This window comes from Pristiophorus japonicus, chromosome 15, assembly GCF_044704955.1.
Source record: "Pristiophorus japonicus isolate sPriJap1 chromosome 15, sPriJap1.hap1, whole genome shotgun sequence".
Classification (NCBI taxonomy): domain Eukaryota; kingdom Metazoa; phylum Chordata; class Chondrichthyes; family Pristiophoridae; genus Pristiophorus; species Pristiophorus japonicus.
In genome coordinates, this window is record NC_091991.1 from 186,015,214 (window position 1) to 186,087,302 (window position 72,089).

Sequence of the window (72,089 nt, forward strand, 5' to 3'; positions counted from 1 at the left end):
AGGAAGTTCTCCCAGTGCCTTGACCAACATTTATTCCTTAACCAATTCCAACAAAACAGATTAAATGATCACTTATTTCTCTGCTGTTGGTCATATCCTGCTGCTTTGTTTAGCTATAAAATAACTGACTGTACTTCAAAAGTAATTCATTGGCCATGGAACTCTTTGAGCCACCCTGAGGATGTTAGAGGCATTGCACGTACAAGTCCTTTCACACAATCCAGCAATCTAGTTTGTGCATCAGTAACACAACGTGCAATGTATTCGCACACCAACACATAGTCAGACTCCCTAGTTTGGCTCAGCATGGGACTTGCTCCCCACGTCACTCCCTTTCCTTCCTACCTGTGTGCAGCATCTGGGTCTGCCTTCCGATGAGACCGTTTCTGTTTCAGTACCGCTTGGTATCGTTCACTGTTGGACTGTCTGTTGGACATATGGACTGGTAACACTGAGCTCGTTAATGATTTTGACTCCAAACGTGGTGCATCAGTCCTTGTTCTGTGGGAGAAAAATATAGAAGTAATAGAAAATAAATTACACAATCGGGCAAATCTTACATTGTAGAACTTTACAGACAGCACGTATGCTGGTTGCTGAATATATATTTCTTATCCTACAGTATCTTTGGAAGTGGATGGATTGGGAATAGCTGAGTCAAAGAAAAATGACACAAAAAGTTTGAAATAAAAGCAGAACATGTTCAGCAGAAAGGTGTTCGAGATGTGGTGCTGCAGACATCCCTTAGTGCTACACAGGCACTGGGAAGCAGTCACTCAGGCCACGATTAAATCCCAGGCAATTAACCCGAGGATGGGAGGAAACAGAGCGATGGAAAGGGCGAGGGAGGAGACAAAGAATAACATAAAAATGGGGAGTGTAAGAAAAAGACATACAGGGAAAGAGCAACATGTCAGTCTAGTACAAGTTGCTGTGGCTCATGGGTCAACAGCAGGAGAGTCTGACCACAGCTGGAGTACTGCGTGCAGTTCTGGTCGCCGTATTATAGGAAGGACGTGATTGCACTAGAGAGGGTGCAGAGGAGATTTACCAGGATGCTGCCTGGAATGGAGAAGCTTAGTTATGAGGACAGATTGGATAGGCTGGGTTTGTTCTCATTGGAACAGAGGAGATTGAGAGGAGACCTCATTAAGGTGTACAAAATATTGAGGGGCCTGGACATAGTGGATAGTAAGGGCCTATTTCCATTGGTGGAGGGGTCTATTACGAGGGGGCATAGTTTTAAGGTGGTTGGTGAAAGGTTTAGAGGGGATTTGAGGGTGGCTTCTTTACGCAGAGGGTTGTGGGAATCTGGAACTCGCTGCCTGGAAGAGTGGTGGATGCAGAAACCTCTACTTTTAAGAGATGGTTGGATGGGCACTTAAAGTGCAGTAACCTACAGGGTTACAGACCTAGAGCTGGTAATTGGGATTAGACTGGATGGCCTTTTGTTGGTCAGCGCAGATATAATGGTAAGTACTACAGGGAATAGACTACGGCCAGGGTGATCTCCTGGACTAGTTTTGATCGCCTGGTTTTGAGTCAGAGGAATTTTCCCAGATTTTTTTCTCCCTAAATTGGCCTGGGTTTTTAATCTGGTTTTTGCCTCTCCCGGGAGATCACATGGCTCCGGTTGGGATGGAGTGTAGAATGTTTCAGTATAAGGGGTATCGCTGTTGTGTGAGGCGGACTGGTTCAGTGCTCTTTGCCTTTCCGTCACTGTTCATAGGTTTATATGTAACCTTCAGGGCTGCTGACCGAGGGCCGTGCGGCTCTTTGTTGGCCGGCGCGGACAGGATGGGCCGAGATGGCTTCCTTTTGCACTGTAAATTTCTATGTTTCTAACACTGGTAACCGTGAGGTGGGCACAGCTGATGGCCTCGTGTTCTCTCCCCACACCCTGGTCTGTGGCATTCGTTGTATCCCCTTTCAAGGACGAAAGACTGTGTGAACGTTTCCAGGGTTGGAGTCCCTGACTCCCAGTCCAATGCTCAAAACTTATGGACAGAAAACTTTCGCCCATTGGTCAGAAACAGTAACTTTAGCAGCTTTCTAAACTCATTCTTTTAGTTACATTTAGTTATTTTTTGTCCCTGTATTCCACAAATGATTAGAATTAGAAGGGAAAGAAACATCTCTAAACACAAGAGCATTAAAGCTGCTGCATCATATTGACGAAGAAAATGAGTAGCTCTTACTTTCGGAGTATGATAACAGCCCTCCGCTCCCTGATGTCTTGAGGTCGAATGCAGTGAGTGATTTCATCTGCTGCGTAATCACTGCAAGGAAAGAACAGGCCAAGTGTCAGGGGAGAGAATGTCACCAGTTCCACCCAGACTCGTCCCCTTGTTTCTGGCCACTGACTGCCTTTTCCCCCTTCATCATCTGAAGCCACCAACTCCAGCACCATGGACTCAGGTAACTTATCCAAGAATCATGTGAGCCAGTGAGCATCAGCAAGATATTCTACCTAGCAAGGCCTCACAGCTGAGTATGACCCTGCCCATCCCCAACGCCCACAGGAGTTACTGGGACACCAGGTGTAGGAACTCTGGCACACAGAGAATCCTTGGACAGTAATCAGGAGCAGAGACTTTGCCTCACTCCACAGGCACTGAACCCATCGTAATGCCTAACATTTGAGTTGGCACAGAGCAGGCATCCCAGAAAGTCACAGCTGCAAAACTCATTAATTTTGCTGCTATTGCATCATCTACAAAATAAAGTCATGACATATCGAATAGACTGAGGAAGGCCATAAATGAGTGAAGAGGGATTGAATGCATCTCCGGCGACGACAGAGCTTCCAAAGATCTACTCTTGTTCCTAAATCTTCTGACGAAGGGTCACAGGCCCAAAACGTTAACTCGGTTTCTCTCCACAGATGCTGCCCGACCTGCTGAGTATTTCCAGCATTTTCGGGTTTTATTTCAGATTCCAGCATGGGCAGTATTTTGCTTTTGTTCTATATCTTGGTGATCCTTACCAACGGATCCATCACAGACCCAATCCACATCCAGACTGGGGTCAAGCAGGGCTGCGTCATTGCCCCAACCCGCTTCACAATCTTCCTCGCTGCCATGCTCCACCTCAGAGTCAACAAACTCCCTGCTGGAGTGGCACTAAACTACAGAACGAGTGGGAACTTATTCAACCTTCGCCGTCTCCAGGCCAGATCCAAGACCACCACAACCTCTGTCATCGAGCTACAGTACGCAGACAACGCCTACGTCTGTGCACAGAGGCTGAACTCCAGGACATAGTCGATGTATTTACTGAGGCGTACGAACGCATGGGCCTTACGCTAAACATCCGTAAGACCAGTCTCTATCACAGGTGGGACAGATAGTCGTTGAGGAAAAGGATGGGTGGGACTGGTTTGCCACCAGCCTGTCCTCGCCGCATAGCACTGCCCCACAGTCATCAAGATCCACGGCACAGCCCTAGACAACGTGGACCACTTCCCTCATCTCAGGAGCCTCCTATCAACAACAGCAGTCTTTGACGACGAGATCCAACACCGTTGAGGTGTTTGAAGACCTGGCCCTCAAAACTGTCACCAAGTTCATGGTCTACAGTAATGGCTGTAGTAATACCCGCCCTCCTGTATGGCTCAGATTTATGGACCATGTACAGTAGATACCTCAACTCGCTGGAGAAATACCACCAACTATGTCTCCGCAAGATCCTACAAATCCCCTGGGAGGACAGATGCACCAACGTTAGCGTCTTTGACCAGGCCAACATCCCCAGCATCGAAGCACTGACCATACTTGACCAGCTCCACTGGACAGGCCACATAGTTTGCATGCCACACATGAGACTCCCAAAGCAAGCACTCTACTCGGAACTCCTTTACTGCAATAGAGCCAAAGGTGGGCAGAGGAAACGTTAGAAGGACACCCTTAAAACTTCCCTGAAAAAGTGCGACATCCCCATTGACACCTGGGAGTCCCTGGCCAAAGACCGTCCTAAGAGGACAAAATGCAGCCGGGAGGGCGCTGAGCACCTCGAGTCTCATCGCCGAGAGCATGCAGAAACCAAGCGCAGGCAGCGAAAAGAGCGTGCGGCAAACCAGTCCCACCCACTCCTTCCCTCAACGACTATCTGTCCCATCTGTGACAGGGACTGCGGCTCTCATATTGGACTGTTCAGGCACATAAGGACTAATGTTAAGAGTGGAAGCAAATCTTCCTCGATTCCAAGGGAGTGCTTATGATGTGATGATGATATCTTAGTTTGTGTCAAACTCAAAGCTGCAAGTGGACCACTCTGAAGTAAGTTCTGGATCCGTTTGTACCATCGCATTCAGGAACTTGATCAGTTTTACCTCCAACAACTGAGTTCCACATTAAGCAACAAGGCAAAGTTAGCAAGTGGGAGGTCCCCAAGATCACGAGCAGTGAGACCAGGCTGATAAATGCACAGCTGCATGGGTCAGAACCAGCAAAGATTCCAGAATGCCAAAAAAGATCCTGTACAGCAAAATGGAACAGAGCTAGCAGAAGCTAGGTGGGCTGAAGCACGGAAATATCAAGGTCAATAGCTAGGAAAACCTCGCGGGTGTTCACACAAGCCGTGGTGCAGGGATAGGTGGCATCAGTCGCTACAAACACCAGCACAGAAATTACAAATGGCAGAAACATGAACAGGGGAAGGGGGAGGTGAGAGAGAGAGAGAGAGAGAGAGAGAGAGAGAGAGAGAGACACAGACACCGGCCGGGAGGGAGGGCGAGAGAGAGAGAGAGAGAGAGAGAGAGAGAGAGAGAGAGAGAGAGAGAGAGAGAGAGAGAGAGAGAGACAGACACCGGCCGGGAGGGAGGGCGAGCGAGAGGAGAGAGAGAGACAGACACACTGGCCGGGAGGGAGGGAGGGCGAGAGAGAGAGAGAGAGAGACACTGGCCGGGAGGGCAAAGAGAGGGAGAGAGAGAGAGAGAGAGAGAGAGACACTGGCCAGGAGGGAGGGCGAGAGAGAGAGAGAGAGAGAGAGAGAGAGCGACACTGGCCGGGAGGGAGGGCGAGAGAGAGAGAGAGACAGACAGACCGGGAGGGAGGGCGAGAGAGAGAGAGAGAGAGAGAGAGAGAGAGAGAGAGAGAGAGAGAGAGAGAGAGAGACACACACTGGCCGGGAGGGAGGGCAAGAGAGAGAGAGAGAGAGAGAGAGAGAGAGAGAGAGAGAGACCGGCCGGGGGGGAGAGAGAGAGAGAGAGAGAGGGAGAGACACAGACACTGGCCGGGAGGGAGGGCAAGAGAGAGAGAGAGAGAGAGAGAGAGAGAGACACTGGCCGGGAGGGAGGGCGAGAGAGAGAGAGAGAGACAGACCGGGAGGGAGGGCGAGAGAGGGAGAGAGAGAGAGAGAGAGAGAGACACACACTGGCCGGGAGGGAGGGCAAGAGAGAGAGAGAGAGAGAGAGAGAGAGAGAGAGAGAGAGAGAGAGAGAGAGAGACACACTGGCCGGGAGGGAGGGCAAGAGAGAGAGAGAGAGAGAGAGAGAGAGAGAGAGAGAGAGAGAGAGAGAGAGAGAGAGAGAGAGAGAGAGAGCGCGCGACACTGGCCGGGAGGGAGGGCGAGAGAGAGAGAGAGAGACAGACAGACCGGGAGGGAGGGCGAGAGAGAGAGAGAGAGAGAGAGAGAGAGAGAGAGAGAGAGAGAGAGAGACACACACTGGCCGGGAGGGAGGGCAAGAGAGAGAGAGAGAGAGAGAGAGAGAGAGAGAGAGAGAGAGAGAGAGAGAGAGAGAGAGAGAGAGACACCGGCCGGGGGAGAGAGAGAGAGAGAGAGAGGGAGAGACACAGACACTGGCCGGGAGGGAGGGCAAGTGAGAGAGAGAGAGAGAGAGAGAGAGAGAGAGAGAGAGAGAGAGAGAGAGAGAGAGAGAGACACTGGCCGGGAGGGAGGGCGAGAGAGAGAGAGAGAGAGAGAGAGAGAGAGAGAGAGAGAGAGAGAGACACCGACCGGGAGCGAGCGAGAAAGAGAGAGAGAGAGAGAGAGAGAGAGACACACAGACAGCGGCCAGGAGCGAGAGCGAGAGACCGGCCCGGGAGTGGGAGGGTCACATTCTTCCAGCCCCTTTTGCATCCACACCCAATTTTTTGGAAAGCTTGGTGCATGTGTGACAAGGGACATCACTGGAGTGGACGAAATCCAGAAGTCATGACATTGTCACTATTCATCTCATATCCAATAAACCAGTTAACAATCCATGACCCACACACATACAATGGCCCTTCTTTGGCAGGGTTGGGGAGGGGGAGGGGGGGGTAGTGGCAAGGAACTTGGGCTGGGTGAGCTCTATCCTGTGATCTGAAGTCAGAATGGCTCAAATTACAATTTGCAGTCACTCAGAACTTGGGATTGTGCGGTTCCAATTACACATTCCAGAGAAACCTCGAGGTGTGGCTTATCTTCCAAGGGGACCAATCAATCAGGTCATGTGATCATGGAGAGCCTATCAGCATTTTTTTAGTGCAAATAGCTACATCCTAATTTATCCCCTTCAAGTAGTTACCCAATTCTCTTGAATGTTACGACTGACTGCTTCCACTGTCCTTTCAGGCAGCGCATTCCTATCACAACTCGCTGTAATGTTTCATATCAATTCTGCTTCTTTTGCCAGTCACCTTAAATCTGTGTCCTCTGGTTACCGACCATTCTGCCAGGGAAAGAGTTTCTCCTTATTTACTCTATCAAAACCATTCATTATTTTGAACGCCTCAATCAAATCTCCTCTTAACCTTCTCTGCTTGAAGGAGAACAACCCCAGCTTCTCCACGTAACTAGTCTTTAATCCCTGGTACCATTCTAGTAAATCTCTGCTGCACCCTCTCCAAGGTCTTGATCTTTTTCCTAAACTGTTGTGTAGAATTGGAGAATACTCCTGAGGCCTAAGCAACGTTTTAAAGGTTTAACATAACTTCCTTGCTTTTGTACTCTATTCCTCCATTAATAAAGCCAAGGATCCCATATGCTTTAAAAAAATAACAGCCTCAAGCTTGTTCTGCCACATTCGAAGATTTGTGTACGTTCACCCTCGGGTTGCTGCACCCGCCCCATGGTATGTACATTCCTTTGCTTTTTTTTCCCTCAGCAGCCAAGCAGACTCATTCTTTCTGCTTAAGTGTTTGAGCCCCCGAGGACATTTTAACTATATACTGCTTAACATACTTTATATTAAAACAGTTTGAATATCCTATTGGTCTGTGAATGATATCCTATCCCACCTATATCTGCCAATTTTACATTTTGGTGTTTTTATGCTAGATAATTTTCTTGGGTTCAACAGCTCAGACCACTTGTCACCGAGTCCTCGTTTCCTATGGCCCAGCATGTGCTTTTACCTACTCTGTATCTAGGTCATTTGAATCGAGCCCAAGCAGATACGATATTTCAGCATTTGGTTATATCATGAGGCCAGTCATCACAACAGATTTTCTTTAACAAGGTCATCTTCAATTTGTGTTTAGTATTCCCATTTTCCCACCTCTTCCAATATTATTTATTTCTATTTATTTTGCACCACAATGTGATTTTTTTTGTCAGTCATCACCCATTCTGAGCAAAGTTGGAACAGGCAGAGTAATCCCCAAGGACATTGGTATCGTTACACCTCCTCCTTTTTCAATCATGTACCTGAGTATTGCTCATGCATTCAACACCCCCAGTAAAATTCACTGTGAAATGTCTCTCCAAGAAATGTTATAAATGATCAAATTTAAACCTGGATCAAACTAAAAGACATGAAACTGATACTCTATTATTTTAACTGAATATTTGTGTGGAACGAGACAGAACCATGTGCCAGATATTCAAATAGCTCTAAGCAGGTTTCAATTTGAAAAAAACCCTCAATTCTGTACCCACATTTATCGCTGTGTTCTTTGGGTTGAGTTACAACCAGCAATGCTACGCTATGCCAGCAAGTACTGTACAAAAGAGACATTGTGAAAAAAATCTCTATTTTCACTCAAACCATCCCCAACCCAAAGCTGTCACTCATTACCCACAGCGCTTTCGGTCAGGAAGATCACATCTGAAAACATCTTTATCGACAGCATTAGAAAGGAAGCCTGAGTAATCCAGGAAGACATCATATCTCTTTGCTATGATCTTTCTCACCACCACAAAAAGCACAAAATTGAGGGCGGGGAAGAATTTCAACATGATCAGAAAAGGTTTGACCTGTTTTTTTGCACTTGGGATTCTGACCTCCTGGCAGGAGGTAGGGAGGGGGGGGGAACACTAGTATTTCTATAGCACCTTCCACAATCTCAGGACGTCCAAAGTGCTTTAAGGCCAATGAAGTACTTTAGGTGTAGTCACTGTTGTAATGCAGGGAAACACAGTAGTAATGAACTGATATTACTTGGTTTCTGCTCCACATCTCTGAATATCTGAGCTTGCAGCACAGGTTCAATCAGCTCAGATTGTGTTCATCGAAACAGCACAAGTGCCTGCCATCACGGTGACAGACTGATAACTGATTGAAAGAAACTTGTGGTTCTCCTATTGCACAGTGTGTGCTATGGATAAAATTACATCTTTTAAAAATAGCCAAAGGATGTAAACAGACTGTCCAAATTTGCTGTGCACTCTGGTGCTAACAAACCAATCCTGCTGTAGATTGGTCAACTTCCCATTGCACACTTTCAAATACTGCAGCAATGCATTGCCAATATCCTATTGGTGCCCCTGATTTTACCATTACAATACAAAAGATACCAACCACTAAATAGGGGACCATCTCACTTAGCGGAGCTTAAAAGAGGATTTGAAAGAACCTCCTCAAATGCCAGGCAAGGTGATGGAGAACAGTCAGCAAATATTCCCATAAAAAAAATTATTTTGAGAATGTCCATGTTTGAAGTTGAGGGCTGTTACACAGTGCTGGAGAATGGAATAGCCTCCATTTCAAACACTGCATTAAATATATCAGCTGGTCGTGGGTTCAAGCACCACTCCCAGGACTTGAGGGCATAATCTAGGCTAAGGGAGCGCTGCACTGTCGGAGTCTTTCAGATGAGATATTAAACCGAGTCCTGCCTGCTTGTTTAGGTGGGTGTTAAAAGTCCCATGGCACTATCCGAAAAAGAGCACAGCAGTTCTTCTGGTGAACTGGACAAGATTCCTTCCTCAACCATCAAAACAGGTTAACTGGTCATTTATCTCACTGCTGTGGTGGGATCTCATGGCCTTGCTTGCCTACACTAACAGTGACGACACTTACAGAAACTGATTCGCTGTGAAGTGCATCTGCACGTCGTGAGGACATGAAATACACAATATAAATGCATCAAGCAGTCCCAGCTCAAGTATAGCAGTGTTGGCCAAGACATTAGCTACTAGTCACATGCGACTAATTGGAAATCCAGATGTGTACAAATGTCATTTTGATTAGTAAATAAAAAATGAGTAATACACACCATCATTGGGCATGTGACCCAGGAACATTTTAACCTTTTGGTGCATGTTAGTAAAAGGGCACGACAAAAAGCAGTGTGCAAGGGTTTTTTGATCCTATGTGCTTTGCCTCCTTGGTTACCGCTTATCTGTTAAATGGCTTGTTACATGGATGAAAACCTCAGAATTCAGCACCATAGAAACATTATATGGAGAGGTCAGCTCAACCAATGGGAATCAGCACTGCAGACCAGCAGAAAGCAATAACGAGCAGCTCCAACAGGGCACAGGGTAGGCAGCACTCTGGAGGGTCTTGCCAATCAACGTTCTCAGCTGATGAAGTAAAAGTACCATCCAGAACTGCTGGACAAAAACAGAGACAGACACTGCACCAAGACGTATTGTGTCTGATCAATTTATGCCACAATTCCAAACTTTGATTGAAGAGAAAGACTGCTAAGTTTTGCACTGAATGCTTAGTAAATATACATGTCAAGTACATTTACCCGTCTCGTGTGCATGGTGCTTTCTACTACAATTAGTGCACGTGTCTAGTCAGCGATTTCTATTGGACAACAGTGAAGTATAGCAGTGCTGGATATCGAGTAAATTTCCCTCTGCTCCACCCCAGCATGACAAAAGCTTCCTCTACTGCAAAGTACCGTTGTTCTATTTCACACCCCAGCCACTCTGCCAATGAGTGTTGAATTAGGGCAGTTTAGTGCAGTGGCACATGCCCACTGGGAAATGGATCGAGACCAGCAAACTCATTTCACACACTACCTTACAACCAATAGTGAGAAGGCATGAATCTGGGTCCCAAAGGTGAAAAGCCAGTGTGCACTAAAAGATTCCGATTTAAAAAAAAATCTTGCAAAAGTACTCTATGTTGAGCACGTTCCCCCAAAATGCCCTTTATATATCTGCATGTGTAACTCAAAGCTACTGTACATCGGAAAACTGAAAAGACTACATAGCCCAGCTATGTCAGAAACATGTACAAGGTTAACAATCCTTGTTAATCTCAGTCATTGCTTGCATAAATGCACTGAACCTATTTCAGGACAAAATATGCATTCCTTTGTCAATTTAAGTACTGGTCACAACTTATTACCAAATCAGTTCAATGTAACTGCCCTGCAGCAGCATTCTCCATCTGGAGCTGTAAGAACATGGCACGGTAGTGCGCTGGAGGCGAGGGAGAAAAATACAAATAATTAACAGCTGTACAATTGCAAGTGGTGGGGTATAAGTCTACTGGTTAATTCTAGAACGTTGAGAAGTGACTTGTAAGTAAATTCAAAAAGGAAGATGGAAAAGCCCTGGCTTTATTCCACAACTTCTAAATTAGAAGTTTGTTCCTTTACCAGAAAGGTTAACTTTAAGCCTTGCATCTTATGGGCCCACCCCAGCATTGACAGTAATATTGCAGCAAGTCCAAACAGTGCCAAGATAGGTCTTGGCCCACTGAGTGATAAATACGTTACTGTTACAACATGTTAAATGTTTACACAGAAAACTTAAAGCTACATCACCCCAAAACTGCTGTGAAAGCACGAGTTCTGCAAACGGTACATGTCCTTGGAGAGATAAAATGATTCATTTTCAAGACAGACTGCGCTTTTAGAGCTTGTAAACAAACACACTCCCCCGACTTTGAACTGCTGCCCCTCTCGTGCAGAGACATTACAGAATGCTGCCAACCTGCCTCACTGACTAAGAGTTAACAGACACCAAAACTCAACGAGCCATCAAAAGCAGGCCTTCAGAGTTACCAGGAATTTCACTGTCTTGCTATTATTGTAATTACCAATAAATGAAGCTTTAATCTCCAAAAGCAAATTTGAACATGAGTACATTTTACAATCTTTACCCCCACAATCTCTGAACGTGCAGAGTCTTGCTCTAACCCCCACAGTACCTCATACAAGTGGCCATTCTCCAAGTGCTCGAACAGCGAGTGTCAGCAGCATATACAAGCCAGGACACAATCACAGGAGACACTAATCTTGTGCTCACCTGACGTGTCTTTACACATAAATGCATGCACAATGACATCAAATGAGCCAAGACCACTTGACTAAACACAGCGCGGGGATTGAACCAGAGAACATTCTGATCTGAATGGCTCAATATCATTCTAGGCAATACATTTACCCACTTATGGGGAACTGAATTTCCTGGTAATTATACTGCAGTGAAGAGGGCATCCATCAGCCTAAATTCCAACAACCAACATCTGCACTAATTCCAGAGTGATAGAGAACTGCCAGTATAATCTGATGCTGTTATTTTAAATCGGTGAGGGATAAATATTTAAACCGATGAAAACAGAGCAATACAGCTACTGGACATTATGAGCTCAAAGTCATTCACCTCAAACCACACCGGCAACAACCCACCCTCTCTCCATGACACCTCTAGTTTACATTAGTTTGGAACACATGGATATACTGTGTTGAGTTCAGGCTGACCCAAGAAAAGCAATACAAACATGGTGCAAGAGAGCTGCAGACAGAAGCTGAGATTAGATTCACATTACACAGTTAGCAGAGACTTCCATATTGGGGCACTGCTACTCAGGAATACTGATCTAGCAAGATGGCCACAGCAGTGTGCTGGGGAGGACAATTTCTCACCACACTTGTGGCAGACACAAAGCTACTAGTGCATCTTCGCTTGGTCCAGCTAGATAAGGGGGTCTTTTGGCAACAGATGTTTCCTGTTGTCCAGAGTACAGAAAATCAGTTTGCTCCAAATGCTGCTTTTCTGGCCAAGTCATACGCCTGTTACATTGAAGGCAACCTGCCATTAATATTAATAGCAACAGAGACTGGGAGATGGCTATTTTTAAGTGTTCCTACGGTCTGGTGGTGAAATAGTTTGGTTCCCCAACATGCTCACCAGCAATCGGAATCAGGTCTCAGTCCGGGATTTCTCCTCTTAGTAACTTTGTAGAGGGATACCAAGTGCCCCCACCCCGGGAGGAAAAGCGATCATTTCTCCTCTCCTCCCCACACTCAGTTGGCAAAGGCACCTTCCAGCATGGTACCTGGGCATATAGATCAGGAAAGTCCCTGGTTTGAGCCCAGCCTGGGCAGAGTTAGCTGATCCAACACTGGAAGTACTATTACAAAAACAAAATACTACAGATGCTGGAATCGGAAATAAAAACAGAAAAGGCTGGAATTACTCAGCAGGTCAGGCAGCATCTGTGAAGAGAGAAAGAGTTAGAAAGAGTTAACGGTCCAGGTCAATGACCTTTCATCAGAACTAGAAAAGGTTAAGAGATGCATCATGTTTTTAAGGAAGTCTAGGAGCAGGGAAAGGATGAGAGAGGAGGAAAAAACAAAAGGAAAGGTCTGTGATAGGGTGGAAGGCAGGAGAGATTAAGAGACAAAATGGACGATGGTGCAAGGCAAAAGGAGATGGTAATGGGACAAGCTCTTTACAATATACATTAACGATTTAGATTAAGGAATTGAGTGTAATATTTCCAAGTTTGCAGATGACACTAAGCTGTGTGGCGGTGTGAGCTGTGAGGGGGATGCTAAGAGGCTGCAGGGTGACTTGGACAAGTTAGGTGAGTGGGCAAATGCATGGCAGATGCAGTATAATGTGGATAAATGTGAGGTTATCCACTTTGTGGGCATAAACATGAAGACAGATTATTATCTGAATGGCGGCAGATTAGGAAAAGGAGAGGTGCAATGAGACCTGGGTGTCATGGTACATCAGTCATTGAAAGTTGGCATACAGGTACAGCAAGCAGTGAAGGCAGCAAATAATAGGTTGCCCTTCATAGCGAGGGGATTTGAGTATAGGAGCAGGGAGGTCTTACTGCAGTCGTATATGGCGTTGGTGAGGCCTCACCTGGAATATTGTGTTCAATTTTGGTCTCCTAATCTGAGGAAGGACATTCTTGCTATTGAGGGAGTGCAGCAAAGGTTCACCAGACTGATTCCCGGGATGGCTGGACTGACATATGAGGAGAGACTGGATCAACTGGGCCTTTATACACTGGAGTTTAGAAGGATGAGAAGGGATCTCATAGAAACATAGAAAATAGGTGCAGGAGCAGGCCATTCAGCCCTTCTAGCCTGCACCGCCATTCAATGAGTTCATGGCTGAACATGAAACTTCAGTACCCCCTTCCTGCTTTCTCGCCATAACCCTTGATCCCCCGAGTAGTAAGGACTTCATCTAACTCCCTTTTGAATATATTTAGTGAATTGGCCTCAACTACTTTCTGTGGTAGAGAATTCCACAGGTTCACCACTCTCTGGGTGAAGAAGTTTCTCCTCATCTCGGTCCTAAATGGCTTACCCCTTATCCTCAGACTGTGACCCCTGGTTCTGGACTTCACCAACATTGGGAACATTCTTTCTGCATCTAACCTGTCCAAACCCGTCAGAATTTTAAACGTTTCTATGAGGTCCCCTCTCATTCTTCTGAACTCCAGTGAATACAAGCCCAGTTGATCCAATCTTTCTTGATAGGTCAGTCCCGCCATCCCGGGAATCAGTCTGGTGAACCTTCGCTGCACTCCCTCAATAGCAAGAATGTCCTTCCTCAAGTTAGGAGACCAAAACTGTACACAATACTCCAGGTGTGGCCTCACCAAGGCCCTGTACAACTGTAGCAACACCTCCGTGCCCCTGTATTCAAATCCCCTCGCTATGAAGGCCAACATGCCATTTGCTTTCTTAACCGCCTGCTGTACCTGCATGCTAACCTTCAATGACTGATGTACCATGACACCCAGGTCTCGTTGCACCTTCCCTTTTCCTAATCTGTCACCATTTAGATAATAGTCTGTCTCTCTGTTTTTACCACCAAAGTGGATAACCTCACATTTATCCACATTATACTTCATCTGCCATGCATTTGCCCACTCACCTAACCTATCCAAGTCACTCTGCAGCCTAATAGCATCCTCCTCGCAGCTCACACTGCCACCCAACTTAGTATCATCCGCAAATTTGGAGATACTGCATTTAATCCCCTCGTCTAAATCATTAATGTACAATGTAAACAGCTGGGGCCCCAGCACAGAACCTTGCGGCACTCCACTAGTCACTGCCTGCCATTCTGAAAAGTACCCGTTTACTCCTACTCTTTGCTTCCTGTCTGACAACCAGTTCTCAATCCACGTCAGCACACTACCCCCAATCCCATGTGCTTTAACTTTGCACATTAATCTCTTGTGTGGGACCTTGTCGAAAGCCTTCTGAAATATACCACATCAACTGGTTCTCCTTTGTCCACTTTACTGGAAACATCCTCAAAAAATTCCAGAAGATTTGTCAAGCATGATTTCCCTTTCACAAATCCATGCTGACTTGGACCTATCATGTCACCATTTTCCAGATGCACTGCTATGACATCCTTAATAATTGATTCCATCATTTTACCCACTACTGAGGTCAGGCTGACCGGTCTATAATTCCCTGTTTTCTCTCTCCCTCCTTTTTTAAAAAGTGGGGTTACATTGGCTACCCTCCACTCCATAGGAACTGATCCAGAGTCAATGGAATGTTGGAAAATGACTGTCAATGCATCCGCTATTTCCAAGGCCACCTCCTTAAGTACTCTAGGATGCAGTCCATCAGGCCCTGGGGATTTATCAGCCTTCAATCCCATCAATTTCCCCAACACAATTTCCCGACTAATAAAGATTTCCCTCAGTTCCCCCTCCTTACTAGACCCTCTGACCCCTTTTATATCCGGAAGGTTGTTTGTATCCTCCTTAGTGAATACCGAACCAAAGTACTTGTTCAATTGGTCTGCCATTTCTTTGTTCCCCGTTATGACTTCCCCTGTTTCTGACTGCAGGGGACCTACGTTTGTTTTCACCAACCTTTTTCTCTTTACATACCTATAGAAACTTTTGCAATCCGCCTTAATGTTCCCTGCAAGCTTCTTCTCGTACTCCATTTTTCCTGTCCTAATCAAACCCTTTGTCCTCCTCTGCTGAGTTCTAAATTTCTCCCAGTCCCCAGGTTCGCTGCTATTTCTGGCCAATTTGTATGCCACTTCCTTGGCTTTAATACTATCCCTGATTTCCCTAGATAGCCACGGTTGAGCCACCTTCCCCTTTTTATTTTTACGCCAGACAGGAATGTACAATTGTTGTAATTCATCCATGCGGTCTCTAAATGTCTGCCATTGCCCATCCACAGTCAACCCCCTAAGTATCATTCGCCAATCTATCCTAGCCAATTCACGCCTCATACCTTCAAAGTTACCCTTCTTTAAGTTCTGGACCATGGTCTCTGAAATTACTGTTTCATTCTCCATCCTAATGCAGAATTCCACCATATTATGGTCACTCTTCCCCAAGGGGCCTCGCACAATGAGATTGCTAATTAATCCTCTCTCATTACACAACACCCAGTCTAAGATGGCCTCCCCCCTAGTTGGTTCCTCAACATATTGGTCTAGAAAACCATCCCTTATGCACTCCAGGAAATCCTCCTCCACCGTATTGCTTCCAGTTTGGCTAGCCCAATCTATGTGCATATTAAAGTCAGCCATTATAACTGCTACACCTTTATTGCATGCACCCCTAATTTCCTGTTTGATGCCCTCCCCAACATCCCTATTACTGTTTGGAGGTCTGTACACAACTCCTACTAACGTTTTTTGCCCTTTGGTGTTCTGCAGCTCTACCCATATAGATTCCACATCATCCAAGCTAATGTCTTTCCTAACTATTGCATTAATCTCCTCTTTAACCAGCAATGCTACCCCACCTCCTTTTCCTTTTATTCTATCCTTCCTGAATGTTGAATACCCCTGAATGTTGAGTTCCCAGCCCTGATCATCCTGGAGCCACGTCTCCGTAATCCCAATCACATCATATTTGTTAACATCTATTTGCACAATTAATTCATCCACCTTATTGCGGATACTCCTTGCATTAAGACACAAAGCCTTCAGGCTTGTTTTATTAACACCCTTTGTCCTTTTAGAATTTTGCTGTACAGTGGCCCTTTTTGTTCTTTGCCTTGGGTTTCTCTGCCCTCCACTTTTCCTCATCTCCTTTCTGTCTTTTGCTTTTGTCTCCTTTTTGTTTCCCTCTGTCTCCCTGCATTGGTTCCCATCCCCCTGCCATATTAGTTTAAATCCTCCCCAACAGCACTAGCAAACACTCCCCCTAGGACATTGGTTCCAGTCCTGCCCAGGTGCAGACCGTCCGGTTTGTACTGGTCCCACCTCCCCCAGAACCGGTCCCAATGCCCCAGGAATTTGAATCCCTCCCTGCTGCACCACTGCTCAAGCCACGTATTCATCTGCGCTATCCTGCGATTCCTACTCTGACTATCACGTGGCACTGGTAGCAATCCCGAGATTACTACTTTTGAGGTCCTACTTTTTAATTTAGCTCCTAGCTCCTTAAATTCGTTTCGTAGGACCTCATCCCTTTTTTTGCCTATGTCGTTGGTACCAATGTGCACCACGACAACTGGCTGTTCTCCCTCCCATTTCAGAATGTCCTGCACCCGCTTCGAGACATCCTTGACCCTTGCACCAGGGAGGCAACATACCATCCTGGAGTCTCGGTTGCGGACGCAGAAACGCCTATCTATTCCCCTCACAATTGAATCCCCTATCACTATCGCTCTCCCACTCTTTTTCTTGCCCTCCTGTGCAGCAGAGCCAGCCACGGTGCCATGAACTTGGCTGCTGCTGCCCTCCCCTGATGAGTCATTCCCCTCAACAGCACCCAAAGCGGTGTATCTGTTTTGCAGGGGGATGACCACAGGGGACCCCTGCACTACCTTCCTTGCACTACTCTTCCTGCTGGTCTTCCATTCCCTATCTGGCTGTGGACCCTTCACCTGCGGTAAGACCAACTCACTACACGTGATACTCACGTCATTCTCAGCATCGTGGATGCTCCAGAGTAAATCCACCCTCAGCTCCAACTCCGCAACGCGGTCGGTCAGGAGCTGGAGGTGGACACACTTCCCGCACACGTAGTCGTCAGGGACACCGGAAGTGTCCCTGAGTTCCCACATGGTACAGGAGGAGCATAACACCCGACCGAGCTCTCCTGCCATGACTGAACCCTTAGATACACTTAAACTGGTAATAACAATGTTAAAAGTTACTGACCAATATAAGAAGAAAAAGAAAAACTACTCACCAATCACCAGCCAATCACTTACCCCCTAGGCTGTGACGTCTCATAGAAACATACAAGATTCTGACAGGACGGGACAGGTTAGATGCAGGAAGAATGTTCCCGATGTTGGGGAAGTCCAGAACCAGGGGACATAGTCTTAGGATAAGGGGTAGGCCATTTAATACTGAGATGAGGAGAAACAACTTCATTCAGAGAGTTGTTAACCTGTGGAATTCCCTACCGCAGAGTGTTGTTGATGCCAGTTCATTGGATATATTCGAGAGAGAGTTAGATATGGCCCTTACGGCTAAAGAGGTCAAGGGGTATGGAGAGAAAGCAGGTAAAGGGGTACTGAGGAAATGATCAGCCATGATCTTATTGAATGGTGGTGCAGGCTCGAAGGGCCGAATGACCGACTCCTGCACCTATTTTTCTATGTTTTTAAGTTAAGAAACAAAAGATGAGTCTCGAGAGGGTGTGAATGGAGCCGGCAGAATCACTGACTGCTGGCACGGGAGAGAGAGAGAGAGAGAACAGGGGCAGGGGTCACTGTCTGAAATTGTTGAACTCGATGTTGAGTCCAGAAGGCTGTAAAGTGCCTAAACGAAAGATGAGGTGCTGTTGGAGTTTACGTTGAGCTTCATTGGAACAGTGCAAGAGGCTGAGGACGGAGAGGTCAGAGTGGGAGTGAGGCAGAGAATTAAAGTGACAGGCGACCGGAAGCTTGGGGTCACGCTAACGGACTGAATGGAGATGCTCCGCAAAGCGGTCCCCAATAGTGGAGGTACTATAATGGTCTTAATATCTGTAGGAGAGAGAGAGAGAATGGGGAAAATCAGCCACAGTTCTTGCTCCTGATTATAATCCAGCCGCAGCCAGGTTCAGCAAGCAGCATGAGTTGCAAAGAGGAAGAGAAAATTGGGTAAAATATTAAACTAAATAAAGGAAGGACCGTTGCCCTGGGGCATTCGCATACCTTCCACTCACTAAACACATCAACATCGTCACAAAAGCAAAATACTGCAGGTACTGGAAATCTGAAATAAAAACAAACATTGCCGGTCAGACCGCATCTGTGGAGAGAGACACAGACAATGTTTCAGGTCGCTAAGCTTTCATCAGAACTGCAAGATGTTCGAGATGAACATCTTTTAAGCAAGTGGAGAGCCAGGTAAAGGGGATTGGGAAAGGTTATCACTTGCATGGAAGCAGAATCCCTGTTTGCTCAGAGGCGGCACACTGCACTGGGTGACCGAAAGGATTGAAAATGAGTCGTTTTCAAGTCACGGCCAAAACAATTCATTAAACACTGCAAACATTGCAGCCGATAAAACAGACAATAGTGAGCAGATGGTTGAACTCAATTCCAGGACTGACAGATTTTAAACTGCTCTTTGGTCCCTCAGTATCCCATGGCAGGCTGAGTATCTGATCAAGGATTGGCTGCTAGATTTTACTATACAATCATGCTATTCAGCAAATACGACTTACGAATATATACGCATAGGTTAAAAGAGCTTCTTTCATTGGATTTCCAAATGAATAAAATCGACTACTGCCACATAACTTTTATTCAGAGGAGAACTTAGAGAATAGTTCAATATGCAGGCCTCGCCAGAACATGATCAATCCCATTAATGATCAGTCGAGCCATGAGAACAGACTGCTCCCACCCATCCTGCACCACCAAGGTGGAGCCCACCACTTCCAGACCATTGGTGTTGTGTGTTGGGAGCTCAGTGTTGTCCCCCATTGGTTTACGTAGTATTAACAGCAAAGAAACAGCCCATTTGGCCTAACAGGTCTATGCTGGTGTTTATGCTTCACATGAGCCATTTCCCATCCTTCATCTAACCCCATCAAGAAGAAAAGGAATACATACTAAATGGTAGGACACTGAGAAGTGTAGAGGAACAAAGGGACCTTGGAGTGCAGGTCCACAGATCTCAAAAGTAGGCCAGGTAGATAAGGTGGTTAAGAAGGCATACGGAATGCTTGCCTTTATTGGCCAAGGCAGAGAATACAAGAGCAGAGGGGTTATGCTTGAACTGTATAAAACACTGGTTAGGCCACAGTTGGAGTACTGTGTGCAGTTCTGGTCACCGCATTACAGCAAAGATGTGATTGCACTAGAGAGGGTAGAGAGTAGATTTATGAGGATGTTGCGAGGAGAATCTAGGCTATGAGGACAGATTGGATAGGCTGGATTTGTTTTCCTTGGAATGGAGGAGGCGGACAGGAGACCTCATTGAGGTGTATAAAATTATGAAGGGCCGAGTGGACAGAAAGGGTCTATTTCCCTTAGCAGAGGGGTCAAGAACCAGGGGGCATAAATTTAAAATAATTGGTAGAAGGTTTAAAGGGGATTTGAGGGGAAAGGTCTTCAGCCAGAGGGTGGTGGGGGTCTGGAATTCACTGCCTGAAAGGATGGTAGAGGCAGAAACCCTCACCACATTTAAAAAGTACTTGGATGTGCACTTGAAGTGCCGTAACCTACAGGGCTACGGACCGAGAGCTGGAAAGTGGGATTTGGCTGGATAGCCTCGTTGGCCGGCGCGGACACGATGGGCCGAAATGGCTTCCTTCCATGCTGTAAATGTCTATGATTCTATGAACCACTTGGTAAACCTCCTCCATACCCTTTCTAAGACATGTGCATCTTTCCTGAAGTGTAGTGCCCAGAATTGTCCACAATACTCCAGCTGAGGCACAACCAGCAAATTATAAAATTCGAGCATGATCTCTTTACTTTTACAGGTTGAGTGTCAAAAATCCACAAGCTTCGGGCCCGAGGCTGTTCTCGATTTCAGGTATTTCCGGACTTCGGAACGTCCTTCCAACATCCCGAGTCCGGAAATGCCTGGGCCCAGATTCCAATATTTCTGGATTTTGGACCGTCATTTTGTAGTTATTCGCAATTGGGTGAGGTCGGATCGGGTTGGGTCTGTTTGGGGCCATGGGGCGTTACAATCCGATCACAGCTCCCGATTTGTGTGGTTTCATTTGGGAGCAGGCAGGGGCCGGCTGGTTTGGGCTGCAGTGTCTGTGTCCGGTTTTCGGACGGCCCATTTCAGAACTGCCGCTTGCAGAGTTTCGCTGGGGTCTTGCGCCGGCGATTTTTGGCAGATTGCTGGTGTGCAAGGCTGGGGGTGCCGCAGTCAAGAGTTTTATTTCTGGATTTTCCCTGGGCCTGGCTGGCTGGCAGTGGTAAGCGGTTTGGCAGGGTATCTGGATTCCAGAACATTTTAAGGCTTCTAGACGACCCTGCCACAGATCATCCCGGTGTCTGGATTCCGGAACTCTGGATTTGATGCTCAACCTGTATATTCTATTCCTCTATTTATAAACCCAAGTAACCCATATGCTTTTTAACTACCATATTAGGACACTTATTTTCCAAGGTGATCGCCTTCTTCCTACCAAAATGTACAACCTCACACTTATCTATATTGAAGTACATTTGCCAATTACATGCCCATTCTGCACGTTTAATGTTTTCCTGTATTTTGCCTTAGTCTTCCTCTATATTAGCTACAACCACAATTTGGTTCCATCCACAAATTTTGAAATTGTACTTCCGATTCCTGATCATTTATGTAAAGTGTGAACAGCAGTGGTCCCAGCACCGATCCCTGTGGACCACCACTGCCCACCTTCTGCCAATCTGAGTAACGACCTTTAACCCCTACTCTCGGTTTTCTGTTTCGTAGCCAGCTTGCTCTCCATTCTGCTATTTGTCCCGACTCCACATGTTCTGACCTTAGTCAGGAGTCTACTACGCGGTACTGTATCGAAGGCATTTTGAAAATCCAAATATATACTCACACTATAATATATTGCATCTACTGCATTACCTTCTGTTACTTCTTCAAAGAATTCAATAAGGTTGGTGAAGCATGACCTTTCTCTTGAAATCTGTGCTGCCTATTCTTTATATATTCAGTTTCCAGATATTTTTCTATTACATCTTTGAGTAAGGATTCCATTATTTTCCCTATCACCGATGGTAAGCTAATTTGGTTTATAGTTCCCTGGACTGCTTGTATCTCCCTTTTTAAATATAGGAATCACATTAGCTGCCTGCCAGTCCTCTGGCACGAATCCCTTTTCTAGTGAATTGTAATATATGTGTAATAATGTCTCTGCTATCTCTTCCCTAACTTCTTTTAATATGGGGTTTATCCTCTCCAAGTTTGATCAATTTATAAATTACCTCCCCCTTTTCCATCTTAAATGTTTTAATGTCATGTCCACCATGTTAATCTCCCTGGTAAATACAGAGGCAAAGTAATTATTTAATATTTCTGCCATTTCACTGTTATTACCTGCAAGTTTATCGCTTAGTGACCGTATCCCTTTTCTGATTTTCTGTTTTATTTATCTGTAGAATACTTTACTATTTATTTTTATATTCCATGATAATTTAATTTTGTAGTTTCTCTTTGCCTTCCTAATTGTTTTTTTGACTTTTTCCCCAACTTCTTTGTATTCCCTTTTGTCATCCTCTCCTTTGTTGATGAATTAATAGTGCAAATAGAAATTAATAGGTCTGATCCAATAGCCATTACGGTAGCAAAGTGACCGAGGTTGGGAAACTAAATATTCCAGGATACTTAACTTTTATAAGAGATAGGCAAAATGGAAAAAAAAAAGGGGCAGCCCTGATAATAAAGGATGAGATAAAGGCAGTGGACAGAAAGGATCTTAGCTCTGAAAATCAAGTAGTAGAATCAGTTTGGGTGGAGCAAAGAAACAGCAAGCGGCAGCAAACATTGTTGTTTATAGGCCCCAGAACAGTAGTTGTAATGTAGGGCAGAGTATAATCAGGAAATTAGGAAGGCATGTAACAAGGGTAATACAGGAATCATGGGGGAATATACTCATTGGGGTTTAGAAGAATGAGAGGTGATCTTATTGAAACTTATAAAATACTGAGGGAGCTCGACAGGGTGGATGCAGAGAGGATGTTTCCACTTGTGGGGGAAAACGAAAATTAGGGGGCATCGTTTAAGATTAAGGGGTTGCCCATTTAAAACTGAGATGAGGAGAAATTTCTTCTCTGAGGGTCGTAAATCTGTGTAATTCTCTGCCCCGGAGAGCTGTGGAGGCTGGGTCATTGAATATATTTAAGGTGGAGACAGACAGGTTTTTGAGCAATAAGGGAGTCAAGGGTTATGGCGGGCAGGCGGGGAAGTGGAACTGAGCTCAGGATCAGATCAGTCATGATCTTGTTGAATGGCAGAGCAGGCTCGAGGGGCCAATGGCCGACTCCTGCTCCTATTTCATATGTTCTGATGACTTTAATCTACATATAGACTGGGCAAACCAATTTTGCACTCAGTGTAGAGGACGAATTCATGGAATGTATAAAAGAAGGTTTTCTAGATCAGTATGTTGCGGGAACCAACTATTTTAGATCTAGTATTGTGCAATGAGAATAGATTAATTTAACAACCTTGTAGTAAAGGGGCCTTTAGGGAAGAGTGACCATATTATGATATAAAATTCTATCAAGTTTGGAAATTATTTAGTTGAATCCAAAACTAGGGTCTTTAATCTAAACAAACCAAACTATGTAGGTATGAGGGGCAAGTTGGCTAAGGTAGGTTGGGAAACTACATTAAAAGGTATGACAAGCAATGGATAGCATTTAAAGAATTAATAGATAATTTACAACAAATATACATTCCTTTAAGGCACAAAATCCCCACAGGAAAAGTTATAGTATCAGATCAAAGGAAGAGGCTTATAATGTTGCCAGAAAGAGCAGTAAGCCTGAGAGTTGGGAGCATTTTAGAATTCAGCAAAAGGAGGACCAAGAAATTGATAAAGGGAAAATAGAATGAGTGTAAGAGAAATCAGTATTAGTTAAAAAAAAGGGTACTGGAGAAATTAATGGGACTGAAAGCCGTTAAATCCTCTGGACCTGAGGCCTACCTACATCCTAGGGTTTTGAAAGAGGTGGCTATAGAGATAGTGGATGCATTGGTTGACATTTTCCAAAATTCCATAGATTCTGGAACAGTTTTCGGGGATTGGAAGGTAGCAAATGTAATCCCACTATTTAAGAAAGGAAGGAGAGAGAAAACGGGGAACTACAGACCAGTTAGCCTGACATCAGTAGAAGGGAAAATGCTAGAATCTATTATTAAGAATGTGGTAACAGGGAACTGAAAGAATAATAAGATTGAGCAGAGTCAACATAGTGATACAAAGCTAGGTGGGAATGCAAGCTGTGAGGAGGATGCAAAGAGGCTTCAAGAGGATATAGACAGGCTGAGTGAGTGGGCAAGAACATGGCAAATGGAATACAAGGTGGAGAAATGTGAAGTTATCCACTTTGGTGAGAGGCTAGGAAATGCTGGTGTTCAGAGGGATCTGGGTGTCCTTGTACACAAATCACAAAGTTAACAGGCAGGTATAGCAAGCAATTAAGAAAGCAAATGGTATGTTGGCCTTTACTGCAAGAGGATTTGAAGACGAGAGTAAAGATGTCTTACTGCATTTATATTAGACCCTGGTGAGACCACACCTGGAGTATTGTGTACAGTTTTGGTCTCCTTACCCAAGGAAGGATATACTTGCCATCGAGAGTACGCAACAAAGCTTCACCAGACTGATACCTGGAATGGGGGCGGGGGGGGGGGAAACTGTCCTATGAGGAGAGATTGAGTAGACTAGGCCTATATTGCTCTAGAGTTTAGAAGAATGAGAGATCTCATTGAAACATACAAAATTCTTACAGGGCTTCACAGGTAGATGCAGGGAGGATGTTTCCCCAGGCTGGAGTCTAGAACCAGGGGTCACAGTCTCAGAATAAGGGGTCGGCCATTTAGGACTGAGATGAGGAGGCCTTCACATCCTTCCTAAAGTGCAGTGCCCAGAATTGGACACAATGCTCCAGTTGAAGCCGAACCAGTGTTTTATATAGGTTCGTCATAATTTCCATGTTTTTGAACTCTATACCTCTATTTATGAAGCACAGGATGATTTTTTAACCGCTTTCTCAACCTGCCCTGCGTCCTTCAACGATTTGTGTACATATAGCACTAGGTGTCTCTGTTCATGCACCTTTTAGGATTGTACCTGTTAGTTTACATTCTTTCAACCAAAATGCATCACTTTGCAATTTTCTGCATGAAATTTCCATCTGCTCCATGTCCGCCCAATCCATCAGCCTGTCTATGTCTTCCTGAAGTCTATCACTATCCTCCTCACTGTTCACTATGCTTAAAAGTTTTGTGTCATCTGCAAATTTTGAAATTGTACCCTGTACACCCAGGTCATTAATATATATCAAGAAAAGCAGTGGTCCTGGCACTGACCCCTGGGGAACCCCACTGTATACCTTCCTCCAGTCCGATAAACAACTGTTCACCACTGCTCCCTGTTTCCTGTCACCGAGACAATTCCGCATCCATCTTCCACTTTTATTCCATGAGCTTCAACTTTGCTGCAAGCATATTATGTGGCACTTTATCGAACGCCTTTTGGAAATCCATGTACACCACGCCAACCGCATTGCCCTCATCGACCCTCTCCATCACCTCATCAAATGATTCGATCAAGTTGTTTAAACACAATTTGACTAACAAATCTGTGCTGGCTTTCTCCTTAATTAATCCACACTTGTCCAAGTGACTGTTAATTTTGTCCCGGATTATTGTTTCTAAAAGCTTCCCCACTATCGATGTTAAACTGAGCGGCCTGTAGTTGCTGGGTTTATCCTTACACCCTTTTTTGAACAAGGGGGTAACATTTGCAATTCTCCTGTCTTCTAAAAAGAGGATTGGTAGATTATGGACTGTACCTCTGCGATTTCTTCCTTAACTTCCCTCCAAGGAAACATCCCATCTGGTCCTGGTGACTTATCTAATTTAAGTACAGCCAGCCTTTCTTGTAATTCTTATCTCATACAGTATGTCCTCTGCCCCCTCCTTTACTATATCTATGGCAGCATCCTCTTCCTTGGTGAAGACAGATGCAAAATACTCATTTAGTACCTCTGCCTCCATGCACAGCTCTCCTTTTTGGTCAACCCCTCCTCTTACTACCCAGTTAATATATAGATAGAAGACTACATTATATATATCTAAAGAAGACTATTGTGTTGGCTGCCAGTCTATTCACATAACCTCTCTTTGCCCTTCTTATTTTCTTTTTCATTTTTCCTCTGAACTTTCTATATTCAGCCTGATTCTCAGATCTATTCTCGGTCTGCCATCTGTCATACGCACTCTTTTTCTGCTTCACCTTACTCTCTGTCCCTTTCGTCATCCAGGGAGCTCTGACTTTAGTTGCCCTAAATTTCCCCCTCGTGGGAATGTACCTTGACTGTACCCAAACTATTTCATCTTCCATCTTCAAAGGCAGCCCATTGGCCACTACAGTTTTGCCCGACAAACTTTGATTCCAATTTACTCGGGCCAGATCCGTTCTTATCCCACTGAAATTTGCCTTCCTCCAATTATGTATTTTTACTCCAGATTGCTCCCTGTCCTTTTCCATCGCTAATCTAAACCTTACGCTACTATGATCACTGTTCCCTAAATGTTCCCCTACTGACACTTGCTCCACTTGACCCACCTCATTCCCCAGAACCAGATCCAGCAATGCCTCCTCCCTCGTTGGGCCAGAAACATACTGATCAAGAAAATTCTCCTGAACACACTTCAGAAATTCTTCCCCCTCTCCGCCCTTTGCACTATTATCCCACTCTATGGGCCCAAGTTTCCACATGATAAAAAACGGGCGCCCCTGTGAGCTGGGCGCCCGTTTTTCGCACCTAAAAAAAAAAATCGCGATTCTGGAGCGCCCTGCAGCTCCTCGTTTGCCTGGTGCGGTGCACAGGGGGCGGAGCCTACACTCACGCCAATCTTGTAAGTGGGAGGGGGCAGGTACTATTTAAATTAGTTTTTTTCCTGCCGGCAACGCTGCGCGCGCGCGTTGGAGCGTTCGCGCATGCTTAGTGTGAAAAAAACATTGGCACTCAGCCATTTTTGTAGTTCTTTGTAGCTGTTTAATTTTTGAACATTTTTTTTAATAAAAGCACATTGCCATCAGCACTTGCAGCCTTCTCACTGTCTCCTCCCCCCCCCCCCCCCCCGCGGGAAGAACGGGCGCCTCCTCCTCCCCCCCCGTGGGAAAGAACGGGCGCCTCCTCTCCCCAACCCCCCGCGCGGGAAGAACGGGTGCCTCCTCTCCCCTCCCCCCCCCCCCGCAGGAAGAACGGGCGCCTCAGGCTGACTGCAGCATTCTCTGTGCCTGAAGCACTTTCACACAGGTAGGAAGATGGTTTATTTAATCTTTTCTTTGCTTATAAATGTTTATTCAGGTTGGATTTATTTGTATAATATTTGTAGAAGTATAAATAAGGATTTATTGTAGAATTTAATGACTTCCCCCCCCTCATTCTGGACGCCTAATTTGTAACCTGCGCCTGATTTTTTAATGTGTAGAACAGGTTTTTTCAGTTCTACAAAAATCTTCACTTGCTCCATTCTAATGGAGTTTGGAGTACGTTTTCACTGTGGAAACTTTGAAATCAGGCGTCAGTGGCCGGACACGCCCCCTTTTGAAGAAAAAATTCTGTTCCAAAGTAGAACTGTTTTACCTGACTAGAACTGCAAAAAAAAATGTGGAGAATTGCGATTTCTAAGATAGTCCGTTCTCCACCAGTTGCTCCTAAAAATCAGGCGCAAATTATGTGGAAACTTGGGCCCTACATTAGGATAGTTTAAGTCCCCCATTATCATTACACTATATTCTTGCACCTCTCTAATTTCTCTGCAAATTTGCTCCTCCATATCTATTCGGTGGCCTATAGAATAAACCTAGTAGTGTAATGGCACCTCTATTGTTTCTTAACTCTAAGCAAATACATTCTGTCCTTGACTCCTCCAGGTCATCCTCCCTCTTCAGCTCTGTTAACTTTCTCCTTTACTAATACTGCCACACCACCTCCCATCTTTCTTTCCCTCTATATCCAGGAATATTTAATACCAATGATGAGAGATTGTGTAGAACGGGCCTATACTCTTTGGAGTTTAGAAGAACAAGAGGTGATCTCATTGAAGCATACAGGATTCTGAAGGGGATTAACAGGGTAAATGCTGAGAGGTTGTTTCCCCTGGCTGGAGTGGCTAGAATTCAGCGGCAGTCCCAGGATAAGATGTAGACCATTTAAGACTGAGATGAGGAGGAATTTCTTCACACAGAAGGTTGTGAATCTTTGTAACTCTGCCCCAGCGGGCTGTGAATGCTGAGTCCTTGACTATATTCAAGACAGAGATAGATAGCTTTTTGGGTTCTTGGGAAATCAAGGGATATGGTGATCGGGCAGGAAAGTGATGTGGGGTCGATGATCAGCCGTGATCGCATTGAATGGCGGAGGACAAGGCTTGGCTGCTGGCATTGGTGAATCTGGCAGGTTTACTGGGGAGCTGACTGGCTGTGCAAGACCGCGTGTCGGGATCTAGTGGCACTAACCCAGTATAAAACGGAGAGAGATCCTCTTCTCTAATAGCAATTTGGGTATATTTAAGAGAGTGTTTGATCTGGTTATACAGCAATCATGGACAACTGATCCCTGCATCCTTTCAACAATACTGGCAAAAGCAGATACAGCGCTTCTGATTATCAACTATTCCTGGGTTAAACAGGTAGATGTGCATAACATAATCCAGCACATTACTCGCCAAAGTTCTGTGGGTGGAACAGCAAAAGTCGCAGCTTGATAGGTAGAGCCAGAAGAAAACAAAATAATATGGTCTGACACAGCCAGGAAGCAAAATCAATTTCAAATCCATGCTCTGAACTGTATTTTCTCAACTCTCGCTCGCAGAGATCGGATATTATTCTTTCACTGGCATCAGATCTTCAAACTGTCACACATCAGAGCAGTTACTCACCCGAACAAAGACCTTCTTAACCAAACACATTGCTGAAATTCCTGTTAGTAGCATGTTTAACCATTGTAGGATGCTTCTTACCCACCACAGCAAATCAAAACTACAACCTAACTGCTTGAAATCCTGACTGCAAAATGGCAGTCCCAAAACAGAGGACGCCATCGCAAGTCAGTGACTGGCAAGGATTCGGGAGCAGCTTTCCATGCTTCGAGCTGCAGACCAGGCCCAATTCACCAAAGCACTAACAGTTACACAAAGCCCAATTTCATCGTTGGATTAAAAGGTTCTAATTTTTTAAAACTAGGTTTAGGAAATATATAGGTCAGGTTAGCACATGGCAGCATTACACAAATTAACTTGAAGTTGCACCTATAAATGAGGTTAATTACAACACACCTTGTCCTATAATCAAAACTCTGCAACCTAGCTTTAGGGAACTTTATGTCCACCAACTTTTGAATAAAAGCATAAGGGATAATAATTTCCCTAAGCAGAAAATGATTAAGGAAGACTAAGAATATCGCCTGCACTCTCTTGTCGACCAGCTCTTTTTCTGTCAGCACTCCCGGGCTATGGCGCCTGCCGGTTTTTCCATGCTTCCCTCCCCTTCTCTTCTGCTTTAGCTATTCACACACCCTCTCGGTCTCTCATTCCTTTTATTGCTGTTCCCCTGTATTAGCCCTCATCATGCCTCCTTTTGTCTTACGCTATCACTTGTCATAGAATTGTCCCCTGTCCCTACTGATCATTCATTCTTTGTGCTCATTTTTCCCCCTCGACCAGTCACCTGCTTCTGTTGCTGCTGGTGGGCTGTAGCTTCGGTCACAAGACCGGAAAAGTTCAGCAAACCCCTTTCCTCTCTCCACAGATGCTCCCTGACCGGCTGAGTATTTCCAGCATTCCTATTTTTATTTTAGATTTCGAGCATCCACAGTATTTTGCTTTTTGTTCAAAACATGTGAAGGCCAAGCATCATGCACCACTCCCCACCACTACCCCCCAGGCACCACGCCCCACTAATACCACCCCCCCCCCCCCCCCCACCCCATTCTTCATGCTCCCAAGTGGCAGTGGGGACAAAACGCAATTACAGATTGCAGAAAAATGTTTAAAAAATTTAATTTATAAGTCAACTTACTTTTATACAGTTCCTTACGATGCTGCACAAGAGCATAAATGAACAAAAACTGGCAATCGAGCCAAAGAAGGAGATACTGGGATGGGTGACTAAAAGCTCGGTTAAAGAGACAGGTTTTAAGGAGGATCTGAAAGGTGGAGAGGGGGAGAGTTTTAGGTTGAGGGGTTCCAGAGGTTAGGGCCTGTACGGCTGTAGGCACGGCCGGCAATGGTGGGGCAGAGAGAGGGAGAGGGCATGCACAAGAGCCCAGAGAACTTTATGGAAGGTGGAAGGTGGTAGGCCGACCAGGAGAGCATTGAAATAGTCAAGTCTAGGAGGTAACAAAAGCATAGATGAGGGTTTCAGCAAATGTGCTGAGGCAGGCGATATTGGGGAAGTGTAAATAGGCAGTCTTTGTGATTGAGAGGACATGGAGTCAGAACCACATCTTGGGGTCGAACAGGACGTTTAGGTTGCCAACCGTCTGGTTCAGTCTAAGACAGTGACCAGGAGGGGAACGGATTCGGTGGCGAGGGAACAGCGGGGTCTGAAGACAATTGCTTTGGTAATCACAATGTTTAATTGGAGGGAATTGGGGATCATCCAGGACTGGATGTTAGACAGCAGCCTGACAACACAGAGGCGGCGGAGTCGTCGAGAGAGATGGTGGTGAAGTAGAGCTGGACATCATAAGCAGACATGTGGATCCTGACATCGTCTTGGATGATGTCGCTGAGAGGAGGCATGTAAGAGTGGACACAGAAAGAAGTGGGGTTGCAAGGGGGATGTGAGTGTTAAGGGATACAGGAAGTGATCAGAGATGGTCTTGTTTGTGTTTGAGACTGTGGGAATATAGAGGACACGGATGAGGGGGTGGCCGTGAATATCGGTAGGAGAATTGTTATGGAGGGACAGGAGGGCAGTGAACTCATGAGAGCACGCAATGGAAAATATAAATTGGTGTCACATAAACCTCATCAAAACATCCTTCACCTCTCACTCCCACAAACAGGAAATTAAGACATTTTCCTAATTCGGTTCACCGCAACTCTACAGTTCACACAGGTCAGCTCAGCATCTGTGGAGAGGACAGACCAGTTAACATTTCGGCTGTGCATCCTTCTACAAATCTCAAGGCCGGTTCTCTCCACAGATGCTGCCCGACCTGCTGAGTCTTTCCAGCATTGTGTTTTTGGTTCAAATCTCCAGCACCTGCAGCTTTTTCCTTTGGTCTCGGCAGTGATCAGTTGTTTCTCGAGACTTTTCCAAGTCCTGCTTCATTCTCTCTTTGTGGGGAATCATTTAAATCCTGTTCTGCTCTCTCCCCCTGCTTCCCCCTACCCCAAACAGGTCAGCAGAGATTAGGAACTTCACAAGAGAGCAGATCACAAGTACAAACACTTGGTAGCCAAAAAATTGCACTGCTGGCTAGAACAGAAATCCCATTCAGAAAACATCGGACCAAAATATCTATAAAGGGAGTGAGTAGTCATTTGGAATTCTATCATTGGATCCGGATTCTACGATAGGTTGTATTTATATCATCACCAGTTGGAGAACTGGGATTGCTCCAGTTTTGTTAGGTTCCATTCAAACTATTTATCTCAGTCTGTAGTGCACAAGTGCTAGAAATCAGTGCAGACCATCTCAAAAAGACTTCAATCTGGTTCCACAGGACAGTATAAAATGGGTCACAATGATGACACACAGTTCCATTCTGAATTCCAATAGGAATGAAGAGAGCCCCAAAAAGCAATCGCAAATCAAAGCAATTTGCCAGCTGGACAAGAAAAACCAAGCAGAATCCGACAATTTGCCTGAATGGCAATGATCTGAATTCAACCCATGCTTACATCAACAGTCAGACAAAACTAGCCTGACTGCTAGCACACTGCAGATAAACTCAACCAATCCATTATTCATTAATTACATTGTGTTGATTATTGAAGTGTTTCATATATTTACATACATTCATTACATACATAAATAGTATGGATTTTCACCAACTTGATCAAAGACACATTAACACCTGGTTACTTTTGGTCACACCTTCAGACCCAATGCATATATCTCAGTCAATCAAACTGAAATGTTCACAGTAGTTTCATAAATCAAATGATTAAAATAACCAACTCCCAACCAAAGGGTACAACTTACAATGTTGCAGTTAGCTACCTTCCCAACTCGCTAGCTTCTACTAGTGGGTTTGATCAATACCACCCTCCCAGCTGGAGTAACCGATCAACACCACCCTCCCAGCTGGAGTAACCGATCAACACCACCCTCCCAGCTGGAGTAACAAGAAATAGGAGCAGGAATAGGCCATACGGCCCCTCGAGCCTGCTCCACCATTTAATACGATCATGACTGATCTGATCATGGACTCAGCTCCACTTGCCTGCCTGCTCCCCATAACCCCTTATCGTTTAAGAAACTGTCTATCTCCGTCTTAAATTTATTTAATGACCCAGCTTCCACAGCTCTCTGAGGCAGTGAATTCCAGAGATTTACAAGCCGCAGAGAAGAAATTCCATCTCATCTCAGTTTTAAATGGGCGGCCCCTTATTCTAAGATCATGCCCTCTAGTTCTAGTCTCCCCATCAGTGGAAACATCCTCTCTGCATCCACCTTATCAAGCCCCCTCATTACCTTATAAGTTTCGATAAGATCACCTCTCATTCTTCTGAATTCCAATGAGTAGAGGCCCAAACTGCTCAACCTTTCCTCATAAGTCAACCCCCTCATCTCTGGAATCAACCTAGTGAACCTTCTCTGAACTGCCTCCAAAGCAAATATATCCTTTCGTAAATATGGAAACCAAAACTGCATGCAGTATTCCAGGTGTGGTCTTACCAATACCCTGTACAACTGTAGCAAGACTTCCCTGCTTTTATACTCCATCCCCTTTGCAATTAAGGCCAAGATACCATTGGCCTTCCTGATCACTTGCTGCACCTGCATACTATCCTTTTGTGTTTCATGCACAAGTACCCCCAGGTCCCACTGTACTGCAGCACTTTGCAATCTTTCGCTATTTAAATAATAACTTGCTCTTTGATTTTTTTCCTGCCAATGTGCATGACCTCACACTTTCCAACATTATACCCCATCTGCCAAATTTTTGCCCACTCACTTAGCCTGTCTATGTCCTTTTGCAGATTTTCTGTGCCTTCCTCACACATTGCTTTTCCTCCCATCTTCGTATCGTCAGCAAACTTGGCTACGTTACACTCAGTCCCTTCTTCCAAGTCATTAATATAGATTGTAAATAATTAGGGTCCCAGCACTGATCCCTGCGGCATCCCACTAGTTACTGATTGCCAACCAGAGAATGAACCATTTATCCCGATTCTCGGTTCTCTGTTAGTTAACCAATCCTCTATCTATCCTAATATAATACTCCCAACCCCCTGAACTTTTATCTTGTGCAGTAAACTTTTATGTGGCACCTTATCGAATGGAGAGCCCCCACCCACCTAACTGGAAGCACCGAGTGATCCCACCCTCCCAGCTGGAGGTGTTTTCTGTGGCCTGAAGTGTACAGGAGAAAAGACATTTTAGTGTTGGCTGGGACAAGAAATTAGTAGCTGGCTGTAACTTGCTCCAGCAGGTGCCACAATGGCTGGTAACCAAAACAAATGGACAATGCCGAGTAGACTTTGTGAGTTGCAAACATATTCTATAGTGAATGTTAAATCGCTTAGTGTTCAATGGTGGCAGGTATTAGCGCTTTACATCCATTCCTTCGAAGGTCTTCAGTCCCCCCGATTAAAATATCAGGAGGCAGAGTACAAAAGACCAACAGTGCCGCACAATACACATGCTGTGCTACACAGCTGCTGGTTAGCAGATACAGCGCATCCTTGAGCATTAGTGACCGTCAGAGACCATGTTAATTTCTGTTAAAAGGACCAGTTCCCAATGTCAAATAAAGCAGAAAATGTTGGAATTGCATGTTAGATGAGCAATTATTTCTGATTTCCAGCACTGGCAATTTTTCTATTAATCTCAAACTTAATTATTGCAAAACTTGAGGCAATGAGTGGAAGCTGAACGCTTTTCTATAAAGATGTGAAGAAGAGGAGCATCCAAGGCTCCTGGTTTGAGGAAGTATTGCTCGAGACCTGCAAGTATACTGCATCAGTCTTCATGCATGTAGATTCCCCTTTCACCAAACGTTTAACCCTTCTCCCTTAAAGGTGCCAAATCACAACAGGATAGCTTTCCAAGGGTACTAATGGAACCTAGTGCACAATGTCAACGGCCTTTCCTCATGTGAGCTCAGTGTCAGCGATGAGTCGAAGCACAAGGAAGAATGACAGCCAAGCCAGTGCCTGTCATTAAACCTGCCGACAAGGCTGGGTGCTGTTGTTTGGCGAGCCGACCTTTGCCTTGCGGAGGCTGAATGCCAACTCTGAGATCTTCTTCGACCTCCTCCAGACCATCACCCCACTACTAAACATCAAGCCATCATTTCCAAGACTATCACTGACCTCATCCCCTCTGGAGATCTTCTCTCCATAGATCCCCAAGACAGAAAGAAGAAAAGTAAAAGTGGAGGGCAGAGAAACCCAAGGCAAAAAGCAAAATGGGCAACATTACAGCAAAATTTTAAAGGGGCAAAGCGCGTGAAAAAGACAAGCCTGAAGGCTCTGTGCCTCAATGCGAGGAGTATTCGTAATAAGGTGGATGAATTAACTGCGCAGGCAGCTATTAACGAATATGATATAATTGAGATTAGAGACATGGCTCCAGGGTGACCAAGCCTGGGAACTCAACATCCAGGGGTATTCAACATTCAGGAAGGATAGACAGAAAGGAAAAGGAGGTGGGGTAGCGTTGCTGGTTAGAGAAGAAATTAACGCAATTGTAAGTCAGGACATTGGCTTGGATGATGTGGAATCTGTATGGGTAGAGCTGCAGAATACCAAAGGGCAGAAAACGCTAGTGGGAGTTGTGTACAGACCACCAAACAGTAGTAGAGGTTGGGGACAGCATCAAACAAGAAATTAGGGATGCGTGCAATAAAGATACAGCAGTTATCATGGGTGACTTTAATTTATATATAGATCAGGCTAACCAAACTGGTAGCAATGCGGTGGAGGAGGATTTCCTGGAGTGTATTAGGGATGGTTTTCTAGACCAGTATGTCGAGGAACCAACTAGAGGGCTGGCCATCCTAGACTGGGTGATGTGTAACGAGAAAGGATTAATTAGCAATCTTGTTGTGCGAAGCCCCCTTGGGGAAGAGTGACGATAATATGGTAGAATTCTTTATTAGGATGGAGAATGACACAGTTAATTAAGAGACTAGAATCCTGAACTTAAGGAAAGGGAACTTCAATGGTCTGCAAATGATACTTAGAGTTGATGGTGGACAGGCAATGGCAAACATTTAAAGAGCACATGGATGAACTTCAACAATTGTACATCCCTGTCTGGAGTAAAAATAAAACAGAGAAGGTGGCTCAACTGTGGCTAACAAGGGAAATTAAGGATAGTATTAAATCCAAGGAAGAGGCATATAAATTGGCCAGAAAAAGCAGCAAACCTGAGGACTCGGAGAAATTTAGAATTCAGCAGAGGACGACAAAGGGTTTAATTAGGAGGGGGGGAAATAAGAGTATGAGAGGAAGCTTGCTGGGAGCATAAAAACTGACTGCAAAAGTTTCTATAGATATGTGAAGAGAAAAAGATTAGTGAAGACAAACGTAGGTCCCTTGCAGTCAGATTCAGGTGAATTTATAATCAGGAACAAAGAAATGGCGGACCAGTTAAACAAATACTTTGGTTCTGTCTTCACGAAGGAAGACACAAATAACCTTCCGGAAATACTAGGGGACCGAGGGTCTAGCGAGAAGGAGGAACTGCAGGAAATCCTTATTAGTCAGGAAATTGTGTTAGGGAAATTGATGGGATTGAAGGCCGATAAATCCCCGGGGCCTGATAGTCTGCATCCCAGAGTACTTAAGGAAGTGGCCCTAGAAATAGTGGATGCATTGGTGATCATTTTCCAACAGTCTATCGACTCTGGATCAGTTCCTATGGACTGGAGGGTAGCTAATGTAACACCACTTTTTAAAAAAGGGAGGGAAGAGAGAAAGCAGGTAATTATAGACCAGTTAGCAAGACATCAGTAATGGGGAAAATGTTGGAATCAATTATTAAAGATGAAATAGCAGCGCATTTGGAAAGCAGTGACAGGATCAGTCCAAGTCAGCATGGATTTATAAAAGGGAAATCATGCTTGGCAAATCTTCTAGAATTTTTTTGAGGATGTAACTAGTAGGGTGGACAAGGGAGAACCAATGGGTGTTGTATATTTGGACTTTCAAAAGGCTTTTGACAAGGTCCCACAAAAGAGATTGGTGTGCATTGGGGGTAATGTTTTGATGCGGATAGAGAACTGGTTGGCAGACAGGAAGCAGAGAGTCAGGATAAACGGGTCCTTTTCAGAATGGCAGACAGTGACGAGTGGGGTGCCGCAGGACTCAGTGCTGGGACCCCAGCTATTTACAATATACATCAATGATTTAGATGAAGGAATTGAGAGTAATATCTCCAAGTTTGCAGGTGACACTAAGCTGGGTGGCGGTGTGAGCTGTGAGAAGGATGCTAAGAGGCTGCAGGGTGACTTGGACAGGTTAGGTGAGTGGGCAAATACATGGCAGATACAGTATAATGTGGATAAATGTGAGGTTATCCACTTTGGTGGCAAAAACACGATGGCAGATTATCTGAATGGCAGCAGATTAGGAAAAAGGGAGGTGCAACGAGACCTGGGTGTCATGGTACATCAGTCATTGAAGGTTGGCATGCAGGTGCAGCAGGCAGTGAAGGTGGCAAATGGTATGTTGGCCTTCATAGCTAGGGGATTTGAGTATAGGAGCAGGGAAGTCTTACTGCAATTGTACAGGGCCTTAGTGAGGCCTCACCTGGAATAGTGTGTTCGGTTTTGCTCTCCTAATCTGAGGAAGGGTGTTCTTGCTATTGAGGGAGTGCAGCAAAGGTTCACCAGACTGATTCCTGGGATGGCAGGACTGACATATGAGGAGAGACTGGATCGACTGGGCCTGTATTCACTGGAGTTTAGATGAATGAGAGGGGATCTCTCAGAAACATATAAAATTCTGACGGGACTGGACAGGCTAGATGCAGGAAGAATGTTCCCGATGTTGGGGGAGTCCAGAACCATGGGTCAGTCTAAGGATAAGGGTTAAGCCATTTAGGACCGAGAACGGGGTACTGAGGTGAATGATCAGCTATGATCTTATTGAATGGTGGTGCAGGCTCGAAGGGGCGATTGGCCTACTCCTGCATCTATTTTTCTATGTTTCTATGTTCCACGCCATGTCCATCTCCTTCCCAAGATCCAAGCTCTCACCCTGAACTGGAAAATTTCCATCACTTTGCTTCCGGGTCATTTTCCGGTTGGCAAACAGTAACTAGTGGGATGCCGCAGAGATCGGTGTTGGGGACTCAACTATTTACAATCGAGATTAATGATTTGGATGAAGGGACAGAGTGTAATGCAGCCAAGTTTGCTGATGATACAATGATGGGCAGGAAAGCAAATTGTGAGGAAGACAAAAAATCTGCAAAGGATTATAGTCAGGCTAAGTGAGTGGGCAAAAATTTGGCAGATGGAGTATAAGGTAGGAAATGTGAGATTATCCACTTTGGCAGAAATAACAGAAAAGCAAATTATAATTTAAATGGAGACAAATTGCAAAGTGCTGCAGTACAGAGGGACCTGGGGGTCCTTGTGCATGAAACACAAATGCAGGTACAGCAAGTGATCAGGAAGGTAAATGGAATGTTGGCCTTTATTACAAGGGTGATAGAGTATAAAAGCAGAGAAGTCCTGCTACAATTGTACAGGGTACTGGTGAGGCCTCACCTAGAGTACTGTGTACAGTTTTGGTCTCCGTATTTAAGGATATACTTGCATTGGAGGCTGTTCAGAGAAGGCTCATTAGGTTGATTCCAGGGATGAGGGGGTTGAATTATGAAGGTAGGTAGGTTACTTACTGGAGTTCAGAAGAATGAGAGGTGATCTTATCGAAACGCAAGATTATGAGGGGGCTAGACAAAGTGGATGCAGAGAGGATATTTCCACTCATAGGGGAAACTAGAACTCGTGGGCATAGTCTCAGGATAAGGGGCCGCCCATTTAAAACTGAGATGAGGAGGAATTTCTTCTCTCAGAGGGCTGTAAATTTGTGGAATTCACTGCCCCAGAGAGATGTGGAGGCTGGGTCATTGAATATATTTAAGGTGGAGATAAGACACATTTTTGAGCGATAAGGGAGTAAAGGGTTATGGGGAACGGGCGGGGAAGTGGAGCCGAGTCCATGATCTTATTGAATCGGAGCAGGTGGCCGACTACTGCTCCTATTTCTTATGTTCCACCCTACCCTCACATGGTCCATCTCGCACTCTTCCCTTCCTCGACTTCTGTCTCCATTTCTGAGGATAGGCTATTGACAAACATCTACTATAAGCCCACCGACTCCCACAGCTACCTGGACTATACTTCCTCCCACCCCGCTTCCTGCAAGCCCTCTATTCCATTCTGAGTTACTCTGTCACATCTGTTCTGACGATGCCACCTTCCATACTAGTGCTTCTGATATGTCTTCCTTTTTCCTCAACCGAGGACTCCCCTCCACTGTGGTTGACATGGCCCTCAACCGTTCCATTTCCCGCACCTCTGCTCTCACCCCTTCCCCTCCGTTCCAGAACAATGACAGGGTTCCCCTTGTCCTCACCTTTCACTCCACCAGTCTCCACATTCAACGGATCATCCTCCGCCATCTCCAGCGTGATTCCACCACCAAAACACATCTTCCCCTCTCCTCTCAGCATTCCGTAGGGACCGCCCCCTCCGCGACACCCTGGTCCTCTCCTTAGTCACTCCCATCCCCGTGCAAGCACAGGAGATTCAACACCTGCACTTTTACCCCCTCCCTTCCCATCGTCCAGGGCTCCAAACATTTCTCCCAGGTGAAACAGTGATTTACTTTATTTCTTGCAATTTAGTATACTGTATTCGCTGCTCACAATGTGGTCTCCTCGACATTGGGGAGACCAAGCGTAGATTGAGTGACCGCTTTGTGGAACACCTCCATTCAGTCCGTAAGTGTGACCCCGAGCTTCCGACGACTGTCATTTAATTCTCCGCCCACCCCCACTCTGATCTGATCTTTGTCCACAGCCTCCTACGCTGCTCCAACGAAGCTCAACGCAAGCTCAAGGAACAGCACTGCATTTTTCAATTAGGCACTTTACAGCCTTCTGGACTCAACATCGAGATCGACAATTTCAGAGCGTAACCACTGCCCCAATTTTTTTCAGATCCTGCCATTCCCAATCACACCTCTTCCAGACCAGTTACCATCTCCTTTTGCCTTGCCCCATCATACCCTTTGTCATTTAATCTCTCCTGCACCCCATCTTCCCGTGGTTCTTTCCACCCCTCTGCCACCCCTCCACTTGCTTAAAACCTGTTACATCTCTTAACTTTTTCTAGTTCCGATGAAAGATCAACAAGCTGAAACGTTAACTCTCTCTCTCTCTCTACAGATGCTGCCTGACCCGCTGAGTATTTCCAGCATTTTCTGTTTTTACTTCAGATGCTGTCGACACCTGACACTGATAGGTACACATCCTCCAGCACACTGTTCAAAAGCAGAAACCGCGGCTGATTCCTTCCTACTCAATGCAGGGTGCTCAGGTAAACAAGCACTCCTCAACTGAGATCAAATAAAAAGCTTATTCTTTTCTGTAAGGCTCAGCACTACCCCGGGTGCTGCAATTACCTATTAAACCATGTTGGGGGGCAGGGGGTAGGTTGAAATATATAAAATTAAGGGCATTGATAGCAGTAGCCATAAGAAAATAAATAGCAGGAGCAGGCCATTCGGCCCTTCGAGCCTGCTTCACCATTCAATAAAATCATGGCTGATCTGATCCTGGCCTCAACTCCACTTTCCTGCCTGTTCCCCATAACCCTTATCGTTCAAAAATCTGTCTATCTGCACCTTAAATATATTCAAAGACCCAGCCTCCACAGTTCTCTGGGGTAGAAAATTCCACAGATTCACGACCCTTGGAGAAGACTTCGTTTCCGTTTTAAATGGGTAACCTCTTATTCTGAAACTATACCTCAGATTCCCCCACGAGGGGTAAACATCCTCTCTACATCTACCCTGTCAAGCCCCCTCATTATCTTATATGTTTCAATAAGATCACTTCTCATTCTTCTAAGCTCCAAGAAGTATAGATAGGCCCAACCTTTCTTATGACAACCACGTCATCTCAGGAATCAACCTCGTCAACTTTCTCTGAACTGCCTCCAATGGAAGTATATCCCTCCTTATATTCCAGGTGAGGCCTCACTAAGGCCCTGTGCAACTGCAGTAAGACCTCCCTGCTCCTCGCTATGAAGGCCAACATACCATGTGCCTTCTTCACCGCCTGCAGTGGCTGCATGCCAACTTTCAATGACTGATGTACCATGACACCCAGGTCTCGTTGCACTTCCCCTTTGCCTAATCTGCCACCATTCAGATAATATTCTGCCTTCGTGTTTTTGCCACCGAAGTGGATAACCTCACATTTATCCACATTATACTGCATCTGCCACACGTTTGCCCACTCACCTAACCTGTCCAAGTCACCCTGCAGCAGCCTTTTAGCGTCCTCCTCACAGCTCACACTGCCACCCAGCTTAGTGTCATCTGCAAACTTGGAGATATTACACTCAATTCCCTCATCCAAATCATTAATGTATATTGTAAATAGCTGGGGTCCCAGCACTGAGCCTTGCAGCACCCCACTAGTCACTGCCTGCCATTCTGAAAAGGACCCGTTTATCCCGACTCTCTGCTTCCTGTCTGCCAACCAATTCTCTACATGTCAGGGAAATCCTTATTAGTCGGGAAGTTGTGTTGGTGAAATTGATGGGATTGAAGGCCGATAAATCCCCAGGCCTGATGGACTGCATCCCAGAGTACTTAAGGAGATGGCCTTGGAAATAGCGGATGCATTGACAGTCATTTTCCAACATTCCATAGACTCTGGATCAGTTCCTATGGAGTGGAGGGTAGCCAATGTAACCCCACTTTTTAAAAAAGGAGGGAGAGAAAACAGGGAATTATAGACCGGTCAGCCTGACATCGGTAGTGGGTAAAATGATGGAATCAATTATTAAGGATGTCATAGCAGCGCATTTGGAAAGAGGTGACATGATAGGTCCAAGTCAGCATGGATTTGTGAAAGGGAAATCTTCTGGAATTTTTTGAGGATGTTTCCAGTAGAGTGGACAAGGGAGAACCAGTTGATGTGGTGTATTTGGACTTTCAGAAGGCTTTCGACAAGGTCCCACACAAGAGATTAATGTGCAAAGTTAAAGCACATGGAATTGGGGGTAGTGTGCTGACGTGGATTGAGAACTGGTTGGCAGACAGGAAGCAAAGAGTAGGAGTAAATGGGTACTTTTCAGAATGACAGGCAGTGATTAGTGGGGTACCGCAAGGTTCTGTGCTGGGGCCCCAGCTGTTTACACTGTACATTAATGATTTAGACGAGGGGATTAAATGTAGTCTCTCCAAATTTGCGGACGACACTAAGCTGGGTGGCAGTGTGAGCTGCGAGGAGGATGCTATGAGGCTGCAGAGTGACTTGGATAGGTTAGGTGAGTGGGCAAATGCATGGCAGATGAAGTATAATGTAGATTAATGTGAGGTTCTCCACTTTGGTGGTAAAAACAGAGAGACAGACTATTATCTGAATGGTGACAGATTAGGAAAAGGGGAGGTGCAACGAGACCTGGGTGTCATGGTACATCAGTCATTGAAGGTTGGCATGCAGGTACAGCAGGCGGTTGTTGGCATGCAGGTACAGCAGGCGGTTAAGAAAGCAAATGGCATGTTGGCCTTCATAGCAAGGGGATTGGAGTACAGGGGCAGGGAGGTGTTACTACAGTTGTACAGGGCATTGGTGAGGCCACACCTGAAGTATTGTGTACAGTTTTGGTCTCCTAACTTGAGGAAGGACATTTTTGCTATTGAGGGAGTGCAGCGAAGGTTCACCAGACTGATTCCCGGGATGGCGGGACTGACATATCAAGAAAGACTGGATCAACTGGGCTTGTATTCACTGGAGGTCAAATGAATGAGGGGATCTCATAGAAACGTTTAAAATTCTGGCGGGTTTAGACAGGTTAGATGCAGGAAGAATGTTCCCAATGTTGGGGAAGTCCAGAACCAGGGGTCACAGTCTAAGGATAAGCCATTTAGGACCGAGATGAGGAGAAACTTCTTCACTGAGAGAATGGTGAACCTGTGGAATTCTCTACCACAGAAAGTTGTTGAGGCCAATTCACTAAATATATTCAAAAAGGAGTTAGATGTAGTCCTTACTACTAGGGGGAATCAAGGGGTATGGCAAGAAAGCAGGAATGGGGTACTGAAGTTGCATGTTCAGCCATGAACTCATTGAATGGTGGTGCAGGCTCGAAGGGCCGAATGGCCTACTCCTGCACCTATTTTCTATGTTTCTAGTACATTACCCCCAAAACCACGTGCTTTAATTTTGCACACCAATCTCTTGAGAGAGACCTTGTCAAAAGCCTTTTGAAAGTCCAAATACACAACATCCACTGGTTCTCCCTTGTCCACTCGACTAGTTACATCCTCAAAAAATTCTAGAAGATTTGTCAAGCAGGATTTCCCTTTCATAAATCCATGCTGACTTGGACCGATCCTGTCACTGCTTTCCAAATGTGCTGCTATTTCAGCTTTAATAATTGATTCCAACATTTTCCCCACTACTGATGTCAGGCTAACCGGTCTATAATTACCTGTTTTCTCTCTCCCTCCCTTTTTAAAAAGTGGTGTTACATTAGCTACCCTCCAGTCCACAGGATCCAATCCAGAGTCGATAGACGGTTGGAAAATGATCACCAATGCATCCACTATTTCTAGGGCTACTTCCTCAAGTACTCTGGGCTGCAGACTATCAGGCCCTGGGGATTTATCGGCCTTCAATCCCATCAATTTCCCTAACACAATTTCCCGCCTAATAAGGTTTTCCTTCAGTTCCTCCGTCTCACTAGACCCTCAGTCACCTAGTATTTCCGGAAGGTTATTTGTGTCTTCCTTCGTGAAGATAGAACCAAAGTATTTGTTTAACTGGTCCACCATTTCTTTGTTCGCCATTATAAATTCACCTGAATCTGATTGCAAGGGACCTACGTTTGTTTTCACTAATCTTTTTCTCTTCACAGCAGAGATGCCCTGCTACAACTCTACAGGGTACTACTGGTGAGGCCACACCCGAAGTAATGCGTACATGATCTTTACGGCACGTCAACTGCAAGAGAAATGCAGGGAACAGCACCAACCCCTTGTACATGGTCTTCTTTGACCTTACAAAGTCCTTTGACACGGTTAACTGCGAGGGACTATGGAGCGTCCTCCTCCAATTCGGCTGCCCCCAAAAGTTTGTCGCCAACCTCCGCCTGCTCAGACAACATGCAAGCCATGATCCCGACCAACCGATCCACCGCAGACCCAATCAATGTCCGGACCAGGGTCAAGCAGGGCTGCGTCATCATGCCAACCCTCTTCTCGATCTTCCTCGCTGCAATGCTCCACCTCACACTCAACAAGCTCCCCGCTGGAGTGGAATTAAACGATAGAAACAGTTCAGCCTGTTCAACCTTCGTCGCCTCCAGGCCAAATCCAAGACCGTCCCATCCTCTGTCGTCAAACTACAGTACGGGGATGACGCTTGCATGCATCTGCGCACATTCAGAGGCTGAATTCCAAGTCATCAACATCTTCACCGAGATGTACGAAAGCATCGGCCTTACACTAAACATCTAAGACAAAGGTCCTCCACCAACCTGACCCCACCACACAGCACTGCCCTGCAGTCATCAAGATCCACGGCGTGGCCCTGGACAATGTGGACCACTTTCCATACCTCGGGAGCCTATCAGCAAGGGCAGACATCGATGACGAGGTTCAACACCGCCTCCAGGCTGCCACCGCAGCCTTCGGCTGCCTGAGGAAGAGAGTGTTCAAAGATCAGGCTCTCAAATCTGGAACCAAGCTCATGGTCTACAGGGCTGTAGTGATACCCACCCTCCTGTATGGCTCAGAGACATGGACCATATACAGTAGACACCTCAAATCGCTGGAGAAATACCATCAATGATGTTTCCGCAAGATCCTGCAAATCCGCTGGGAGGACAGACGCACCAACGTCAGTGTTCACGATCAGGCCAACATCCCCAGCATCGAAGCACTGACCACACTCGACCAACTCCGTTGGGCGGGCCACAATGTTCGCATGCCTGACACGAGACTCCCAAAGCAAGCGCTCTACTCGGAACTCCTTCACGACAAATGAGCCCCAGGTGGGCAGAGGAAACGTTTCATGGCACCCTCAAAGCCTCCTTGATAAAATGCAACATCCCCACCGACACCTGGGAGTTCCTGGCCAAAGACCGCCCTAAGTGGTGGATGAGCATCCGGGAGGGCGCTGAGCACCTCGAGCCTCGTCGTCGAAAGCATGCAGAAAACAAGCGCAGGCAGTGGAAGGAGCATGCAGAAAATCATACTCCCCACCCACCCTTTCCCCCAATGACTGTCTGTCCCATCTGTGACAGAGACTGTAATTCCCGTATTGCACTGTTCAGTCACCTGAGAACTCAGAGTGGAAGCAAGTCTTCCTCTATTTCGAGGGACTACCTATGATGATGACTGCATACAGTTTTGATCTCCGTATTTAAGGAAGGATATACTTGCATTGGAGGCTGTTCAGAGAAGGTTCACTAGGTTGATTCCAGAGATGAGGAAGTTGACTTATGAGGATAGGTTGAGCCTATACTCATTGGAGTTCAGAAGAAAGAGGTGATCTTATTGAAACTTATAATGAGGGGGCTCACCAAGGTGGATGTAGAGGGGGTATTTCCACTCCTAGGGGAAGCTAAAACTAGGGGACAGTCGTAGAATAAGCGGCCGCCCATTTAAAACTGAGCTGAGGAGAAATGTCTTCTCAGAGGGTTGTAAATCTGTGGAATTCTCTGCCCTGAAAAACTGTAGAGGCTGGGGCATTGAATATATTTAAGGCGAAGGGACACAGATTTTTGAGCGATAAGGGAGTAAAGTGTTATGGGGAGCAGGCAGGGAAGTGGAGGTGAGTCCATGATCAGATCAGCCATGATCTTATTGAATGGCAGAGCAGGCTTGAGGGGCCAAATGGCTTACTCCTGCTCCTATTTCTTATGTTCTTATTAACTTGCTTTCCCACCTATCTTTGTATCATTAGCAAATTTGACTACATTACACTCAGTCCCTTCATCCAAGTCATTAATATAAATTGTATATAGTTGCGGCCCCAGCATTGATCCCTGTGGCATCCCACGAGTTACGGTTTGCCAACCTGAAAATTACCCATTTATCCCGACTCTATTTTCCGTTACTCAGCCAATCCTCTATCCATGTTAATATATTACCCCCAACCCCGTGAGCATTATCTTGTGCAGTAACCTTTTGTGTGACACCTTATCTAATGCTTTCTGGAAATCAAAAAAAACGACATCAACTGGCTCTCCCTATCCACCCTGCTCGTTACATTCTCAAAGAACTCCAACAGATTTGTCAAACATGATTTCCCTTTCATAAAACTATGCAGACTCTGTTTGACTGTATGATGATTTACTAAATGTCCTCCTTAATGATGGACTCCAACATTTTCCCAATGACAGATGTTAGGTTAACTGGTCTACAGTTTCCTGCTTTCTATCTCCCTCCTTTCTTAAATAGTGGTGATTTGCAGTTTTCCAGTCTGCTGGGACCTCTCCAGAATGCAGGGAATTTTGGTAGATTACAACCAATGCATCCACTCTATTTAGGACAGGCTTGAATATTACTGACCTTCAGAGGCCATTCAAATTTCCTGTGAAGCAAGCTGTAACAGAGTGACTACTGTAGTGCCATACACCACAGGCATGCCTCTACTAGCTGGCTTTACACATACACATAACCCATTACAAAATCTGATCCACAGAAAATCAATTATATTTGATGGATACAGCCCTAATATCCACAATTCTCAAAGCGCCAACTACAGGTTTCAAAAGAAAAAACAAAATTTTATAAACAGCACTTTTATATAAGAAAAAGATTGGCACGCTCTCTATTTAGATAATGATGTCTTGGAATGAGTCATTCCTCGAACCATATTTCGGAGCCCATATTACAGCCTCAAAAAAACCCCCAGAATGAACGATGCACTTTTGAAAAATAGTATTTCCATTTGATACATACCTGTCTATGTCTAAAGCGTTTAGAAAATTTGAAGAGCCACATGCAGTGGCTGCTAATTTAATAGAGAAGCACTTTAACAAGGAGCAATTATTCAAAACATACAAGAGTTGAGGGTGCATATATTTTAAATATATATTTAAAATATAAAGATGGAGGAATGTAATCAGAAGCTGCTGATTGAGAACTACATAAAGCAACAATGAAAGGATTTGAGTTTTTCATGTGTAAATAATCTACCGATGACAAGACCAAACACCAACATGGAAAGATTAGAAAATAAAACCTAACCCTGGAGATTCAGGCCAGAGCTGGCAGTGAACTCTCAGTGCATCTATGTATGTAGCCTTAATTCTGGTGAACGAGAACATATACAACCAAACTGGGGATAATTATGTACATTACCAAGGTCCTTGTGCAGTCACATATTGGCAAGGAACAGGCAAGCAGCCGACTCACGGGCCTTGAACACCATTCTTCAACCAGCTGCTCTAATCTGCCCAAAAACTCAGCTGCTAATCTTGCCTTCCCACGGGAGAAGTGCTTAACCTCCCTTTTCTCCACATCCCCAAATCAAAACCTCACTTGGCAGGGAACTGTAGCTGATAACCTGTGCCCAAACTTTGTGGCGTGGCACGTTGGCATCTTTTCACCCTTCCCTGTGCTCACAATCTGAATTACAGTGCACACATTTACTCGACTGGAACATGGTACCGATCTGAGGCAGGAAAGGTTATAATTAGCAGGGTAAACCAGGGAGAATAAAGGCCCGTGGAAATTATTGAGAATGTTAATATGAATGTTAATTTAATAGAGGCGTTCAAAATTATAAGCGTTTTTGACAGGATAGTTAAAGAGAAACGATTTCCAGTGGCAGGAGGGTCAATAACCAGAGGACACAGATTTAAGATAATTGACAAAACAACCAGAGGAGAGATGAGAATTTATGATGATCTGGAATGTACTGGTTGAAAGGGTGGTGGAAGCAGATTCAACAGTAATTTTCAAAAGGGTCTTGGATAAATAAACAAAGGCTTATATTTATATAAAGCCTTTTATGACCAGAGGACGTCCCAAAGTGCTTTACATAGGAACAGGAGTACACCACTCAGTCCCTCAAGCCAGTACCCCAGCTCCACACATCCACCTGATCTCCATATCCCGTTATACCCTTGGCTAGCAAAATTCTATCGACCCCAGATTTAAAATTATTGAGCTAGAATCTACTGCTTTTTATGGGAGGGAGTTCCACACTTCTAACACCCTTTGCACGAAGAATTGTTTCTTAGATTTTCTCCTGAACGGCCTGGCTCTGATGTTCAGGTTATGTCCCCTTGTCCTAGACTCCCCCACCAGCAGAAAAAGTTTCTCTATCTACCCTCTCAAAATCCTAAAAACCTCAATTAAATCACCCCGTTACTGTCGATATTGCAGGGAATACAAGCCTAGTTTATTTAATCTCCTCATAATCTACCCCTTGGAGCCCGGGTAACATTCTGGTGAATCTGCTCTGCCCTCCTTCCAAGGTCAATACATCCCTTCTAAGGTGCAGTGCTCAGAACTGTACACAGTGCTCCAAGTTGCGATATAAACGGGACATTGTATAGCTGTAGAAAAACTTCCTCCCCTTTATATTCTAGACCCAAGTAATAATGGATAATATTCCATTAGCCTATTTGATTACTGTTGTACCTGACTACTATAACATAAGAAATAGGAGGAGTAGGCCATTTGGCCCCTCGAGCCTGCTCCGCCATTCAATAAGATCATGGCTGATCTGATCGTGGACTCAGCTCCACTTCGCTGCCCACTCCCCGTAACCCTTTACTCCCTTATCGCTCAAAAATTAGTCCATCTCCACCTTAAATATATTCAATGACCCAGCCTCCAGCTCTCTGGGGCAGAGAATTCCATAGATTTACAACCCTAGAAGAAATTTCTCCTCATCTCAGTTTCAAATGGGCACCCCCTTATTCTAAGACCATGTCCCCAAGTTTTAGTTTCCCCTTTCAATGGAAACTTCCTCTCTGCATCCACCTCGTCGACCCCCCTCATTATCTTATGTTTCAATAAGATCACCTCTCATTCTTCTGAACTCCAATGTGTATAGGCCCAACCTACTCAACCTTTCATAAGTAAACCCCCTCATCTCCAGAATCAACGGAGTGAACCTTCTCTGAACAATCTCCAATGCAAGTATATCCTTCCTTAAATATTATGTTTTAGCAATCTGTGTACAAGGATCTCTAAATCTCTTTGGACCTCCACTGTTCCTAGCTTTTCACCATTTAAATAATACTTGGATTTATCCATTTTTGATCTAAAATGGATGAATTCACACTTATCGGTGTTGAAATCTATCTCGTTTAATCTATCAACATCTCTCTGTAATGTTATGCTCCCATCTATACCACCAATCTTAGTGTAATTGGTAAACTTGGATATATGGCTCGCTACTGTGTTATCTAAGTTGATAAATATAGTGAAGTTGAGGCCCCCTGCACAGATCCTTGTGGGATACCACGAGCCACTTCCTTCCAGTGCAGGTACATACCCACTATCTTTACTTTCTGCCTTCTACTGCCTAAACAATCTCCTAACCAGGGCAATAATTTTTGTTCCATTCCGTGAGCTTTAATTTTGGCTCATTTTAATTCTTGTGTGAAACCTTATCGAATGCCTTCTGGAAGTCCATATAAACACATTGCCCTGTCTACTACTTTAGTTACTGCATCAAAAAATTAAGTTCATTAGACATGACCTATCCTTTACAAATACCAAGGGAAGTACTTTTGTCGTGCATTCGCTATTGTAACGTGGGAAACTTGAAAAGGCATGTTTTACAGGGCTATGGAGAAAGAGCACGGGAGTAGGATGGACCAAATGGCCCCATTCAGTGCTGCATGATTCTAAAGAAAGAATGAGATAACTGCCCTGATTTGAAGACTTAAAACTTTCTGTTCCTGCAGCAAGAAACTATAAATGTATACTATATCGGCGTGGACACGATGGGCTGAAATGGCCTCCTTCTGCGCCGTAGATTTCTGTGTTTCTATATAAATTGGTAAGACACTGGAAGGAATGTGCTTTACCCCCAGGTACTCCATGTTTTTGGAAACCTCAGAACTGCCCCCACCCACCAGGATAAAGAATGGATGAACTGGAGAGGGGACACCCCCTGAAATGTGACCGTGCTCTGAAGATGCTCATTCCTCCTGCCACTCACCTGAGCATAGTGACGCTCCCTCGCCGGACAGGTAAGAAGTAGACGGGCTCCGACACCCTGATGGGCTTGAACTGGAACTTGCAGCCGAAGCAGAGAGCCGAGTCGCTGAAGAAGGACACGGAGACGATGGGCCTCTCGAAGATATGGATGGGATCCACGTGGGAGACGATGCAGCCGCCAGGCTGGTAGTCGTTGATGACGGCGCTGTTGACGAAGCCCTCGGGGATAATCCGGTGATCCACCAGCTTCTTGATCACCAGGTCGTGGACCCACTCGGGGATGTCGTCCACGTCCCCCTTGGGGTACAGGCGCTCCTGGCCGGGGCCGCGCTTCTCCAGCTGCGAGCCGTACGTGTAGCCTTCCCCGAAGAAGTACTTGTTCCGCAGCGGGGCCCTGTCCACCGTGTGGTCCCGGTAAATGCCCTTCTCGGCCCGGGAAACCACGTCGTCGATTTGTGTCTCGATCTGGGTGCACTGGTCGGCGGTGAAGAGCCGCACCTGGCGGATGCCCTGCTTCACCCGCCGCGCCTCCCCCTGCCGCTCGTCGTCGTAGTCGCTGTGGTACTTGCTGTGCTCGTACTCGTCGCCGCCGCACGGCCCCGGCAGGCCGGCCTCGCCCGCCTCCGCCTCGTGCTTCCGCTTGCGGCCGTTGTAGGGCGCCGCTGCCGAGGCCGAGGCCGAGGCCGCCCGCTGCTTCTCGCGGTGAGGCGACTGGAGCTTCTCCCGCAGGTCTGCGTAGCCGCCCGCCGCCATCTTGGCCGGGGGAAGGGGCGGAGTCAGAGCGGAGGGGCGGGGTTAAAGAGAAGGGGCGGGGTTAGAGGGAGGGGCGGGAATGTCACCAATGGGCCACTGCGCATGCTCCGTTACGGACGCTGATTGCGTGGCGCATGCTCAGTGGCGGCCGCACGGTGACGAACGCAACTCAGGAATTGAACATCAACAAACGGAGCATCTTGGGTGAATATTGTGGAACAAGCAGAGCGCCGCCCGTCCTCCCGCCCGCCCGGTGCCGGAGCCGGAGCCGGAGCCGCTGGTCGGGAGCCTCAATCTGTCGGCCGCAAACCGCCCTCACGGCCAGCGCCACAACCCCAGCTCGCGCTGCAACTCCGCCCACTCACGGCGCTGATTGGCTGCAATCTGCGCGAGGGGCCGCCATTCTCAGCGCTCATTAGCCGCCTCCGCTGTCAATCAGACCCATGCCCCACCCCCCCCCCCGGGCCTTCGCCGACCATTCACTGAAGAGTCGTCCTTCACTTTGCCTGATTAACCGACCTTTATTTATTTCAGGTTATTTTACCGACAGATATTTATGGATCGTTGCTGACAATTTTCTCCCCTCCCTGTGCCAGCAATGTAAAGGATGCAGAGTTCGGGAGCGAGCCAAGGCGAGCAGCAGCACGTGACTCGGGCCTACTGCTCAGGCTCCCAGAGACTCAGCTGGCAGCTGCCCAGAGTACCTGAACCACGGGGACCGCGCTCTCCAGCACAGGAGGCCATTCATTCCTGGGCTGTGGGAGTCGCGGGCCAGGCCGGTGTTTATTGCCCCCACAGTGTGGTGAGGGAGGGAGTCCCAGGATTGTGACCCAGGACGATGAAGGAAGGCCGATATATTTCCCAGTCAGGGCGGTGTGTGACTGGGAGGGGAGGGGGAGGGGTTCCCATTCTCATTCCCATTCCCATTCTCATTCCCATTCCCATTCCCATTCCCATGGGCCTGCTGCCCCTGTCTCGGGGTAGAGGCCGCGGGTTAGGGAGGTGCTGCGCCGTGTAGATGGTGCACACTGCAGCCACGGTGCGCCGGGGGGTGGGGGGAGTGAGTGTTGACGGTGGGGAATGGGGGGCTGCTTTGTCCTGGATGGTGTCGAGCTTCTCGAGTGTTGGAGCTGCACCATCCAGGCAAGTGGGGAGTGTTCCCTCACACCCTAACCTGTGCCTTTAGATGGTGGAAAGGCTTTGGGGAGTCAGGAGGTGGGACACTTGCCGCAGAATACCCAGCCTCTGACCCGCTCTTCGTAGAAAGAATAATAGAAATTTACAGCACGGAAGGAGGCCATTTCGGTCCACGCCAGCCAACAAAGAGCTACCCAGCCTTATCCCACGTTCCAGCTCTCGGTCCGTAGCCCTGTAGGTTACGGCACTTCAGGTGCACATCCAAGTACTTTTTAAATGTGGTGAGGGTTTCTGCCTCTATCACCCTTTCAGGCCGTGAGTTCCAGACCCCCACCACCCTCTGTGTGAAAAAAATTCCCACCAAATCCCCTCTAAACCTCCTACCATTTATTTTAAATCTATGCCCCTTGGTTGTTGACCCCTCTGCTAAAGGAAATAGGTCCTTCCTATCCACTCTAAGCCCCTCCTAATTTTATACACCTCAAAAAGGTCTCCCCTCAGCCTCCTCTGTTCAAAAGAAAACAAACCCAGCTTATTCAATCTTTCCTCATAGCCAAAATTCTCCAGTCCAGGCAACATCCCTGTAAATCTCCTCTGTAACCTCTCTAGTGCAATCACATCTTGCCTGTAATGTGGTGACCAGAACTGCACGCAGTACTCCAGCTGTGGCCTAACTAGTCTTTTATATTTTTCCAGCATAACTTCCCTGCTCTTGTATTCTGTGCCTCAGCTAATAAAGGCAAGTATTCCGTATGCCTTCTTAACCACCTTATCTACCTGGCCTGCTACCTTCAGGGATCTGTGGACCTGCACTCCAAGGTCCCTTTGTTCTTCTACACTTTACATGTAATGTGTATTCCCTTTCCTTGTTAGCCCTCCTCAAATGCATTACCTCACTCTTCTCCGAATCGAATTCCATTTGCCACTGTTCTACCCACCCGACCAGTTCATTGATATCTTCCTGCAGCTTACAGCTTTCTTCTTCATTATCAACCACACACACAATGTTTGTATCATCTGCAAACTTTTTAATCATACCCTCTACTTTGAAGTCTAAATCATTGATATATATACAGGTTGGACCGCCCTTATTCGGAACTCTCGGGACCTGGCCTGTTTCGGATAAGGGATTTTTCTGGACGAGGGATGGTCACGTTAAATTGGATGGTACTGGTACTGAGCAAGGGGATATTGGGGCTGGCTGGCTTGGGGGTGAGAGTGCGGCAGAGAGATCATGGGGGGTAGTGGATCACGGGGTGAGGCCAGCGATTGCGGGAGTCGGCAGCAAGGAAGGACTTCAATTTTGTTGTGTTCCTAACACAGGTGAGGTTGCACACAGGGAGGTTAAAGTAACAGTGACCTCAGTCTTTAATAAGACACTCCAGTGTGAGGAACAGGCCTTAGGGGCCGGCTTATTTACAGTGCTCCCAAGGGATGCTGAGATCCCTTGGGACTTCAGGAGATGCGCTCCCTGGTGGCGGAACATGGGAGTGCATGCTTTATAGATACACAACATCACTCTCTTTCCCCCCCCCCCCTCCCCAAAGTCAAAGTGAAAACTATTTACAAGGTGAGGCGGTCGGGAGCCTTTCTTTCCCTGGTGGACCGCCTCGGTACAACTGTCTGTTCTGGTGTGTTGGCTGTGCCCTCGCTGGGCTGGCGTATTGTTAGGGCTGCTGGGTGAGCCTGGCCTTGCTGGGCTGTTGGGCATGATGGGTTCGATTTCCTGGTCCGGCATGGTGTCGTTGATCCTTTGGGTGTGTGTTGTGGGCTCGAAAAAGGTGGTGTCTACTGTGGGTTGTTCAGGGCAGTCTGTGAACCACAACCTCGTTTGGTCCAGGTGCTTTCTGCAAATTTGTCCATTGTCTAGTTTGATACAAACACCCTATTCCCTTCTTTAGCTATCACCGTGCCCGCGGTCCACTTGGGACCATGTCCATAGTTTAGCACATACACAGGGTCATTCAGATCAATTTCCCGTGACACAGTGACGCGACCATCGTTTACATTTTGTTGCTGCCGCCTGCTCTCTACCTGATCATGCAGGTTGGGGTGAACCAGCGAGAGTCTGGTTTTAAGTGTCCTTTTCATGAGTAGCTCAGCCAGGGGCGCCCCTGTGAGCGAGTGGGGTCTCGTGCGGTAGCTGAGCAGTACTCCGGACAGGCGAGTTTGGAGTGAGCCTTCTGTGACTTGTTTAAGGCTCTGTTTGATTGTTTGTACTGCCCGCTCTGCCTGCCCATTGGAGGCTGGTTTAAACGGGGCCGAGGTGACATATTTGATCCCATTGCGGGTCATGAATTCTTTAAATTCGGCACTGGTGAAACGCGGCCCGTTGTCACTGACCAGTATGTCAGGCAGGCCGTGGGTGGCAAACATGGCCCTCAGGCTTTCAATGGTGGCGGTGACGGTGCTTCCCGACATTATTTCACATTCAATCCATTTTGAAAAAGCATCCACCACCACCAGGAACATTTTACCGAGGAAACGGGCCCGCATAGTCGACATGGATCCTCGACCATGGTCTGGAGAGCCAGGACCACAAACTTAGTGGTGCCTCTCTGGCCGCGTTGCTCAACTGAGCACATACGCTGCATTGCCGTACACAGGACTCTAAGTCGGAGTCGATACCGGGCCACCACACGTGGGATCTGGCTATCGCTTTCATCATTACTATACCCGGGTGTGTGCTGTGGAAATCTGAGATGAACGCCTCCCTGCCCTTTTTTGGTAGCACTACGCGGTAACCCACAACAGGCAGTCTGCCTGAATGGACAGCTCGTCCTTTCGCCGCTGGAATGGCTTGATTGGCTCTTGCATTTCAACGGGGATGCTGGCCCAGCTCCCATGCAGTACACAGTTTTTTTTACTGGGGACAGCAGAGGATCTTGGCTGGTCCAAGTCCTAATCTGGCGGGCCGTGACAGGTGATTTATCATTTTCAAACGCTTCCATGAAAATCAACAAGTCTGCGGGCTGTGCCATTTCCAGCCCCGTGGTGGGCAATGGTAGCCGACTGAGAGCATCCGCACAGTTCTCGGTGCCTGGCCTGTGGCGGATGGTATAGTTATACGCTGATAGCGCGAGTGCCCACCTTTATATGCGGGCTGAGGCATCAGTATTTATCCCCTTGTTTTCAGCGAACAGGGATATGAGGGGCTTGTGATCGGTTTCCAGCTCAAATTTGAGGCCAAACGGGTTCTGATGCATTTTCTTTACCCGAACACACACGCTAATGCCTCTTTCTCAATCATGCTGTAGGCCCTCTCGGCCTTAGACAAGCTCCTGGAGGCATAGGCGACAGGTTGCAACTTCCCCGCAACGTTAGCTTGTTGTAATAAACACCCGACTCCGTACGACGACGCATCACATGCTAGCACAAGTCTTTTACACTGGTTATACAATACAAGCAGCTTGTTGGAGCATAAAATGTTTCTGGCTTTCTCAAAAGCAATTACTTGGTTTTTTCCCCATACCCAGTTCTCACCTTTACGCAATAACACATGTAGGGGCTCTAAAAGAGGGTGCTTAACCCTGGTAGGAAGTTACCAAAATAGTTGAGTCCCAGGAACGACCGCAGCTCTGTGACGTTCTGTGGCCTGGGTGCGTTTCTGATAGCCTCTGTCTTGGTGTCTGTGGGCCGAATGCCGTCCGCCGCGATCTTTCTCCCCCAAAACTCCACTCCTTTTGCCATGAAGACACATTTCGACCTCTTCAGCCGCAACCCTACGTGATCCAGTCGCTGGAGGACCTCCTCCAGGTTTTGTAGGTGCTCAACGGTGTCCTGACCCGTGACCAAAATGTCGTTCTGAAAAACCACCGTGCGTCGTACCGACTTGAGTAGGCTCTCCATGTTTCTCTGGAAGATCGCTGTAGCCGACCGAATTCCAAACGGGCATCTGTTGTAGATGAACAGTCCCTTGTGCATGTTGATGCAGGTGAGGCCCTTCGTAGACTCCTCCAGCTCCTACGTCATGTCGGCTGAAGTCAGGTCGAGCTTGGTGAACGTCTTGCCTCCTGCCAGTGTCGCAAATAGGTCGTCTGTCTTAGGTAGTGGGTATTGATCCTGTAGCGAGAAACGATTAATAGTTACTTTATAATCGCCGCAAATCCTGACCGTGCACTTTTGAGTACTGGAACTATCGGGCTGGCCCACTCGCTGAATTCCACTGGGGAGATGATGCCCTCGCGTTGCAGCCTGTCCAGCTCGATTTCCACTCTCTCCCTCATCATGTGAGGTACCGCTCGCGCCCTTGTGGTGAATGGGTCGTGCCTCTGGGACCAAGTGGATCCACACCTTCACCCCAGAAAAGTTTCCAATGCCTGGCTCAAAAAGGGAAGGAAAGTTGTTAAGAACCTGGGTATATGAGGCCTCATCGACATGTGGTAGCGCTTGGATATCATCCCAGTTCCAGTGGATTTTGCCCAGCCAGCTCCTTCCAAGCAGTGTGGGGCCATCGCCCGGGACAATCCAGAGTAACAGTTCATGCACCCTGCTCTCTTAGGTGACCTTGACCATGGCGTTGCCCAGGACAGTGATAAGCTCTTTGGTGTGGATGGGGCTCAGGGCTGGTCTCAATGCCTTGTTGCACCACAGTCTCTCAAACATCTTTTTACTCATGATGGATTGGCTAGCGCCAGTGTCCAGTTCCATAGCTACGGGTAAGCCATTCAATTTTACATTTAGTATTATAGGTGGACATTTCGTTGAAAATGTGTGCACCCAGTGTACTTCAGCATCTGCCTCCTCTCTCTGAGGCTCGAAATTGCTTTGATCCACCATGGACCGATCTTCCTCTGCCACGTGGTGGTTAGCAGGTTTCGCAGAGCTTGCAGCTCTGAATTGCCTTGCATTCATCCTTTGTTGGGGACTCTGAGTCATCTGGGTCACCTGAGGCCTGCTGGCAGTTGCAGACTCATGGTTTCTGCCCTGTACATTTCTGCTCGCAAACACAGTTCCAGTTAATTTATGAACATTGCTAGCACTTGTGTGCTGAGATTTGTTTGGTGTTATCACTGGTGGACATAAACGCCTGTGCTATCGCAATGGCCTTACTGAGGGTCGGTGTCTCTACAGTCAAAAGTTTTCGTAGGATGGTCTCGTGGCCAATGCCCAGTTTAAAAAAAGGTCTCTGAGCATTTTCTCCAGCTAGCCATCAAACTCACATTGTCCTGCAAGTCGCCTTAGCTCGGCGACGCAGCTCACCACTTTCTGACCTTCAGATTGTTGGCACGTGTAGAACCGATACCTCGCCATCAGCACGCTCTCCCTCGGGTTAAGATGCGCCCGACCCAGTGTATACAGCTCCTCATACGACTTATCTGTGGGTTTCACCGGAGCCAAAAGATTCTTCATGAGGCTGTAGGTCGGTGCCCCGCAGACTGTGAGGAGGACCACTCTCCTTTTTGCAGCGCTTCCTTCTCCGTCCAGCTCGTTGGCTACAAAGTACTGGTCTAGCCGTTCGACATAGGCTTCCCAGTCCTCATCCTCCGAGAACTTCTCCAGGATGCCCACAGTTTGCTGCATCTTTGCGTTGGATTTGTATACTCGTCGCCAGTTATTGTGTTCCTAACACAGATGAGACTGCACACAGGGAGGTTAAAGTAACAGTGACCTCAGTCTTTAATAAGACACTCCAGAGTGAGGAGCAGGCCTTAGGGGTCGTCTTATATACATCGCTACCAAAGAATACTGGGCTCCCTTGGGACTTCAGGGGACGCGCTCCCTGGTGGAGGAATATGGGAATGCTTGCTTCACAGATACACCACATATCCTGTCTTTCAGGATTTTTTCCATAATTTTCACACTTCTGACGTTGGGCTGACAGGCCTGTAATTACTCGGCCTATCCCTTTCTCCCTTCTTAAACAAGAGTACTACATTAGCAGTCCTCCAATCCTCCGGCACCATGCCCAGATCCAAAGAGGACTGGAAAATGATGATCAAGGCCTCTGCTATTTCCTCTTTTACTTCGCTCAACAACCTGGGATGCATTTCATCCGGGCCTGGGGACTTATCTACTTTCAAAGCTGCTAAACCCCTTAATACTTCCTCTCTCACTATATTTATTTCATCCAGAATATCACACTCCTCCTCGATAGCAGTATCTGCATTACCCCTTTCCTTTGTGAAAACAGATGCAAAGTATTCATTAAGAACCCTACCAACATCTTCTGTCTCCACACAAAGATTACCCTCAGGATCTCTAATAGGCACTACCCTTTCCTTAGTTACCCTCTTACTCTTAATATATTTATATAACATCTTAGGGTTTTCCTTAATTTTACTGGCCAAGAATTTCTCGTGCTCTCTCTTAGCATTCCTAATATCCTTTTTAATTTTACCTCTTATCTTTCTATATTCCTCTAAAGATTCTAAAGTATTTAGCCGTTGATCGGTGACTTAAGCGTCCCTTTTTTTCTTAATCCTCCCCTGTAAGTCCCTATACATCCAGGGACTCTAGAATTGTGATTCCCAGCCTTTTTCTTTAAGGGCACGCCAGTCCACTATGGCCAAATCACTCCTCAACTTAGCAAAATTAGCTTTTCCCCAATTCGGAACTTTTATTCCAGGCCTAACCTTGTCCTTATCCATAACCAACTTGAATTTGACTAAATTATGGTCACTGGCTCCCCTACCAATACCCCTTCAACCTGCCTAGCTTCATTCTCCCAAACTAAATCCAAGACCGCCCCCTCTCATGTTGGGCTTGCTACATACTGACTAAAAAAGTTCTCTTGAATGCATTTCAAGAATTCCGCACCCTCTATGCCCTTCACAATATTTGTCCCAATCAATATTTGGATAGTTAAAATCCCCTACTATTACTACCCTATGGTTTTTAGACCACAGGAATTTGCCTACATATTTGCTCCTCTATCTCCCTCCCACTGTTTGGGGGTCTATAATACGTGCCCAGCAGTGTGATTGCCCCCTTTTTACTTTTCAATTCAACCCATATGGCCTCATTTGATGGTCCCTCTAACATATCATCCCTCCTCACCGCTGTAATAGTTTCTTTAATTAATACCGCCCCCCCCCCCCTCTCTATCTTGTCTAAAAATCCTGTAGCCAGGAATATTAATCTGCCAAACCTGCCCCTCTTTCAGCCATGTTTCTGCAATGGCTATAATGTTATACTCCCAAGTATTTACCTGTGCTCTTAGCTCATCCACCTTATTCGCTATACTCCTTGCATTAAAGTATATACCAGTCAGCACAGGAAGACCTCCTTGCTTACTACTTACTAATCCTTGTTTCCTCTGACTTACAGATTCACTTTCTAGATTCTTACTATCCAATTTCTGCTTTACTTCCCTTTTGAATTTGTTCTCAGGTTCCCATCCCCCTGCCAGGCTAGTTTAAACTCTCCCCAACAGCACTAGCAAAACTCCCCGCGAGGATATTGGTCCCGGCACTGTTGATGTGCAATCCGTCCGGTTTGTACAGGTCCCATCTCCCCCAGAAGCGGTCCCAATGCCTCAGGAATTTAAAGCTCTCCCTCCTACACCAATTTTCCAGCCACGTGTTCATCCTCTCTATCCTTCTATTCTTATACTCATTAGCACGTGGCACCGGTAGTAACCCGGAGATTACTACCTTTGAGGTCCTATGCTTTAATTTTCTTCCTAGCTCCCTAAATTCTTCCTGTAGGACCTCATCCCTCTTTCTATCTATGTCTTGGTCCCGATATGGACCATGACCTCTAGCTGTTCACCCTCCCCCCCCCCCCGCCTCCAGGATGCCCTGCGTCCGCTCAGTGACATCCTTGACCCTGGCACCTGGGAGGCGCCAAACCATTCGGGAGTCACGTCTACGGCCGCAGAAACGCCTGTCTGTTCCCCTAACTATAGAATCTCTTATCACTAGGGCTCTTTTGTTATTCGGCCCTCCCCTCTGTGCAGCTGAGCCACCCGTGGTGCCTTGGAATTGGCTCTGGCTGCACTCCCCAGAGGCACCATCATCCTTACCGATACTCAGAAGTGAATATCGGTTGGAAAGTGAGATATACTCATGGGGGGAGCACACTTACTACATCTGGTGTTCACCCACTTCCCCTCCAGCTGCACGCCTTTAAGCTGCGAGGTAACCACCTCCTTAAATGTGCTATCCATGTAGTTCTCAGCCTCGCAGATGCACCTTATTGACTCCAGCCACTGCTCCAGCTCTGAAATGCGGAGCTCGAGCAGTTGAAGTTGGAGACACCTCTTGTACACATGATTGTCTAGGCTGCGTGAAGTGTCCAGGGCTTCCCACATGCCGCAGGATGTGCACTCCATGGGACTGAGCTGCGCTGCCATCCCTCTAGTTAGACTTATCTAGTTTAAAATCTACTTAAAAAGAAATAGAGAAAAGAGAGCTACTCACCAACTCACCTCAACGACCTCCCGGCCTCCGAACTCCCAACTCGCCGACCTCAGGACCTACCGACTCGCCGACCTCAGGACCTACCGACTCACCGACCTCAGGGCCTACTGACTCACTGACCTCAGGACCTACCGACTCACCGACCTCAGGGCCTACCGACTCACTGACCTCAGGGCCTACCGACTCACCGACCTCAGGGCCTACCGACTCACCGACCTCAGGACCTACCGACCTCAGGACCTACCGACTCACCGACCTCAGGGCCTACCGACTCACCGACCTCAGGGCCTACCGACTCACCGACCTCAGGACCTACCGACTCACCGACCTCAGGACCTAACGACTCACCGACCTCAGGGCCTACCGACTCACTGACCTCAGGGCCTCCCGACTCACCGACCTCAGGACCTACCGACTCACCGACCTCAGGGCCTACCGACTCACCGACCTCAGGACCTACCGACTCACTGACCTCAGGACCTACCGACTCACTGACCTCAGGGCCTACCGACTCACCGATCTCAGGACCTACCGACTCACCGACCTCAGGGCCTACCGACTCACCGACCTCAGGACCTACCGACTCACCGACCTCAGGACCTACCGACTCACCGACCTCAGGACCTACCGACTCACTGACCTCAGGACCTACCGACTCACCGACCTCAGGACCTACCGACTCACCGACCTCAGGGCCTACCGACTCACCGACCTCAGGGCCTACCGACTCACCGACCTCAGGGCCTAACCACTCACTGACCTCAGGACCTACCGACTCACCGGCCTCAGGACCTACTGACTCACCGACCTCAGGGCCTACTGACTCACCGACCTCAGGACCTACCGACTCACCGACCTCAGGGTCTACCGACTCACCGACCTCAGGGCCTCCCGACTCACCGACCTCAGGGTCTACCGACTCACCGACCTCAGGGCCTACCGACTCACCGACCTCAGGACCTACCGACTCACCGACCTCAGGGCCTACGGACTCACTGACCTCAGGGCCTCCCGACTCACCGACCTCAGGGTCTACCGACTCACCGACCTCAGGGCCTCCCGACTCACCGACCTCAGGGTCTACCGACTCACCGACCTCAGGGCCTACCGACTCACCGGCCTCAGGACCTACTGACTCACCGACCTCAGGGCCTACCGACTCACCGACCTCAGGACCTACCGACTCACTGACCTCAGGACCTACCGACTCACTGACCTCAGGACCTACCGACTCACCGACCTCAGGGCCTACCGACTCACTGACCTCAGGGCCTACCGACTCACCGACCTCAGGACCTACCGACTCACCGACCTCAGGGCCTACCGACTCACTGACCTCAGGGCCTACCGACTCACCGACCTCAGGGCCTAACCACTCACTGACCTCAGGACCTACCGACTCACTGACCTCAGGACCTACCGACTCACCGACCTCAGGGCCTCCCGACTCACCGACCTCAGGACCTACCGACTCACCGACCTCAGGGCCTACCGACTCACCGACCTCAGGGCCTAACCACTCACTGACCTCAGGACCTACCGACTCACCGACCTCAGGGCCTACCGACTCACCGACCTCAGGGCCTACCGACTCACCGACCTCAGGGCCTAACCACTCACTGACCTCAGGGCCTCCCGACTCACCGACCTCAGGACCTACCGACTCACCGACCTCAGGGCCTCCCGACTCACTGACCTCAGGACCTACCGACTCACCGACCTCAGGGCCTCCCGACTCACCGACCTCAGGACCTACCGACTCACCGACCTCAGGGCCTACCGACTCACCGACCTCAGGGTCTACCGACTCACCGACCTCAGGACCTACCGACTCACCGACCTCAGGGTCTACCGACTCACCGACCTCAGGGCCTACCGACTCACCGACCTCAGGGTCTACCGACTCACCGACCTCAGGGCCTCCCGACTCACCGACCTCAGGGCCTCCCGACTCACTGACCTCAGGGTCTACCGACTCACTGACCTCAGGACCTACCGACTCACCGACCTCAGGGCCTACCGACTTACCGACCTCAGGACCTACCGACTCACTGACCTCAGGACCTACCGACTCACCGACCTCAGGACCTACCGACTCACCGACCTCAGGGCCTACGGACTCACTGACCTCAGGGCCTACCGACTCACCGACCTCAGGGCCTACCGACTCACTCAGGGCCTCCCGACTCACCGACCTCAGGACCTACCGACTTACTGACCTCAGGGCCTCCCGACTCACCGACCTCAGGGTCTACCGACTCACTGACCTCAGGACCTACCGACTCACTGACCTCAGGGCCTACCGACTCACCGACCTCAGGGTCTACCGACTCACCGACCTCAGGACCTACCGACTCACCGACCTCAGGACCTACCAACTCACCGACCTCAGGGCCTACCGACTCACTGACCTCAGGGCCTACCGACTCACTGACCTCAGGACCTACCGACTCACCGACCTCAGGACCTACCGACTCACCGACCTCAGGGCCTACCGACTCACTGACCTCAGGGCCTACCGACTCACTGACCTCAGGACCTACCGACTCACCGACCTCAGGGCCTAACCACTCACCGACCTCAGGACCTACCGACTCACCGACCTCAGGACCTACCGACTCACCGACCTCAGGACCTACCGACTCACCGACCTCAGGGCCTACCGACTCACCGACCTCAGGGCCTACCGACTCGCTGACCTCAGGACCTACCGACTCACTGACCTCAGGGCCTACCGACTCACTGTCCTCAGGACCTACCGACTCACTGACCTCAGGGCCTACCGACTCGCTGACCTCAGGGCCTACCGACTCACCGACCTCAGGGCCTACCGACTCGCTGACCTCAGGACCTACCGACTCGCTGACCTCAGGGCCTACCGACTCACTGTCCTCAGGACCTACCGACTCACTGTCCTCAGGACCTACCGACTCACTGACCTCAGGGCCTACCGACTCGCTGACCTCAGGACCTACCGACTCACTGACCTCAGGACCTACCGACTCACTGACCTCAGGGCCTCCCGACTCACTGACCTCAGGACCTACCGACTCACCGACCTCAGGACCTACCGACTCACTGACCTCAGGGCCTCCCGACTCACTGACCTCAGGACCTACCGACTCACTGACCTCAGGGCCTACCGACTCACTGACCTCAGGACCTACCGACTCACCGTCCTCAGGGCCTCCCGACTCACTGACCTCAGGACCTACCGACTCACCGACCTCAGGGCCTACCGACTCACCGACCTCAGGACCTACCGACTCACCGACCTCAGGACCTACCGACTCACCGACCTCAGGACCTACCGACTCACCGACCTCAGGACCTATCGACTCGCCGACCTCAGGGTCTACCGACTCACCGACCTCAGGGCCTACCGACTCACCGACCTGAGGACCTACCGACTCACCGACCTCAGGACCTATCGACTCGCTGACCTCAGGGCCTACCGACTCACCGACCTCAGGACCTACCGACTCACCGACCTCAGGACCTACCGACTCACCGACCTCAGGACCTACCGACTCACCGACCTCAGGACCTATCGACTCGCCGACCTCAGGGTCTACCGACTCACTGACCTCAGGACCTACCGAATTGCCTACCTCCTGAACTCGGACTCCCCGGAATCCACGGACTCTCCCTCTCTGTTGCAAACGCTTCATTCAACCTTGTCTTTTGCTCATGCATGCTGGGCTCCGCCAGCATTGAGGATGGGGATATTCACAGAGCTTCCTCCTCCCGTTAGTTGTTTAATGTTCCACCACCATTCACGACTGGATGTGGCAGGATTGCAGAGCTTTGATCTGATCCGTTGATTGTGGGATCGCTTAGCTCTGTGTATAGTATGCTGCTCCCGTTAATAAGCATGCATGTAGTCCTGTGTTACAGCTTCCCCAGGTTGGCACCTCATTTTTAGGTACTCCTGGCATGCCCTTCTACACTCCTCATTGAACCAGGGTTGGGCCCCTGGATTGATGGTAACGGTAGAGCGAGGGATATGCCGGGCCATGAGGTTACAGATTGTGCTGGAATACAATTCTGCTGCTGCTCATGGCCCACAGCGCCTCATGGATGCCCAGTTTTGAGCTGCTAGATCTGTTCTGAATCTATCCCATTTAGTGGTAGTGTCACACAACACGATGAAGGGTGTCCTTGGTGTGAAGACGAGATTTTGGCTCCACAAGGACTGTGTGGTGGTCACTGCTACCAATGCTTTTGTGGACAGATGCATCTGCGACAGGTAGATTGGTGAGGACAAAGTCAAGTAGGTTTTTAACCTCGTGTGGGTTTACTGTATCTAAAACTAATCCCACTGCCCTGCTCTCTCCCCATAGCCCTGTATCAATCCCAAACTAATCCCACTGCCGCGCTCTCTCCCCATAGCCCTGTATCAATCCCAAACTAATCCCACTGCCCTACTCTCTCCCCATAGCCCTGTATCAATCCCAAACTAATCCCACTGCCCCGCTCTCCCCATAGCCCTGTATCAATCCCAACTAATCCCTCTGCCCCACTCTCTCCTCATAGCCCTGTATCAATCCCAAACTAATCCCTCTGCCCCACTCTCTCCTCATAGCCCCGTATCAATCCCAAACTAATCCCTCTGCCCCACTCTCTCCCCATAGCCCTGTATCAATCCCAAACTAATCCCTCTGCCCCACTCTCTCCCCATAGCCCTGTATCAATCCCAAACTAATCCCTCTGCCCCACTCTCTCCCCATAGCCCTGCATCAATCCCAAACTAATCCCTCTGCCCCACTCTCTCCCCATAGCCCTGTATCAATCCCAAACTAATCCCACTGCCCCGCTCTCTCCCCATAGCCCTGTATCAATCCCAAACTAATCCCACTGCCCCGCTCTCCCCATAGCCCTGTATCAATCCCAAACTAATCCCACTGCCCCGCTCTCCCCATAGCCCTGTATCAATCCCAAACTAATCCCACTGCCCCGCTCTCTCCCCATAGCCCTGTATCAATCCCAAACTAATCCCTCTGCCCCACTCTCTCCCCATAGCCCTGCATCAATCCCAAACTAATCCCTCTGCCCCACTCTCTCCCCATAGCCCTGTATCAATCCCAAACTAATCCCACTGCCCCGCTCTCTCCCCATAGCCCTGTATCAATCCCAAACTAATCCCACTGCCCCGCTCTCCCCATAGCCCTGTATCAATCCCAAACTAATCCCACTGCCCCGCTCTCCCCATAGCCCTGTATCAATCCCAAACTAATCCCACTGCCCCGCTCTCTCCCCATAGCCCTGTATCAATCCCAAACTAATCCCTCTGCCCCACTCTCTCCCCATAGCCCTGTATCAATCCCAAACTAATCCCACTGCCCCGCTCTCTCCCCATAGCCCTGTATCAATCCCAAACTAATCCCACTGCCCCGCTCTCCCCATAGCCCTGTATCAATCCCAAACTAATCCCTCTGCCCCACTCTCTCCCCATAGCCCTGCATCAATCCCAAACTAATCCCTCTGCCCCACTCTCTCCCCATAGCCCTGTATCAATCCCAAACTAATCCCACTGCCCCGCTCTCTCCCCATAGCCCTGTATCAATCCCAAACTAATCCCACTGCCCCGCTCTCCCCATAGCCCTGCATCAATCCCAAACTAATCCCTCTGCCCCACTCTCTCCTCATAGCCCTGTATCAATCCCAAACTAATCCCACTGCCCCGCTCTCCCCATAGCCCTGTATCAATCCCAAACTAATCCCACTGCCCCGCTCTCCCCATAGCCCTGCATCAATCCCAAACTAATCCCTCTGCCCCACTCTCTCCTCATAGCCCTGTATCAATCCCAAACTAATCCCTCTGCCCCACTCTCTCCCCATAGCCCTGTATCAATCCCAAACTAATCCCACTGCCCCGCTCTCACCATAGCCCTGTATCAATCACACACTAATCCCACTGCCCTGCTCTCCCCATAGCCCTGCATCAATCCCAAACTAATCCCTCTGCCCCACTCTCTCCTCATAGCCCTGTATCAATCCCAAACTAATCCCTCTGCCCCACTCTCTCCCCATAGCCCTGTATCAATCCCAAACTAATCCCTCTGCCCCACTCTCTCCCCATAGCCCTGTATCAATCACAAACTAATCCCACTGCCCCGCTCTCTCCCCATAGCCCTGTATCAATCCCAAACTAATCCCACTGCCCCGCTCTCCCCATAGCCCTGTATCAATCCCAAACTAATCCCACTGCCCCGCTCTCTCCCCATAGCCCTGTATCAATCACAAACTAATCCCACTGCCCCGCTCTCTCCCCATAGCCCTGTATCAATCCCAAACTAATCCCACTGCCCCGCTCTCCCCATAGCCCTGTATCAATCCCAAACTAATCCCTCTGCCCCACTCTCTCCTCATAGCCCTGTATCAATCCCAAACTAATCCCACTGCCCCGCTCTCCCCATAGCCCTGTATCAATCCCAAACTAATCCCACTGCCCCGCTCTCCCCATAGCCCTGCATCAATCCCAAACTAATCCCTCTGCCCCACTCTCTCCTCATAGCCCTGTATCAATCCCAAACTAATCCCTCTGCCCCACTCTCTCCCCATAGCCCTGTATCAATCCCAAACTAATCCCACTGCCCCGCTCTCACCATAGCCCTGTATCAATCACACACTAATCCCACTGCCCCGCTCTCCCCATAGCCCTGCATCAATCCCAAACTAATCCCTCTGCCCCACTCTCTCCTCATAGCCCTGTATCAATCCCAAACTAATCCCTCTGCCCCACTCTCTCCCCATAGCCCTGTATCAATCCCAAACTAATCCCTCTGCCCCACTCTCTCCCCATAGCCCTGTATCAATCACAAACTAATCCCACTGCCCCGCTCTCTCCCCATAGCCCTGTATCAATCCCAAACTAATCCCACTGCCCCGCTCTCCCCATAGCCCTGTATCAATCCCAAACTAATCCCACTGCCCCGCTCTCTCCCCATAGCCCTGTATCAATCACAAACTAATCCCACTGCCCCGCTCTCTCCCCATAGCCCTGTATCAATCCCAAACTAATCCCACTGCCCCGCTCTCCCCATAGCCCTGTATCAATCACAAACTAATCCCACTGCCCCGCTCTCTCCCCATAGCCCTGTATCAATCACAAACTAATCCCACTGCCCCGCTCTCTCCCCATAGCCCTGTATCAATCACAAACTAATCCCACTGCCCCACTCTCTCCTCATAGCCCTGTATCAATCCCAAACTAATCCCACTGCCCCGCTCTCCCCATAGCCCTGCATCAATCCCAAACTAATCCCACTGCCCCGCTCTCCCCATAGCCCTGTATCAATCCCAAACTAATCCCACTGCCCCGCTCTCTCCCCATAGCCCTGTATCAATCCCAAACTAATCCCACTGCCCTGCTCTCCCCATAGCCCTGCATCAATCCCAAACTAATCCCTCTGCCCCACTCTCTCCTCATAGCCCTGTATCAATCCCAAACTAATCCCTCTGCCCCACTCTCTCCCCATAGCCCTGTATCAATCCCAAACTAATCCCTCTGCCCCACTCTCTCCCCATAGCCCTGTATCAATCACAAACTAATCCCACTGCCCCGCTCTCTCCCCATAGCCCTGTATCAATCCCAAACTAATCCCACTGCCCCGCTCTCCCCATAGCCCTGTATCAATCCCAAACTAATCCCACTGCCCCGCTCTCTCCCCATAGCCCTGTATCAATCACAAACTAATCCCACTGCCCCGCTCTCTCCCCATAGCCCTGTATCAATCCCAAACTAATCCCACTGCCCCGCTCTCCCCATAGCCCTGTATCAATCCCAAACTAATCCCTCTGCCCCACTCTCTCCTCATAGCCCTGTATCAATCCCAAACTAATCCCACTGCCCCGCTCTCCCCATAGCCCTGTATCAATCCCAAACTAATCCCACTGCCCCGCTCTCCCCATAGCCCTGCATCAATCCCAAACTAATCCCTCTGCCCCACTCTCTCCTCATAGCCCTGTATCAATCCCAAACTAATCCCTCTGCCCCACTCTCTCCCCATAGCCCTGTATCAATCCCAAACTAATCCCACTGCCCCGCTCTCACCATAGCCCTGTATCAATCACACACTAATCCCACTGCCCCGCTCTCCCCATAGCCCTGCATCAATCCCAAACTAATCCCTCTGCCCCACTCTCTCCTCATAGCCCTGTATCAATCCCAAACTAATCCCTCTGCCCCACTCTCTCCCCATAGCCCTGTATCAATCCCAAACTAATCCCTCTGCCCCACTCTCTCCCCATAGCCCTGTATCAATCACAAACTAATCCCACTGCCCCGCTCTCTCCCCATAGCCCTGTATCAATCCCAAACTAATCCCACTGCCCCGCTCTCCCCATAGCCCTGTATCAATCCCAAACTAATCCCACTGCCCCGCTCTCTCCCCATAGCCCTGTATCAATCACAAACTAATCCCACTGCCCCGCTCTCTCCCCATAGCCCTGTATCAATCCCAAACTAATCCCACTGCCCCGCTCTCCCCATAGCCCTGTATCAATCACAAACTAATCCCACTGCCCCGCTCTCTCCCCATAGCCCTGTATCAATCACAAACTAATCCCACTGCCCCGCTCTCTCCCCATAGCCCTGTATCAATCACAAACTAATCCCACTGCCCCACTCTCTCCTCATAGCCCTGTATCAATCCCAAACTAATCCCACTGCCCCGCTCTCCCCATAGCCCTGTATCAATCCCAAACTAATCCCACTGCCCCGCTCTCCCCATAGCCCTGCATCAATCCCAAACTAATCCCACTGCCCCGCTCTCCCCATAGCCCTGTATCAATCCCAAACTAATCCCACTGCCCCGCTCTCCCCATAGCCCTGTATCAATCCCAAACTAATCCCACTGCCCCGCTCTCTCCTCATAGCCCTGCATCGTTCTCTGCTTCAAATATTTATCCAATTTTCTCTTAAGATTCCATGGTCTCTGCCTAAAGCACTTCCTGTTGCAAAACAGTCCATGCTGCAACAACCACCTGTGTAAAGAAATTTCTCCTAACTTCTCTCCCGACTCTCCTAATGATTATTTTAAACTGACCTCGTCACCGACTCCAACCAAATGAAATGGTCTTTTCCTACGCTCCGTGAGGAAAGCCTTCATAATTTTAATAATCACTCTCCACTTCGCCTTCTTTACTCCATTATCTTAGTCCAATATCTTAAGTCTCATTTTATAACTAGGTTCCCATCCCTGCCACCATGCTGCTGAATCTGTGCTCTCCGCTCTCTGTGGCTTCAACTTCCTTTCAACCCATTGTGTGGTTTTGAACCAAATTTTATGAACTCTGTTAAAATTTGTAAAATGTAAATAGGACACCCTCAGTGTGTTTTAAAATAAATGCTCCACATTTTTCCCTCTAACTGCTGAGTCCCTCTCCAACAGATTCTTCCCCTCAAAGTCTTCTGAGACATTTCCTCTGTATGAGGAGTGTTTTCCTTCACTTCCTTCTTTGCTGATGCAAGCAGGATGAACATGCCCCAGAAGAGATCTACTTATTGAAACAGGAGTTGACAATTCACTCTATCAAGCCTGTTCTGCTGTTTCTGCTCCAAACTCCCAATGTGCAGCAGCATAGGAAGCTGACACACAGTATACATTGGTTTTTAGTGTTATGGTTTGTTTGTGTGAAGTAAGGAATTGCTGAAGATTGCTAATTGCAGTGTTGAGGCAATCAGCCCAACCAGACAGAACAGCACTTAGAAAATACAAAAGAAAAAAGGGGAGGATTTTACCCAAAGACCCTAACAAGGTAACCTGTTTAAAGCATGCTTCATATTTAACAGAGGGATGAGTATTTATATGATATCCATTAAATCAATACGATTGGAAATGTAGAGTTTCTGGGGAAAAAGGCAATAAAGGCATTTGGAAGAAATTCTTTTATGTTCTCAAAAAACCCCAGCAGAAATGATTAAAACAGCTTATTATCTAAGAAATTGTATAAAAATTTAAAACTCTTGGATTCTCTGGATTGGCGACACCAATACAGACATTCACCTAATGATCCAATTATAGTTTTATAAAAAATATACCACGTTTACTGAACCAATACCAGCACCAAAAACCCTTCAGGTCGTTATAAAAATAAATATACAACTGCAACAGCTCAGAAACAACAGACACTAGAGTTAAAGTCTCAAAGTGACATCTAACAACATTGGATATATTCAAAATGTTTCTTTTAAAAGTGTTATAGTTATTGCACTTTTTCAATATCAATATTTGACAGCTGAAAAATTCTAAAAATAAATCATTCTACAACAGTATTTCTTAAGAAAATGCTTTATAAATCGATGTGATCTTTGAGAGGAAGATGCGTCATTGTTCAAATATTTTGAGGGTTGTAATTAGAAGGATGCTGTTTTTGCAAATTGCTTTTCTCTCTCTGCAGTAAAGTGTGACATGACGATGCCAATGACACGTGCTGGACTCTGTGCACAAGATTGATTGGTTCATTGTGTTAAACGTTCGTGCCCCTTTAAGATGAGCAAATCGCAAGTGTTTCTGTGGTACTAAGATAAAAACACCAAGAGATTCCATTCCTGGTCGTGATGAATTAGCTCGTCGCTGCCAGTGTACTACAATTCACCCCAATGCCCCGGGCTCCCCCTCCTGAACACCGATCATTGACCCCCAGTGATAAATCTATGGACATCAGGTAAGGAAATCCGATCCAACAGTGACCCTCCACCTGCAGTTGAATAGCCTGCGGACATTCAGGGTCGCACGTTACTGGAGGGGGGCAGGAGTCCCCTAGAACCAGACATCAGCCTGACTCCACTGTGCAGCAAATTCAATTCAGTAACTCCCTGGTTAACTGGACCCAGTGTGTGGGATCAGTAACTCCTGGTTAACTGGACCCAGTGTGTGGGATCAGCAACTCCCTGGTTAACTGGACCCAGTGTGTGGGATCAGTAACTCCCTGGTTAACTGGACCCAGTGTGTGGGATCAGTAACTCCTGGTTAACTGGACCCAGTGTGTGGGATCAGTAACTCCCTGGTTAACTGGACTCAGTGTGTGGGATCAGTACTGGTTAACTGGACCCAGTGTGTGGGATCAGTAACTCCTGGTTAACTGGACCCAGTGTGTGGGATCAGTAACTCCCTGGTTAACTGGACCCAGTGTGTGGGATCAGTAACTCCTGGTTAACTGGACCCAGTGTGTGGGATCAGTAACTCCCTGGTTAACTGGACCCAGTGTGTGGGATCAGTAACTCCCTGGTTAACTGGACCCAGTGTGTGGGATCAGTAACTCCCTGGTTAACTGGACCCAGTGTGTGGGATCAGTACTGGCTAACTGGACTCAGTGTGTGGGATCAGTAACTCCCTGGTTAACTGGACCCAGTGTGTGGGATCAGTAACTCCCTGGTTAACTGGACCCAGTGTGTGGGATCAGTACTGGCTAACTGGACTCAGTGTGTGGGATCAGTAACTCCCTGGTTAACTGGACCCAGTGTGTGGGATCAGTAACTCCCTGGTTAACTGGACCCAGTGTGTGGGATCAGTAACTCCCTGGTTAACTGGACCCAGTGTGTGGGATCAGTAACTCCCTGGTTAACTGGACCCAGTGTGTGGGATCAGTAACTCCCTGGTTAACTGGACCCAGTGTGTGGGATCAGTAACTCCCTGGTTAACTGGACCCAGTGTGTGGGATCAGTAACTCCCTGGTTAACTGGACCTAGTGTGTGGGATCAGTAACTCCTGGTTAACTGGACTCAAATAAATGAAAATGTAAGAATTCTGAGTGGGGCGGGTCTTGTCCGTGGGGGGGGGGGGGGGGGGGGGGTGGGGCTCAGTGTGTCGGGGGGATGGTTGCGGAGTGTGCCCCGGGGAGAGAGGAGAGAAGCGTGTCTGGGGAAGGGGTTTGTGTGTGGAGGGAGGTTAGAGGTACCTGACCTTGGGCAAGGACTAGGGAGTTCTATCTTTTAGTGATCTATGCCTGTCCGCCCGAGGTGAGGCGGGGGATTAGTGGAGTTTGTTTGGGTGTGTGACTGGAGGGTGGGACAGCGTATGTCTGGGGAAGTGGGGTGTTTGTGTCCAGGGGGTGGGACAGAGTATGTCCAGGGAGGGGGTGGGATAGAATATGTCCAGTGGGGGGGGTGTGTACGAGTGGGGTGTGTCCAGGTGGGGCTGTCCGGGGAGGGGTGAGATAGAATATGTCCGGGTGGGGGGCGATTGTGTTCGGGAGGTGGGGTGCGAGATACCTGACCATGGACAAGGATTGAGGAATTCTCCCTTTAGTGATTGTCCTCCTGAGGTTTGGAGGAGCATGAGTGGAGTTTGGGTTACAGTGGCTTCAGTCTGATGTCTGGCGAGTGGGTTTTGAAAGCAGAGACCCTCTGCCGGTGCCTGGAGGTCTGTCTCACTGCGTCTCGTTGCCGGTCATTCACACGCCAGTGTGGCTTACTGAAGGCAGATCCGGGACTGGCAACTGGGACAATCTGCTCCAATGGAAGTTTACAAAGGCAACAGCCCTACAGCTGGGGAATCCTAAATCCACAGTCTAAATTCCCTGTGTGAGAGGGCGGCGACACTACAGTAACTAATGCTTTGGGTGTGAAGTGCTTTGGAACATCCCAAGAACAGGATATCGGCCTTTTATAAAAGTACAATTTTTATTTTCTATTGGTGTCCCTCCAGAGAGTCCGTGTACACGCCATGTGGTCGCACAGACACTCTACCTGTGTGAAACTATCCGTTGTTT

At 47.7% G+C, this 72,089-nt stretch overlaps 2 protein-coding genes across 4 annotated transcripts in view; both read right to left on the bottom strand.

Annotated features, from left to right (window-relative positions):
- Nucleotides 1-341: 341 nt before the first annotated feature.
- Nucleotides 342-50,227, bottom strand: alkbh5 (alkB homolog 5, RNA demethylase). The gene is made up of 3 exons (XM_070900032.1): nucleotides 49,121-50,227; nucleotides 2,199-2,279; nucleotides 342-501 (listed from the first exon to the last, which is right to left on the bottom strand). The coding sequence occupies exons 1-3, from the start codon at nucleotides 49,870-49,872 to the stop codon at nucleotides 342-344; spliced, it is 993 nt and encodes a 330-aa protein (XP_070756133.1). The 5' UTR covers nucleotides 49,873-50,227.
- A 19,047-nt stretch (nucleotides 50,228-69,274) lies between these two features.
- The window catches only part of LOC139281327 (unconventional myosin-XV-like), a 628,080-nt gene continuing 625,265 nt past the window's right edge, over nucleotides 69,275-72,089 (bottom strand). For all 3 annotated transcript variants that reach the window (XM_070901485.1, XM_070901486.1, XM_070901487.1), the window contains one exon: nucleotides 69,275-72,089. This exon is cut by the window's right edge and continues 280 nt beyond it. The gene's annotated coding sequence lies outside the window, so the exon portion shown is untranslated.

Bases quoted from the DNA above. Each gene is read 5' to 3' on its own strand.
- alkbh5 (XM_070900032.1), bottom strand. From the start codon at position 49,872: ATGGCGGCGGGCGGCTACGCAGACCTGCGGGAGAAGCTCCAGTCGCCT. The intron at 2,280-49,120 runs GTGAGTGGCAGG...CTTTCCTTGCAG, and splicing joins GGGAGCGTCACTATGCTCAG to TGATTACGCAGCAGATGAAA. The intron at 502-2,198 runs GTAAGAGCTACT...TTTCTCCCACAG, and splicing joins GCTGTTATCATACTCCGAAA to AACAAGGACTGATGCACCAC.